The following is a 72,089-nucleotide window of genomic DNA, read 5'->3' as shown; positions in this document are numbered from 1 at the left end:
ATCGTGAGTTTGAGGAGATCGTCGAGGAGTACGAGGATGAGATTCTCATGTAGGAGGAGGTCCCACAGCCGCCACTGACTGACTTAGCTAACACTGCGCCTGCCTAAGGCAAGCCCCGATGCATAACCCCTTATTTTTGGATAATCATTGCTTATATATGTTAAGTGCATTTACGTTACAGGAATTTTATGAAAACCACATGCATAGATATAACTGTCCTATGAGTCCTACTAGTACATGTTCGAGTAGCTGCTATGCTTAGGTTTTTGGTAGCATGAGTAACCTGCCGTTACTCACAATAGGTGATTATTATAATTACTCTCAGGATAAAATGATGAAAGGAAAATTGGAGATAGGGCAGGGATATGATATGGGTATTGGTGGGTGTAATAGGTTGTGTCCCACGGCCAACGGGGCTTAGCTTGGTTACATTGTTTTCTCTGTTCGTGTCGATTAAGGACCGTCCGTTGCTGTGGATGGTAGTCAGGTCATAGACTTATTATCCTAAGCACATACTTGCTTATGGGAGCTGGAAGGCTCGTTATGCTCTTGTCGTGGGTTCCGGCTCTTTCCAGACCGATTGATTGGAGGTGGGGAAAGGTGGAGGTCTAAGCACCATATTGAGACTGGGTCTCAAGTTTGGGGTCTTGAAGTCCAAGTTTGGATGGGGACCTGGACCCCGTGACAGGAGTGGAATGAGTTGGTCTTGTTTGTGCATGGGGTACAAATGGGGCGTGTGTTTTGGGGTACCCATCTGGGATATATTGGTTCATGAATCACCATTTCTGTAGGATGGTACGACTTGGCTATGGTCTAGCACCGTAGTAAGAACTGGAAGATGAAAGATGGTGAAATGGTTCTGATTGCTTAACCCTTGCTTGAAAGTAGAATAGGTGCTTACCTAGAATGGTTAGCTAATGAAGAAATCATGACTGCTAATAAAACTTGACTGTAGGGATGAACTATTAGTAATGCTTTTCACAAACAAAAATAAAACAACAAACCCATATTGCCTATCATATCCGTGAGAGTCAGGAAACTATTCCTACTAGTTGGGTAAGTCTTGCGAGTACATTATGTACTCAGGGTTTATTTTACCCCTGTTGCAGGTGCAGCTTGAGGAGTAGCTCTTGTGTGGAGGATTCTTCTGGTGGGCACAGACGGATCCTTGTATCATTTTCGCTAGATGTTTATTTTCATTCCGCTGTTTAATTATCGCACTCTGAACTCTAGTATTGTAATAAATAATTTCTAAGAACTCTTGTTGTATGAAATGGACTAAGTATTGCAAGCTCGTACTCATTATTGCATTCTAGATGTAAAACATGGATTGTTTTGAGTTCTCCCCTAGGGTGTGCTAGATGGAACTGACCGATGTAGCTCACTTTCGAGGTGCTTAGTGTCTAGTGGAAGACGAGCGCCTCCGAAAGTGTTACTTTAGGCAGTTCTACCACAACCGTGGACCTGGCTGAGGTGGTGGGTTGAGAAGAGGGTGACAGAGAAGGGATGGCCATGTGCGACCGAGCCGTGCGATGGTGCACCACGGCAGCACGGTCGCGTTAGCGATGACGGGGAGGCGGTAGCGGTTTAGCTAAGGCACGTAGGGTAAAGATGGAGTCGAGGCAAAGCTAGTGGTGCAGGTGAATTGGTTCAGGATGGGCGGTAGGAGGGCTGCCCTTGACCATGGCCAAGCGTGACCTTAATGGCACGGCAGCGGGGAAAAGCTCCAAATTGGAGCTTGGCAGTGCCTTCTTCATGGTTGGGTGGGGTCGGGCAGCGAGAGGACATGATGGTGAAGCCATGGATGTGATGAATTTAATGGAGGTGATCGATTACTGGGTAATTTGGTGGCATGGCTTGATGGCGGTCAGTAGAGAGAAAGAGGCAGACGAGGCTGATAGGTGGGCTCAGCACGGTCTCGCCTTGCCGAGATGTGATCGGCGTGATCAGGGTATCACACGCGCAGACGCAATCGGACAAGCACGTGCGTCCATTGACTGGCATGGCCCGTGTGGCCGTAGTGTCATAAATGGCAAGGCGACGGTGAGCTCCACCATGTGCGCGCGGTAGCGGTGAGCACCAAACTAGGCCAGCAGCAGGGTAGGGATGTAGAGGGAGGAACAGACATGATGGTGTGGCGACGGCACTTGTAGCGGCTATGTAGCGGCATGAGGCGGGTCGACAGCGCGACGAGATAGGCGGCCACGCTGCTCGGCCATGCAAGCAGTAGTAGTGGCTCCACGCGGCAGAGCTAGTGGCGGACAGGATAGGGTAGTAACAGTCAGACACATGCGACAGCGCACGTGTGCGCACAGAGCGTGCCGGCGTGGCGATGTCGCACCCCCATGACGTGGTGGCCACGCTCACCCGGTGAACTAGCTCGAAATCATGTCTTGCACGAATTTTAAAGTGCCTATAACAACTAAATGGTTGCTTCTGGACCTAAACCATCTTCACCATGCTCAAGATGGCATGTGAGGCTACCAACCCAAGATAAAATACGACACCATCTATCGGGGACCAATACTGGGGTACCCGAAGAGGAGGAGCTAATGGTCATCAACTTTGATTCATCCAAGCAAGTCAAGAGCGTGACTACAGCTCCAATCGACCCCTAGGTGCGCGGGCTCCACTGTAACACCCTAGGTGTTTAGCTTCCACATTTGCACTGCATTTCATGAACACGAGCATCATGCATCCATTCATGAACTTATATCACCTGAAACATGTGTTTGAAACATTGCAACGTATCGTTATATTTCACGTGTGTTGTTTCCATTATGAAATGAAAAGTGTGCAACACTTAAATGCAACATGTGCCACTCACTTAGTGAAACAAGGTTAGTTAGTGCTATGTAACACAGTCATGAAACAAGTGAAACATGACTATGAAACAGTTGTAACATTTCATGTATTTTTCATTGTTTTAGTACATACCTTGCTTGATTTTGTGTGACCAATGTGTGGTGTGGCTAATAATCATCCTAAGTAACTTAGTTACACCTAGAGTGTCATTAGGAACAATGTTCATGTTGATCATTTTGACTAATTAGGTTTCCAAGTCATGGTTGACCAATTTGGAACCCTAGAGCTCCTGTGTTTGACTGTTTAAAAAGTGTAGCTTAGAATGTTTGCATGTCTGAGCAACCTAAAGAAAAGTTGTAGTAAATTTTATAAGGAACAAACTTTGTTTAGAAGCCAAGTCATGAAAATGTGCACAACATGCTCAAAAGGGTCCCACAAGTCAGTTTTGAGCTCTATTTAGAAACTCTGAAATTTTCTAAGTGTTGTAACTGAGTTTCAGTTTCATGACCTCAACTTTGGCATGATTTTACTCTCTATACTTTTCGAATTAGACTTTGAACTCTGAAGGAGTTTTGTAGCTGGTACATAGGGCTTGCACTTTCGTTTAGGAAGTTTGAGCTAATGAGCATAGGATTATGAAATACATTGACTCCAAAATGTGGCGTCAGTCGGTTGATTGCAGGCCTGATGGCCATCTCCGTCAGGCCGAGTGGCCGACCGGCAACAGAGTCCGGCCGCCGCGTGTACGCCATGCGCCGTGGCTGGCCTGCCGTTGCTGCCCGGTGTCCTCCGCCTTGAAGACGCGTCCGCCTGCCTCTTCAGTCACTCCTCCTCGCCCTCTTTCGCTTCTCCAGCTCGCAGCAGCAGCAGCCCAGGCGCCGCCGCTCCGCCATCGTTGCCGAGCGAGCTCCGCCGTCGCCGAGCTTGCGCACCACCGCAAAAACCCATCGGCCAGCTCGCCTGTAGCTCCGCCGTAGCCTCCTCTACTTCGTCGACCTTATAGCTGCGCCATCCGAGCTCTAGGTGAGGGCCATTGGCCGTTTTCCTGACGTCGTCGCCATGGCCGTACCTCGCAGGAGCTAGCGCTCGTCGTGGCCGGCCGCCTCCGCTCCTTTACTGCCTCTTCTAGTGCGCACATGGGGACCCGTAGGAGCCGTAGTGTCTACCTCGAAGACGTAGTCACTGGATTCGCCGCCGTTTAGCCGGAACACGGCCGCGCGCCGCCGTGCGCCATGGCCGAGCCGCCGAGCTCCGTGGCCGGGGTACTTAGGGGTCGGTAGAGTTGGTGGTTAGGGTGTCAATCGACGCGTAAGGTTGAGGCGGTCACGTAGGTGCCGTCATCGTCGCCGGAGAAGCCGCCGTCGGCGAGCTCCACCGGATTCCCGTCGTGCGAGCCACCTCCCCTGTTTCGCTGTCGCTGACCGGTGGGGTCGGCTGACAGCCGGGTCCCACACGTCAGCGGCTGTGCAGTCATAGGGCTAGTTCAAAAATTCAGTTTTGAATGCTGATTTGATATTTTTGTATCTTCAAATGTGTAGATCCAAATTGAGTACTTCCAATTTTGTTAGACTCACTGTTAGGTCTAGTATTTAAGAAAAATATATCTTGAGCATATTATGTAGAAATTTTGGGTGAATTAAATAGGAACTTGAAAAGTGTTTTTGAATGCATGCAAACTTGTTTAAATCATATCTTGAGTTTCTGTGATCCAAAAATTATGAAATTTTGTGGGTAAGCTAGTCTTGTATAGTAGAAACTCTGGTTAAAATTTGAGAGTCATTGCATGTGTAGTTTTTGAGTTATAGATTTTCCTTTTATCATTGGTAGATACTTGTGTGAATTTTTGTAAATTATCTATGAATCCTATGGCCATGAAACTTGGTAGGTAGTATCTTGGTACCTTATAGATGCTAGGAAAAATATGAAATCTGTTGCTTGACACTTTTCACTAAGGTTTCCTAATTATGCCATTTTAAGCCATTCTGCCTTACCATTTTTGTGTAGGATGTTGTACTTACTAAAATGGTGTGAAATTTTTATGGCAGTCTACTTAGGGTATGTAGGGTCTACTGTAATTTTTGGTAGATTTAATGGTGTAGCTTTCACATATGTTTACTATTTTCTCTAATTAATTAAATAAATTAAGCAAGGTATTAGAGGAAATGTTTTGGTGATAAACACCCTACTTTCTGGTGTGCTTGTGATATGTGTCATATGTCAGTAAAGTTGGTTTTGTCCAATTAAGTGTTTATATCATAAGTTAGTAATTAATTGTTTGCATTATGTCCCTCTGGACAGATCTGGGGACTTTGAAAAGTTCCCCATGATAATTTGGTTTTCTGTGATTGTAATGAATACAAAAGTTGTATATAATTTATGTGTCTAGCTCCTATCAAAATTTGAGGGCATTTGGCCCAGTAGTTTAGAAACTACAGCTGTTTAAAGTTAGGTTGCAGTTTTTGCTGATTCTCTGCCTTGTGAGGATAGACTTCTGTTGATTGATGAATTCGACCTGGTAAAGTTTTGAATCATGCTTTGAGGTCTGAAAATGTTTTGTAGACAATTTTATAAGCTTTCTAGATTGTCTTGTTGCATATCAATTGGATTTATAAATCTCCAGTTATGGCTAGTTTACTGCGCCGCTACATAGTAGTCATCTTGCTGAAATACAATTGCTTGAGTGTATGTGGTTGCAATGTTCTCGTTGATTGTTTAGGGGTTAGCCTAACTTGAGAATATGCTTAGGTGCAGGTGCTAGGTCATTAACGGAAGATGAGCGATTATACCTTAGGTTGTATAAACGTGGTAAGTGAAAGTGATTTGAATAGGGCTTAAGTTGGAATATGCAAACTACAGCGAACATGTGCATTCCCCGAGCATCCCCGACATTCATACATGTGCATCCATGATATTTACCTTGCGCATTCATGCAATTGGTGTGCCGGAGGGAGTGACGTTGCTGGAGTTCGAGGGAGCCAACCAGGAGGAGGAACCCGAGGTGCAGGAAACCGACGAAGCAGTCGCCGCGGAGGAATTGCCCGAGTGCCCTGACCACCAGCCTTCCTCGTTCCTGAAAGGCAAGCCCCGGAGCATATTAAGCCTCCTATGTTTTCACAAATACATTGAGTATCTTTTATTGTTGATGATGCATTACGTATAGGAATTGGTTGGAACCAATTGCTGCATTATATATCCTTCCTTGTCCAGATATCGCACTGGAATCCTATTTAAGTTCAGGACGGGTTAAATGCTTAGCCATGCTTAGTGCGGTAGAAGTCAGGTGATTTCCTGTCACCTGCGAGCTTTAGGATGAGGTGGATCACGGTTGGCTATATTTGCTATCGTGGAAAAGAACCATGTGAATAATGAATTAAGACCGGGCGGGGTCTTGTGTAGGTTTGAACATAGTGACTCCGTCTGAGTCGTTTAAGGACCGATACGCTGTATGTCCTCATGTCATGTTGAACGCAGCCTAACACTTAGCTGGCCGGATAAGTCGTTCCGACCGCGAAGCCTAGTAGCTCGACTCAGGCCGGGGACGCGAGCAGTGGCGACATTCTGGAGGTAGTAAGGATGTGCGGAGAGCCATTGGCATAAGTCCAAGGCGGGTTAGAGTCCCGAACAACCTTGGCAGAGTGGGTCTCTGAGAATGTCGATCTGTTCGGACTCGCGACTCCTGAATCGTACCAAAGGTGACTTGTTTGCGACCCTGACGGGGGAAGCAGGGTTTGTGTTTAGGAATACCCCTCCAGCTGGATAGGAATCGATTCGAATCGCCGTCTCTCCCGGATAGTGAGAACTTGACTGAGCAGCGGCAACGTAGATTCAATTAATTTAACGATATGGTTAAATGGATGATGATAAGGTTGCCACAATGAATACCTGATATGGTTATTAATGTTTGCACCCTAATAAAATGATTGCTTAGTACAGGTGCTAATATAGATGACAGGTTAATGGCTAAAAAGTCACTGCTAGTTCAGGTTAAGAGTTGATCATTATTACTTATGCTTTTCTGCAAAAAGAAAGTGTCAGCCAGCTCCACTACATTAAGCTATGCATAATCCTTGGTGTCATTTGTTTGGTTTTCGACGGGTAAGTCTAGCTGAGTACATTCCCGTACTCAGGGTTTATTCCCTCTTGTTGCAGATGACCTTCTATATCAGGGATTCTGCAAGTATTGTCTCCACCCGGCGGGTGATGAGGACTAGATCATGGGCATGATCTCCCTTCTCTTATCATAATGCTTTTGCGGTCTGTGATCAGCAAACCAGTATGTGTATTTGAACTCGGTGTGTGAGTTAAACTATTTGCTTCCGCATGTTTTACAAGACTTGTTTTGTAGTAATAATGACTCTGTGATGATGTAATCTATTTGCGAACATCTGTGAAATGTTGTAACGTACGATATGTTATGTTGAATTACTGTGATCTTGGTTGTATACAAGTTGGTTTGAAATCCTTCGAGATTTCGGTTGACTACCGGGTTTATATGGGCTCAAGTTCGAGAATTTGATCGTTTCGGCGATTGTTTTTGTACTTGTGCTCTTACAAATTGGTCGGTTCTGTGACATCCACCTCACTCAACCTATGGAGAGCAGGCTCCACCTCATCCGACCTCTGGGTCAGGGGGCCTGCCTCACCCGTCCTCTAGGCCGAGGCCTCTGCCTCGCCCGACCTCTAGGGGCGGGCTTCGCCTCACCCGACCTCTGGGTCAGGGGTCCTGCCTCACCCGGCCTCTAGGTCGGGGGCTCCGTCTCATAAGGAGACTGAATGTGCGGTCATAGAACGATGGCTCGGATCCTAGGGAGGGGGTACGTATGAAAACTAAGTATACCATTTCTAAAACAAGAGACGCTTTCTCCTACTAGTTTTCACTATCGTCCCCTCGATCTTTAATGAAATCCTACCCCGGCAATGGCAAGGGGTCAGGTCTCACTCAAGTGTTGATAAGGATATATAAACCTTTTCTAAAATAGTCACCGTGCCCGACCCTTTCTCACGATTAAAAACCTAGAGGCAAGGTTTGCGGAAACAAACGCCAAGTGAAACTGGTCGGACTGCAAGAAGCCTATGCCCCAGCGGCTACGACACTCTTACCAGCGTGACCAAAGTTTCCTGCCCACACCTCGAGCTTTATAGTCTTAGCAACAAGAAGGGTCAGGATGCATTAACCCTTTTTTACACATAAAAAGGAGAAAGAACAAATTTGTTCAAACAAAACAAAAGAACAGACTTGTTCAACCAAAACGAAAGAACAGACTTGTTCAAATGAAACAAAAGGGATGGAACTTGTCCGCTTATTACAAAACAACCGCCTGGCCTATTTAACTAACTGGCCCCTCTAGGGGAGAACTATGCCTTCTATCCTGTCCACCACGTCCTACGAAAGGGGAGCCACTGCCATTTCAATCTCCTCTAGCTCATGGACTACATAACTGGGTGCGTAGCCGTGGCTCATCACCTCCAGATTGATGCTATCCCCATAATGAGAATGAGCAATCACAAAGGACTGATTGACCCTGGCATGAAGGGCATTCCTCACGAGCTAGTGTACCCGAGCCGTGATCTCAATGGCACGAGGCATGAGCGAGCTGGTCCCCTCTGACCGCACCACCTCAAGGTCATCATAGACCACTCCAAGGGCGGTACTTAGGATACCGAGCTCATAACTCTCCGCCTAAAGATTTCTCCTCACCTCAGCAAGATCCATAGCCAGCCCGACAGAAACGATCTCGGCCTCCAGCTTCTGGGTCATCTCCCTCTCGAGCTTGGCCTAGAGGGAGCCAACCTTCTGTCGTGCATAGTCATGCTCTTAGTAGGCCTAGTCATGCTCTCAGAAAGCCTAGTCACACTCCTCGCAAGTCGCGCTGCGTTTCGAGCATAGCCTCTCCATGGTTTGGATTAGCTCATCCCGCTCCTTACGCAGCCGAGCGACCACCGCGGCATCCAGGCTTGCCCTTTTCTCTAGGGCCGTGAGCTTCTCTTCAGCCCCAAGCTTTAGATCCCTTTCTTTCTCAACCTCACCCTGAAGGTCAAGGATCCAATGGCAGGTTTTGGCATCCTTCTGGAGCAACTCACCTCTCTCCTTCCTAACCCTGGCGACTTCTTCATCATCCTTCCATGACCTCGCCGACAGGGCCCTGAATGCCTTCTTGGTCTCGTCAGCATCCCAACAGGCCTCGGCCACCCGCAACCAAAGATTGGCCACCTCCTCGATGAGGGGAGTCAGCTCAACCACGCTCTACTAGGCGGCAACGAGATGAGCTGTCACCTCCCCATGTAGCCGTGCCTCCTCGATGAGGCAGTCCTAGGCTTCCTTCTGTTGATGAAGGAACTAAGATTTCCCCTAGCTACGAGCTATAAGGGACTACAAGGAGACAGCGGTCAGGATACAAAAGGTATATAAAGGAAGAAAAGAGCAAGAAGTAGGACCAAGCAATACCCAGCTGGAGGGAACAACAACATCGCACAGTGCGCCCATGGTGCGGTCCAAGGCCTCAAGCATGGACGCGATCCTTACATCGAGGCTCTCCCGCTCCATGCTCTCTACGGCATCATCAAGGGTAAAAAGCATCAACCCTGGATCCTGTGGATCCGTCCATTGGAGTAGGGGCTTGCCCTGCATGGGCAAGCCACTGCCCACTGATGTCAGGGTTAGGGACGACTCCCCGCCGGCCCAAGTGCCCACACCCCTCTCACCGTGACGTCCCCGCCACGACGGAAGGGGTCATGACCGACTGTGTCGCGCCCGCCACAGTCGGTAGCGCCATCCGCCCTGCCGTCGGAAGTGGTATCACGGCCATCACCGGCTGCTCCACAACCTCCGAAGGCGCCCCTTGAACGCCCACATTTGCCCATCCCGCTGAGGGCTCTGGCGCCACCATGGGTGGCGCCTGACCGACCGGTGACTCGGTCACACTAGCGCCACTCCCGTCCAAAACGTGTGTGACACCAGCCGATAGCCGCTGCCCTGATTGGAGGGCGATGCTCTTCTTCAGCGCTAGCGCTAAAGGATTCCGCTGCCTACCGACGTTGTAAGGGACGAAAAACATAAGTCACGATGAGATCCAACTAAGATAGGAAAAAATAGAGGAATTGATAACTCACCTCATCGTCGTCGAGCGGTAGATGCGTTTGGGGAATGGACCCCCTGACCCTTGCTTTGCCTCATTAGAACGAGGCTATTTCGAGCCTGTCCCTGCTCCCTAGTAGCTCTTGGGGCACATTAGCAGAACACCCCGCTCCCCTTGGCTCTTGGGGCGCGATGACGGAGCTGCCCGCCTCCGCTGGCACCTCGGGCGTGACGGCAGAGCCACCCGCCTCTGTTGGCTCCTAGGGGGCATTGTCGAAATGACCTGCCTCCACTGGCTCCACAGACGTACCCTCCCCTCCCCTCCATGGAATGAGAAGGGTCCCGATGTCTGCAAGGACGAACCGATGCCTATCAGCACATCCTTGTTCTCTAGGTTGTCCCACTCGATATCGTCGACTACCGTTTCTTCTTCCTCCATCACCTCGTCATCTTCACCATCGCCATCATCACCATCGTTGTTAGTGTCCTCTCCTCATTCCTGTGCCCATAGCTTCCGCTGCTTCTTTCTCTTCTTGTCCTCCTTCGCCTTCCTCAGCCACTCGCCCTCGTCATGATTCACCTCCCTTACGGCCGAATCCCTCAGCAACGGCACCGGGTGATCTGTGTGGATGAGGTCCCTCGGCTGGTCCCTCCCCTCTCAAAGTTAGTCTCATAGGGTCGAGAAATCAATTGAAGAGAAGGCAAGAGAAAGGGAAACTTACGAGGACAACTTAGCTTGGCTCCGGCTACATCAGAGGATTCCCCGACATCGGGTAGACGAAGTTGAGGGAGGCACCTGTGTTGTCTCACAAAGGCTCAATCGCCTCCATGATGCATTGCGTAATCTCAGAGTTGGGGAGCATTCCCTCAGTGAGCGCCATTCCGTCAAACAACACCTCGGGTGCCATCACGTATAGCGGGAGCGCGTGCGTCATCAATGGTGCCACCCTCCTCGTGTGGTAAGCCCTGATGACACCCGACCCTTTTAGGTCATTCTTCTTTAGGATGTGGATGGCGGTGATGTGGTCTCAGATCTTCTTCTTGTCCTTCTCTGGGACGCCCCACTTTGTCCACTGCTCCGGGGCCTCTTCGATCAGGCGCCCGATGAACTCCAGCAGAGGGGTGTTGGTGTCATTTTTGAGGTAGAACAACTACGAGTGCCACCCCTTGTTGGACATCGAGAGCCACATGGTCGGGTACTTGCTGACCCATTTATTCCGAAGTTGGATGCCGACACACCCATAGGCATGTCCAGCTCCTGCTTACCGCCCTTCTCCCTCTTCTTCTAGAGGTTGACAATGAAGAAATACTTCCACAAGTCAAAGTGGGGACTAATCCCCAGGAATCGTTTGCACAACGTGACGAACGCCGCCATGTGCTGGATCCCATTGGGATTGAGATGCTGCAGCTCAATCTTGTAGAAGTGCAGCAGCCCTCGGAGGAATTTGTGGGCGGGGGTCACGAGCCAACACTCGTGGAAGTGGGTAAACGACACCACATAGCCATCAGGCGGCGACGGCGAATCCTCATTATCAAGCATCAACCACTCCTCACCCGAGGTCCGCACGTGGAGAAGACCGCGATGGATGAGGCCCTCCATGCGCTGGGAGGTGATGTCGGAACGACATCACAGATCCAGTGGAGGTGGGGGTGGATGTATGTGAGCTTAACGGCGGCAGAGATGCGGAGGCAAGAAACCTAAGTGTTGGTGTCGGCGGTGTGGCTACGGAGGTAAGGATGCAGGCATGCATATGAAACATGGAGGGCTAACCCTTTGGTTTTATAGGGGCGATGGGTGCTAGGAAACCAACTGCCTACCTAGATCTCCACGTCTACCATGACCTGTCACCATGTCTAGTCACAGCGTGTGCACACACAACCTATGGTTGTCCCCTTAGAAAATGCGTCAGACATATCACCTCCCTAAATGGGTCATGACCCATCACAGGTAGGAGGGATACGGAGCTAAAAATGCTCCTACGACCCGTCTAGGCCCAGGAGTTCAAAGGTTGGCCCACCGATAGGTTTGACAATCGCTCCAGGCACCTTTAGAGTGAGTGTGGAAAGAGATGGGCCTGCTAGTGGCTAGTACCTGAGTGCATGAGCATCGTGGCTATCCCAACCCACGTTCGAGTCTCGACCGGATACGATCCATGGTTTTTCCTCGAAGAAAGGCAGAGAGCCCTCGGGACCGGCCGAACGGACCCGAGAACTATATGGATTGATCGCTGAGAATCTAGAGTCGGTCACCAGCTGACCCAAGCTGGACCCCCATGAACGGGATGCCAGGGCCTCGCTCGAACTAGCCCGTTAATAGCTCATCAAGCACCATGATTCGTCCATAGAGGAAAATCATGGCACGGCTCAGCCCCTCCGTTTTTATCAGAAAAAACGCTTGAGGGAAGACAATCACAAAGATAAGCCGACCCTTGACCGAACCCCTACTATGGGTGGGGGCTGAAGGAAAGTTGGACTCGCAAGGAGACCGAATGTGCGGCCGCATAACGACTGACCCTCGTAGGGGTCAAAATCAGGAAAGACCTTTTTTGACCCACCAAATCTCACGGTTATACCTCTGAGGGGTCCGATAACGACGAAAGGGAATTGTTGTCTATGGGCGGTAAAAGAAGGCCAAGGCCCTCAGAGTCCTCCTGTTGGGAAAAGCCTCCGAAGGAGTATTCTACTCCTTCGCAGGCTCGGGGCTACTGTCGGGGACCAATACTAGGGTACCCGAAGAGGAGGAGCTAATGGTCATCAACATTGATTCATCCGAGCAAGTCAAGAGCGTGACTACAGCTCCAACCGACCCCTAGGTGGGCGGGCTCCGCCTCGCCCGACCTCTAGGGAGCAGGCTCCACCTCGCCTGACCTCTGGGTCAGGGGCACCGCCTCGCCCAACCTCTGGGTTAGGGGCTCCGCTTGGCCCAGCCTCTAGGGGCAGGCTCCGCCTTGCCCGACCTCTATGGGCGGGCTCTGCCTCGCCCAACCTCTAGGTCGGGGGCCCACCTCGCCCAACCTCTAGGTCGGGGGCTTCACCTTGCTCGGCCTCTGGGTTGGGGGCTTTGTCTTGCCTGACTCCTCTAGCGCGGTTCTTGACGGAAGCCCGTACCACCACCAACAACTACGGGCCAGAAAGTACAACACAAGGTCAAACTTCTGGCATCATGTAGGGAGCGGGGACATCTCAACATGAGCCATGCCCATGACTTGTCACTCCAAAGAACTCACATCACCAATAGTGACGGACGCGTGGTCACTATGCTGCCTACTCCCTGTACGGCCGCTGATCAGCACGCTGGTTCACCGCGTCGCCCACTGGGACAGAATGGGACATCACAACCCGCTGACAACGCCGGGGCGTGGCATCAGCAGCGAATAGGCGCCCGACATGGAGCCATCTCTATCACCATCTGTAGTGTCAGCGGGACCCGCATAAAGGAAAAGAAAGGCCCTATGGTTCTGGAAGCCTTCCTCTCCTAGGCTCTTCTCCCTCTTTTTCTCTGTGTAACCTGCTCTTCCTCTTCGTCTATAAAAGGGGAAGCATGATGTCCTAGGAGGAGGGTGGTTCACCACTCTACACGGCTGTAGACATCAAAACACATGCCCTAACATGCCTTGGGAGCACACGCACTTCAGAGACTTGGGACATGTCCCTCTCTCGCTCGTTTGTAACCCTTACTACAAACTTTCAGTGATAGTAACACGAGCAATAGCAACGAACTGGACGTAGGGACTTTCTGTCCGAACCAGTATAAAGCTTATGTCCTCTAAGCACACCATCCGAGACAGATGCGCAATACTAAAAATTTACTAGTTGGTAACTCGAAACACCAACACCATCCCTTAACTCGATTTCACAAAATAAATTGCCAAACATGGCATTGTCTTGCTGTCTATAAACTTGAAAATATTCTAAGTCTTTGAGCTGAACTCGATTCCAAGTTGTATTTCTAGGCCATTAGAAGCATTAGCTAGCGAAGTTATTTTTCAACAGCAAGGATTTCATTGTCATCTACAAAGTCCATACTCTAAACTTTATTTAAGTGCTACATATATGTTCTATAGTGTTTTTGTTAAATAAAAATTAGTTTTCAACCCTACTTGATATAGATGAATTATGAAGTAGCTTTTCATTTAACATTTTTATTGATCATCTTGAGTTAAAAAAATCATCCACACATTCTACCACATGCGTTAGAACATAAACATGATGCTCATGACATATTTTAGTAATTTGTTTATGGTGTAACACCAAGGGTGTAACAAGGCACGGGCGTCTAGACGCCCCGTCCGTCCGAACATCTGAGCGCTAGCAAGTCTGATTCTATATAGAGAAAAAAGAACTATTATTTGTTTTGTTATCTTTCCGTTCAGATTCTTATGTGCCCTGTTTTTCCCAAACAAGTATTTTTTTGGAGTTTTAGGGCTAATAAAGCCCCATTCTTCAACTAAAGCCAAAAGACCAATTATCCGTTATAGCATTCTGGATGGCATCTCATCCTGATGACCTGATCATAAAGCGCAAATGAATTAACCACGCCTCTCAACTCGAAAGTCTAGGAATAGCCAAACAACCATTCTTGCAATCTTCTATGTTTTGGGTCCTTTGTTTTACAGCTCGATCAGTCAAAATAGAATAGGAAACAACAAAAAGATTCACTGGATCTGCTTCCCAGGAAGAACAGATAAGAACACCTCAACAATTCAGACCCCAAAAAAATCACAGAAAATTAATCGATGCGCTGAATTCTAAAAATTTTGTAGAGCAATTTGTCAAGGAGCAAGGACAGTACAGGGCACCAAACGCTCCCAAACAAGAATCGCTCATAAACTCACAGGTCACAGCTAGACCGTCAAGTCGGACTCAAAAGGATGCAATGCACATGCACCGCAAGTAGAAGTAGAAATCATAGATTAGGGGGGGGGGGGGGGGGGGGTGAGGCATAAATACAAGAACAGCTAATAGCGATGATGCCGTATGGCACTGGGTATAGAGACACTGGATTGACTACAACCAAGTTTCCCTGGAGCAAAATTAGCCAACACAGTGAAGCGGCTCGCTCTGCTCTATTCCTAATGAGCTCCTAAAACCTTCCAAGCGGCCATCGTTGTCCATTGGGTACCTTCTGGCCACACCAGGACTTCAGTTTTCAGGTATGCCAAATCGCCGGAGTAACTTGAACAGCACACGGAGAGGATTGTCAGGGTGATGAACATTTTCAGGAGCAACCAGGTACATGGCCGAGCGATGGATGTAGAAGCTGCAATGAACCAACAAATTCATCATTAATCAGAACAACATAGCGGAAAAATGGATCGGTGAAGTAACAAATCAAACAGCAAGCATAGATGAATATTCAGTTCCACTCATTACCTGACATACAGCAAAACTTCCTGCATCAGCCTCAGCTCCATCATGGGGAACACTATCTTTCCCAGAACCATAAATCCTTGAAGAACTTGCTAGTGGAGCAAGGCACTTTGCCCACATGGGAGATAGCTTCCCAATCTACAATTACCATCAATCGGATAATGAAAACTGAGATACTAACTCTACGTAGGCAGGTGTAAGAGTGAGAGTGAGTGTTGTTGCAAGAACAAACCTCTCCAGATCGATTGGTTGAGAAGCACACGATCTTCGCCAATGCAGCCGCCTGCCTGATCGGCATCCTGAGGCCGCCGTGGAGCTTGTCGTACAACGGGAATGCGAAGTGCATGACCTCACCGGTGTCCAGCAGCTTCCTCCCGCGGCAAGTTGACAGCCCGGTGGCGTACGACTTCTTGAAGAAGCACCACTCGCGGCGGTCCGGCGGGTACTCGTCCAGCTCTAGTGGCGGCGGTGCCACCACCATCCTCCACTCGCTCACTGGTATGGCCCCTGGTGGTGGTAGTGTGCGGATGGCCTTCGGGTTCAGGTACGACACCGGGTGAGACGTCGTCAGATCGATGAAAAGCACGTCGTCGTCTTTGTGGGGCCTCTTCTTGGACCTCGGCGCGGGATTCACGTGTTAGATGATCTCCACTAATTGGCCCAATGGTTAATTGGCTCATTGGATCTACGCCCTGATCGGGGCGTCCAACCGTTTTATGGTTGGTAGGCCCCCATCGCACAGTGCCATAAAAAGGGAGATGGGGGCCGGGGCACAAGGCACGAGGTTCACCTGAGCCGCTAGATGCCCCACCTATAGTCCCTAAACCCTAGCCAATCTAGAGAGGGGGCGTTGCCAACGACGGGAAGCTCCGCCACCAACCACATCCGCCTCTGCACCGTCGCCACCATGACAGCGCCTTCACCGCCGGGCATCACAGCGCCACCATCAAGTAACCCCATGGCCAGCTCATCTTCTACGAAGACGGCCAATGGTTTGCACCTCCTCAACCCCTATTTCTCTCTTACTCTATCTGTTAATCCCGTACTAGTATATGTTCTAGGACTCGCTATTTACTCTAAATGTAAGTACACGTGCTAGATCTATGGCGAGTTGATCCTGTAATATTCTATCAATGGTATCAATCATGTAACTAGGCGTGGATCTAGCTTATCGGGGTAGAAAATTGAGTAGCAGCAATTAGAAGGAGATGAGAGATCTGATTTGGATCTAAGCAGAGGGTTCACCGAACCCTAAACCCAAATCGGGTGAAGAAAAGGAGTAAGAAAGGGTCTCGGTTTTGAAAAAGTACTCAAACCCTAACCCTAACCCGCGTAGATAGCTCGGGGAAGAAGAACAATACTCAAACCCCAACCCTAACTCGACCTAACCCTAACCCTAACCCTAACCCCCAATCGGACAAGATCCAAACAGAGAGAAGAAGGGGAAAGGGGAAGGGCCTGGGAGACGGCTTACCTTGCCGCTGCACCGCGATGCCGTCTCATCGGCGTGTGAGAAGAAGGCTGAGCCGCTGCTGCTCGTCGGGCTTGCACGAGCTCTAGCCAAGGGCGCTGTGGCTAGGCCGCTTGACGGCAGCGCTCTCACCTGCTGGAGAGCGCGTGCGCCGGTGAGGGGGCCGGCGATGGCGCCATCACCTCTTAGCTCTCGCTCGGTGGCTGCTGCTCGCTGTGCTGAGAGAGGAAGGGGAGGGAGACAAAATGAGCCTAGGGTTCCAGAGAGAGGCGCCGCGCACCGTTTTGTTCCGCCGAGGAGCGCACTCGACCGTCGATCTAAGATGGACGGTGCAGAGCGAATGGGCTGAATTTTGGCCCAGGTGGGTGTGAGCGGTAGGCCGCTTTCCCAACCCAGGCCCAAGTTGCGGCTTGGGAGGGAGCTGCGGGTGCGCGCGCGAGGCAGGCTAGGCCGCTTTGCTGCTTGGGCCGAGTAAGCAGTGATGCTTTGAGCCCTTTTTCATTTTCTAAATTCCAGAGAATTTATTCTTTTACTGGTATTTGATTAATGGCCCAAATAAAATTAGTAAAGAGAATTTTCCTATGGGTAAAATTCACCAATTAAGTATGAGTTTTCCGCTGCAATGATCAGTTTATCCTTTGATTAATTTTTGAACCAACGGGAAAATTTTAATTAGAGGAGTAGTCATATTTGCTTAAGTTAAATTATCGTATTGTTATTTTCTGACAAACATTGATGATAACAATATTATAATGTTTATTCATAAGTTTTCCATGCATTAATTCTATTTCTGCCCAACGGTGATGTAGAATTAGTGTATAAGAATGTTGTATGTTTTAATTTTGACCAACGTTAAATTAAAGCATGCAATTATGATGTCATATTTTCTCACTATCTCTTATGGTATTTTTCAGGACTCAACCCAATGGATTTTATCACGCACATACCACCTCTTGAAGGGGCAACTACAGGGCATGGCGAAAGAAGTATGAACTAGCACTTGCGCTGTCTGAAAATGACCTAGCGCTTACCTCTCCGTATTCGACTAAGCCAGTGGACCTGGTGAGGGAAGGTAATGAGACTGATGCTGATTTCACTGCTCGGTGGCGAGATCATGCAGAAGTGCGGATGAAGTATGATCTTGAACGTAAGAAATGGGACATTTCAAACCGCAAGTGCTTGATGGTGGCTAAGTCCACAATTTCAGATGTGATAAGAGGGTCTATCCCAAATTGTGACACCGCCACAGAGTATCTTAAGAAAGTGGAGAGTCAGTTCACTGACTCTTTAAAGGCTTATGCCAGTACTTTGATAAAGAAATTGTCCAATGAAAAATACACTGGTGGCGGTATCAGAAAGCATATACTGAAGATGAGCAACACGGCTTTGAAGCTGAAGCCAATGGATTTGGGGCTCAAGGATGAGTTCCTAATTCATTTGATTTTTGCTTCCTTGCTAAAGGAATATGAAACTTTTGTTGTTAACTACAACATGTAGCCCGATAAGTGGGACATAGAGAAGTTCATCGCAATATGTGTTCAAGAAGAGGAGAGGCTGAAAAGCTCACATGGTGACTCTGCTAACCTTGTGAAGGAAAACAAAAAGAAGAATTTTAATAAGAATGTCAAACCTCAAGGGAAAGCCCCTCAGAATGACCACCATCCAAAGAACAACAATGTTCAAGTTGAGAAGGATCAGTGTAAATAGTGCAAGAAGCATGGACATTACCAGAGGGACTGTACATACTTCCCGAAGAGCCTTCTGAAGAGAGGTGAGGATTTCATAACATTCATAGATGAATCCTTGTACTTAAGTTATGCAAAATCTATTTGGTGGATTGATTCAGGTGCAACTGATTATGTTGCAAATTCATTACAGGGGTTCCATACGAGGAGGACCCTGCAAAGAGGAGAAAGAAGAATTAAAGTAGCAAATGGAGTTGAAGCTGAAGTTGAAGCCATAGGAGATCTTTATCTAGAATTAGATGATGGTTTTAGACTTTAACTTTCAGATATTCTTTATGTACCCTCTTTGCGTAGAAACTTGATAAGTGTCTCACGATTAGATGATTATGATATGATTGCCATTTTGGTAATGGTAAATGTTGGATTGTGATTAATAATAAGTGTGTTGGTCTTGCCTTTCGATAAGACAAGCTTTATTTATTATCACTTTCTGAGAATATGAATGATGTGAGCACTGAGCATGGGAATGTCTCCTCGTCTATGAATGCAAGTAATAAGCGGAAGAGAGTTCATGATACATCATTGAAATTATGGCACTGTCGTTTAGGCCATATTTCGAGGGGGAGAATAGAGCGATTGATTAAGAAATCAGTTCTTCCGCCTTTAGAATTTTTAGATTTAGAACAATGCATAGATTGCATAAAAGGAAAGTACGTTAAGAAAATAAAGAAAGATGCCAAACGGAGCGCAAGAATCTTAGAAATAGTTCACACAGATATATGTGGTCCTTTTCCTATGAAGAGTGTGGGTGGTTATGATTCATTTATAACATTCACAGATGACTATTCTTATTTTGGCTATATTTATCTAATTAAAGAAAGATTGGAAGCATTGGATAAATTTAAGATATTTAAGGCTGAAGTAGAAAACCAGCACAACTTAAAGATTAAGGTAGTAAGGTCCGACCATGGGGGAGAGTACTATAGTCGACACATCCCATATGGCCAAGTTCCTGGACCCTTTGCAAGGTTCTTATAGGAAAATAGCATAGTAGCCTAGTATTCTACACCGGGTGAGCCTCAGCAGAATAGAGTAGCGGAAAGATGCAACCGTATCATAATGGATATGATGAGAAGCATGATAAGTTACTCTACCTTACCGATAAGTTTATGGATGGAGGCGTTAAAAATAGCCATTCATATACTTAATCGAGTGCCAAGCAAGTCGGTGCCCAAAACACCGTATGAGTTGTGGATAGGAAAGGAACCCTCACTTAACTATTTACGTGCATGGGGTTATCTAGCTGAGGCAAAAGTTTTTAACCCAAACATAGGGAAGCTAGACTCCAAGACAGTCAATTGCCATTTCATTGGCTATCCAAGAAAGTCAAAAGATTATCGCTTCTATTATCCAGACAGACAAACGAAGTTTGTAGAAACAAGATATGTTGTCTTCTTGGAGGATGATATTATAAGGGGGAGCATGGTAGCGTGAGAAATTAGTTTTGAAGAGAAGTGGCTATACTTGCCCACTCCTATGGTTCAGGAGCCATTCTTCACGCTACCTATTGTTGCTGTACCAATAGTGCAAGACACTGTAGTAACAACACCTATTGTTAGTTCTCCTGTGGCAACAATGAATGAACATGAGGATCCTGTCCTTCAGGATCCCTAGAACCCGTTGTCACACATGAGGGAGAGCAACAACTAGCCTCATATAGAACAAGCGTCATCTAACAGAGGCCCCTAGAAGGTCTCAAAGAGTCAGGAGATCAGTCATTCCTGATGATTATGAAGGTTATGAATGTGAGGAATTTCAAATGGAGGGTGATCCCATCTCATTTGAAGAAGCCATGAGAAGCGCTCACTCATCCAAGTGGCTTGAAGCCATGGAAGATGAAATGAAATTAATGAAAACCAATGGTGTTTGAGACTTAGAAACAATTCCTAAAGGAGCCAAGACAGTAGGACTATAAATGGGTCTACAAAACTAAACATGACTCCAAAGGGAATATAGAAAGATTTAAAGCGCGACTTGTGGTGAAAGGCTTCACGCAAAGAGAAGGTATAGATTATAATGAGACATTTTCTCCAGTCTCAGGTAAGGATTCTTTTAGAATCATAATGGCGCTTGTAGCACATTACGATTTAGAATTACATCAGATGGATGTAAAGACGGCATTCCTAAATGGGGATCTGGAGGAAAATGTTTATATGGCACAATCGAAAGGTTTTGTTGTGGAAGGAAAAGAACGCATGGGATGCTGCCTGAAGAAATCTATTTACGGGATTAAAACAAGCTTCAAGATAGTGGTATTTGAAGTTTGATAGTACAATAAGAAAGTTTGGGTTTCAAGAAAATGTAGAGGACAGTTGCGTTTATGCAAAGTTCAAGAATGGGAAATATATTTTCCTAGTCTTGTATGTGGATGGCATCTTGCTCGCTAGCAGTGATGTTAATCTACTACTAGAAACAAAGAAGTTCTTGTCCTCAAAGTTTGATATGAAGGATCTCGGTGAAGCTTCATTCGTCCTAGGAATAGAGATTCACCGAGATAGAGAAAAGGGGGTTTTAGGATTGTCACAAAAGGCATACTTAGAAAAAGTTCTAAAGAAATACAGTATGCAAAATTGTAAGTCTTCACCTGCTCCGATAGTCAAGGCAACAGATATGGGGAATTTCAATGTCCCAGGAACCAATATGAGATCGATCAAATGAAAGCAGTTCCATATAGTTCAGCTATCGGAAGTTTACAGTATGCTCAAGTGTGTACTCGCCTTGACTTAGCATTTGTTACTGGGTTACTTGGCAGATATTAGAGTAATCTAGGAATAGAACACTAGAGATTAGTAAAAAAAGTTTTGCGTTACCTGTAAGGTACGAAGGGTCTCTTGCTAACGTATAGAAGATCTGATTCCCTACATATAGAGGGGTATACAGATTCTGATTATGCGGGAGATGATAGAAAATCCACGTCAGGATACATATTCACTCTCGTAGGAGGAGCTATATCATGAAAAAGCTCAAAGCAAACCATCACTACATCATCCACAATGCATGCTGAGTTTGTAGCATGTTATGAGGCCACAGAGTAGGTGAATTGGCTGAAGAAATTAATGCCTGGGTTGAAAGTGGTAGACGACATACATAAACCACTCAAGTTATACTACAATAATAATCCAGTGATATGTTATCCTCACAACAATAAGTCAAGTGGTGCTGCCAAACACATTGACATAAATTATTATGTTGTGAAAGATAAAGTCTGAGATCATATAATTAGTCTTGAGCATATAAGAATAGAAAAGATGCTCGTGGATTCGCTTACAAAAGGCTTACCACCCAGCATGTTCAAAGAACACTTAGCCAGCATGGGTTTAAGGGAAAGCCTATAATTCCTAGACAATAAGGGCCTAGTTGAGAATCTGTTTTAAAATAGAGAGGTGCATTGTAGTTGTTTAATCTAATGGCAACTGACCATCACGATGAGGCACGCTCTATGCACTGATCTGTGATGGAATGGGAATAGGATAAAGTAAGTAAGTTAAGTTTAAGTCATAAGGTGGGATCAAGGGGGATAATGTTAGATGATCTCCACCAATTGGCCCAACGGCCAATTTGGCCCTTAGATCCGCGCCCTGATCGGGGACGCCCAACCGTTCCATGGTTGGTGGGCCCCATCACAAAGCGCCGTAAAAAGGGAGGTGGGGGTCAGGGCACAAGGCATAAGGTTCACCTAAGTCGCTAGACGCCCCACCTACAATCCCTAAACCCTAGCTGATCTAGAGAGGGGGCGTTACCAGCGATGGGAAGCTTCGCCACCGGCCACCGCCGCCTCTGCACCGTCGCCACTGCGACAACGCCTTCACCGTCGGGCATCACAGCGCCACCGTCAAGTAACCCCATGGCCAGCTCATCTTCTATGAAGGCGACCGATGGTTTGCACCTCCTCAACCCCTATCTCTTTCTCACTCTATCTGTTAATCCCATACTAGTACATGTTCTAGGACTTGCTATTTACTCCAAATATAAGTACACATGCTAGATCTATGGCTAGTTGATCCAATAATATTCTATCACCATGATCTCCACCTCATCTTCACTGCTGTCACTCTCGTCCTTGACATGGTGCCATGACAAAAGTTTTCCTTTGATTGGCGAATCATGCGCTAGCTCCTCCTTGACAACGACCTCGTCGGCTTCCTCCTCCTGCTTGATCTGACGACCAGATTGCTCTTGGAAGTGGCCATACCCAAGAAATGAAAAGAAATTTTGAACATCTTGTTTAGGAAACACGACACGAATGGTGAAGCGGGGTGAAATGCGACTTGCTAAAATTTGGGAAGGGAAATGCGAGGTAGTGAAGTGCGGTGAAATGCAATTTTTGCTAAAATTTATGTGACTAAATTTTAGTTTCCTTTCATTCACAAATGATGGTTATTGCATATATTTTATATTAAAATTGTAGCTTTACTTCGTTGAGCACAATCTACAATTTTCAGTTCCGTGAATAAAAAAACCCGTTAGATACTTAGATAAAACTACAAACCCGACAAAATTTGATTTGTGTTCACATAAAGTCAATTAACAATTTACAATTGTTAGTCACACAAGGACACACATTTGATATGTTATGACACAAAGACAAATAACAAATTATAAAAGTAACAATTTACTTATACTAGTTGGTGGTATAAAAGGTTGTCTGAAATCATCTCAAAATTCAAACACCAGAAACACAGGAGAAATGTAATATTAAAGTAGGTACTCCTTTCATCACATATTATAAAAACCCCATGCAAGGTTACAATCCGTTCAAAATACAGCTTGGCATACTTCTTGGCTGAATACCTTGTATTCACCGGGAGGAAGTGAGCAGACTTGGTGAGGCAATCCACAATGACCCAAATAGAATCATACCCCTTTGTTGTGCGGGGCAAACCCACAACAAAGTCCATGGAAATATCCTCCCATTTCCATACAGGGATAGGCAAGGGCTGTAGAAATCCAGGCGTACGCATATGGTCTGCCTTAACCCTTCCACAAATGTCACATTCAGAGATGTATTTTGTAATATGCTGTTTCATATTTGGCCACCAATACAAGTGACACAAATCATGATACATCTTGTTACTTCTCGAATGAATGGATAATTTGGAATTGTGAGCTTCATCCATAATTTTTCTCCTAAGCTCATCACTTGAGGGAACCACCAACCGGTTCTTGAACTTCACTACACCTTGATCATCAACACTGAAATGAGGACCACGCCCTTCAGCCATTAACTTCTTGATATGCGGAATTTCCAAAACATCTTGCCTTTGCTCTATAATAATTTGTTCAAGTAAATCCGAGACTAGGGCAATATGGGCTAACACCTCAGAATGGTTGAGAGACAAAGATTCTTCTTCAACTTGATGCGACTTTCGACTTAAGGCATCAGCTACCATATTAGCTTTTTTAGGGTGATAATGAACTTCTAAATTGTAATCCTTGATTAACTCGAGCCACCTCCATTGCCTCATATTTAACTCAGATTGAGTGAAAATATATTTGAGACTGTGTTCCGTGTAGATTTACACTTTATTTCCCAACAGGTAATGTCTCTAAATTTTTAGAGCGTGCACCACTGTAGACAACTCTAAATCATGGGTGGGATAATTCAACTCTTGCTTTTTCAGCTAACGTGAAGCATAAGCGATAACACGTCCTCCTTGCATAAGCACACATCCCAGTACCATCCTAGAGGAATCACAATACACATCAAATGGCCTATCAATATCTAGTTGGGCAAGAACAGGAGCAGAGGTAAGAAACTTCTTTAGGGCTTGGTGAAAGGTCCTAATGGCTAGAGGGAGGGTGAATAGCCTAATAAAATTTCTTCAACAACACTTAACAAAAAGGTTAGACAATTATGAGGCGAAGCGAGTGTTGCGCTAGCCTACTCAAAATGCAAGCCACCTACCACAATTCTAGTTTAGATAGTGTCGATCCACACGAAAGCTATGACACTATTCTATGCTAGTGTGCTCTCAAAGGCTAACTAAAGAGCCACACCAACCAAGCAAGCAAGCTCTCACAATTAGCTACACTAAAGAGCTTGTCAACTAATTTGCGGTAAAGTAAAGAGAGTGATCAAGAGGGTTATACCGCCGTGTAGATGAATGATTCAATCAATCACAAGGATGAATAACAATGAAGACCAATCACCTCGGAATCAATGATGAACACAATGATTTTTACCGAGGTTCACTTGCTTGCCAGCAAGCTAGTCCTCGTTGTGGCGATTCACTCACTTGGAGGTTCACGCGTTAATTGGCTTCACACGCCAAACCCTCAATAGGGTGCCGCACAACAACCACAAGATGAGGATCACACAAGCCACGAGCAATCCACTAGAGTACCTTTTGGCTCTCCACCGGGGAAAGGTCAAGAACCCCTCACAATCACCACGATCGAAGCCAGAGACAATCACCACCCTCCGCTCAACGATCCTCGCTGCACCAAGCTGTCTAGGTGGCGGCAACCACCAAGAGTAACAAGCGAAATCCGCAACGAAACACGAACACCAAGTGCCTCTAGATGCAATCACTCAAGCAATGCACTTGGATCACTCCCAATCTCACTATGATGATGAATCAATGATGGAGATGAGTGGGAGGACTTTTGCTTAGCTCACAAGGTTGCTATGTCAATGAAAATGGCCAAAGATATGAGCTACAGTCGACCATGGGGCTTAAATAGAAGCCCCCACGGAATAGAGTCGTTATGCCCCTTCACTGGGCATAACACGGGCCGACCGGATGCACCGGTCCAACTGACCGGACGCATCGGTCCAACTGACCGGACGCAGCTCCTCAGCGTCCGGTCGCCCGATGGACACCACGCGTCACCAGCTTCAAACGCTGTTTGTCAGATGTCAACGGCTACGAAGCTGACCAGACACACCAGCAAAACTAACCGGACGCTGAAGCCCCAGCGTTTGGTCGAGTATAGTAAGCTCCTCAAGGCGTATTTTTTTGACCGGACGCGTCCGGTCCACCTTGACCGGACGCAGACCAGCGTCCGGTGCAATACCCTAGGTACTGTGCCGACCGATCAGTTCGACCGGACGCACGCTGCCAGCATCAGGTGCTTTTAGACCCAGTGTCCGGTCAGTTGACCGACGCCAGCGTCTTCGCGACCAACTCGTTTTCACTTCTAACTTCTTCACCCTTGCTCCAATGTGCCAACCACCAAGTGTTTCACCTTGTGCATATGTGTTAGCATATTTTCACAAACATTTTCAAGGGTGTTAGCACTCCACTAGATCCTAAATGCATATGCAATGAGTTAGAGCATCTAGTGGCACTTTGATAATCGCATCTCGATACGAGTTTCAATCCTCTTAATAGTATGGCTATCAAACCTAAATGTGATCACACTCTCTAAGTGTCTTGGTCACCAAAACAAAATAGCTCCTACAAGTTATACCTTTGCCTTGAGCTTGTTGTTTTTCTCTTTCTTCGTTTCAAGTTTAAGCCCTTGATCATCACCATGCCATCACCATTGTCATGCTATGATCTTCATTAGCTTCTCTACTTGAAGTGTGCTACCTATCTCATGATCACTTGATAAACTAGGTTAGCACTTAGGGTTTCATCAATTCACCAAAACCAAACTAGGGCTTTCAATCTCCCCCTTTTTGGTAATTGATGACAACCCATATACAAAGATATGAATTGAAATTCAATTGAATCCATGTTGCTTGCCCAAGCATATTTACCATGTGTAAAAGGATATGGACAAGTTTCATGAACCCCAAATGGTAGCAATTGCTCCCCCTACATATGTGCTAAAAGTTTGGATTATAGCTTGCACATATGCTTAGATAGGAAATATAGGAGTCAATGTCTACCACATGATGCTAAGGTATAAGAGATGGACCTTTGAAGCATGATACCAATCGGAGTGCACCAATATACCATCCTTAGCACCATGGTTAGTTCTATATCACTTGGAAACATGCTTTGAAAAGATACCACTTGTAAAGACTTATTTGGAAATGAAGGTTATCTAGTGATTTTATTTCACCATTCAATCTTACAACTAACATTCATCACACAAGCATGGATGTGTAAGTTTAATACTTGTGCCATGCAAGCAAACATATGAAATGCACATACAAATGCACCATACAAGTTCATGAGCTTGCTCCCCCTACTTGTGTGCTCAAAATTTTAGTTGATCCCTTTCCTTTTTCATATCTCTCCCCCTATGTCATATATCAAGATATCTTTATGTTTCTTTCCCTTTTTCACTATCTTTGCTACTATCTTTGTTTCTCTCCCCCTTTGTCATCAATGACCACAAAGGTTCCAAATATAGATAGTATTACTTGTAGGGTTGAGATTATCAATGTCAATCAATGGAGTGAGAATCATTTTCCCAAATTTGGTCCAATCTAGATGATTTCCCAAAGATATTTAACTCGGTTTGATCCAAGGACAAGCTTCTTCACACCTCCAAATGAGGGTTATCTTGTACCATGTTGAGTTAAACACTTATAGTTCATTTTCTAGATTAAACACTAGGTTTACAAGCCCATAAACATGTCATATGCCATCACTAGATCAAGTCAAGCATAGAAGCAATAGTGATACCATATAGACATTAAAATCATTTGATTTTCATGAATGAGCCTAATAAGATAGAACCACTTGCAAGGTCCTAATAAGATTAAAAATATGACTAGATGCACTAAACATGTCCTTAGCAAGGATGTATGTCATGCCAATCAACTTTTACCTTGGATTGCTCAAAGGAGAGGCATGTCATATGAGTGGGGGTGCATCAACACATATTTGAGAAATCCAATATGTTCAACTCATTCCTTAGCTTGCAAAACCTTTTCTCATCCAATGGCTTGGTGAATATATCGGCAAGTTGATCTTCGGTGCCTATACTCTCAATGCAAATGTCCCCTTTTTGTTGGTGATCTCTTATGAAATGGTGGCGGACATCAATGTGCTTTGTTCTTGCATGTTGAACCGGATTGTTTGTCAACTTGATTGCACTCTCATTGTCACATAGCAATGGCACTTTCTTGAACTTGATTCCAAAGTCACTCAAGGTGGCCTTCATCTAAAGTACTTGTGCACAACAACTACCGGCGGATATGTATTCGGCTTCGGCGGTTGATAATGCAACACTATTTTGCTTCTTTGATGACCATGAAACAAGTGATCTTCCCAACAATTGACATATGCCCGAGGTGCTCTTCCTTTCTAACCTTGCATCCTGCATAATCTGAGTCGGAGTAACCAACTAGCTCAAACTTTGCTCCTTTGGGATACCACAAACCAACATTTGGTGTATGCTTCAAGTACCTCAATATTCTCTTTGTAGCCTTCAAATGACTTTCTCTTGGTGAGGCTTGAAATCTAGCACACATGCATACACTAAACATGATATCTGGCCTTGATGCGGTCACATAGAGTAGGCTTCCAATCATAGACCGATACAACTTTTGATCTACCATATTTCCACTTGCATCACTATCCAAGTTGCCATTGGTTCCCATTGGTGTGCTAATGACTTTGCTATCAATCATGCCAAACTTCTTGATCATGTCCTTGATGTACTTGCCTTGACTCACAAATGTACCATTCTCTAATTGCTTGATTTGAAGACCAAGGAAGTAACTCAACTCTCCAATCATGGACATCTCAAACTCATTAGCCATCATCTTTCCAAACTCCTCACAAAATTCTTGATTAGTTGATCCAAATATGATGTCATCTACATAGATTTGCAAAACAAATAGATATTTTCCAATCTTCTTGATGAATAGAGTGGTGTCAACCTTGCCCATTGTGAACCCTTTAGAGAGTAGGAAATCTCTTAATCTTTCATACCATGCTCTAGGTGCTTGCTTCAAGCCATACAATGCCTTCTTCAACTTGTATACATGGTTGGGCTTTTTATCATCTTCAAAACCGGGAGGTTGCTCTACATATACTTCTTCATTGATGTAGCCATTGAGAAATGCACTCTTAACATCCATTTGATAGAGCTTGATGTCGTGGGCACAAGCATAGGCTAGCAAGATTCTTATTGCTTCCAATCTAGCAACCGGGGCATATGTTTCTCCAAAGTCAAGACCTTCAACTTGAGTATAGCCTTGTGCTACCAATCTTGCTTTGTTCCTTACGACTATCCCATCTTGATCTTGCTTGTTTCTAAAGACCCATTTGGTTCCAATCACATTGTGTCCCTTTGGTCTTTCTACCAACTCCCATACTTGATTTCTTGTGAAGTTGTTTAGCTCTTCATGCATAGCATTGACCCAATCAACATCCTTCAAAGCTTCATCTATCTTCATTGGTTCAATGGATGACACAAATGAGAAGTGTTCATAAAATGATGCCAATCTTGATCTTGTTTGTACACCTCTAGAAATATCACCAATGATTGTATCCAAAGGATGATCTCTTGCAATACTTGTTGGTTGGAGCAATGGAACTTGATTGCTTGCACTTGCTAGATCATTGGGTTGAGATGATGTACTAGCCACTTGATCTTGATTAATGTCATGAGAGTCACTTGCACTAGCTTGATTTGTATCATCTTGCACATTTGAGTTAGAGAGCACTTGCACTAGATCATCTTCATCATCATTCACTTGCCTAGGCCTCAATTCACCAATATCCATGTTCTTCATGGCATTTGAAAGTTGAATGCCTCTAACATCTTCTAAGTTCTCATCTTCTACTTGTGAACCCTTGGTTTCATCAAATTCAATATCATGAACTTCCTCAAGAGTACCACTATCCAAATTCCAAACTCCATATGCTTTGCTTGTAGTGGAGTAACCAAGTAGGAATCCTTCATCACATTTCTTGTCAAACTTGCCCAATCTAGTGCCTTTCTTCAAGATATAGCATTTGCAACCAAAGACCCGAAAATATGCAATGTTGGGATTTCTACCATTCAAGAGCTCATATGGTGTCTTCTCTTTCAATCGGTGACAATAGAGGCGGTTGCTACAATAGCAAGTCGTGTTGATAGCTTCGACCCAAAAGGATTGACTCACATTGTACTCACTAAGCATAGACCTTGCCATATCAATGAGTGTTCTATTCTTCCTCTCAACAAGGCCATTTGATTGTGGAGTGTACTTGGCCGAGAATTGATGTCTAATTCCAAATTCATCACATAACTCATCAATTCTAGTATTCTTGAACTCACTACCATTGTCACTTCTAACTCTCTTGATGGTTGTTTCAAACTCATTGTGAATGCCTTTGACAAATGATTTGAATGTTGCAAATACATCACTTTTGTCCACTAGAAAGAATACCCATGTGTATCTAGTGTAGTCATCCACTATCACAAAGCCATATTTATTTCCACCGATACTAATGTATTGTGTTGGCCCAAACAAGTCCATGTGCAATAACTCAAATTCTTTACTAGTGCTCATCATGCTTTTCTTAGGATGGGTGTTTCCAACTTGTTTGTCGGCTTGACAAGAGCTACAAAGCTTATCCTTTTCAAACACAACATCTTTCAAGCCTTTAACTAAGTCATGCTTAATCAATCTATTCAATTGTTTCATTCTAACATGACCAAGCCTTCTATGCCATAATCAACCCATGCTAGACTTAGTGAACAAGCATGTAGATAATTTAGCTTCACTAGCATTGAAATCAACCAAGTATAGATTCTCATATCTAAAGCCTTTGAAGATCAAGTTAGAGCCATCTACACTTATGATCTCTACATCATCTACTCCAAATATGCATTTGAATCCAAGATCACATAATTGAGCCACGGATAGCAAATTGAAGTTCAAGCTCTCTACTAGCAACACATTGGATATACTCATGTCATTGGATATTGCAATCTTACCAAGCCCTTTGACCTTGCCTTTGCCATTGTCACCAAATGTGATACTATCATAACCATCATTGCCATTGGTGTTGATTGAGTTGAACATTCTTGCATCACCGGTCATGTGTTGAGTACACCCACTATCAAGAACCCAATGCCTTCTTCCGGCTTTCTAATTGACCTACAAAAGAAGATCAATTCTTTTTAGGTACCCAAACTTGCTTGGGTCCTTGAAGGTTAGTCACTAGGCTCTTTGGCACCCAAATGGCTTTCTTCTTTGAGCCCATCCATGGTTTACCAATGAACTTAGCCTTTACACCATTTGTACCCTTAGTAAGCATATAGCATGAATCAAGCTTAATGGAGGATACATTAGCATTTTTGCTCTTGTTTTTGCATTCTTGCTCTTTATGACCAACTTGCTTGCAACTAGTGCAAAACCGACTATTGTTCTTTACAAAACTAGTCTTGTGAGGAGCAAAGGCCGCCTTGCCTTTCTTGGGGGTATAGCCCAATCCTTCTTTGTAGAGAGAAGCTCTTTGGCTACCCAAGCACATAAGCAAGCGGTCCTCACCACCATAGGCCTTAGCCAAGGTGTGAGTGAGCTTATTGACCTCCTTCTTGAGGTTCTCATTCTCAACCATTAGTGAGGCATCACAAGTGAAACCATCACTACTAGATGAGGTGGAAGTAGAAGTACAATGGTCGGTTTTGCACTAGTTGCAAGCAAGAACAATGATAGGCATAATGAATCAAGCTTAATGAAGCATGATGAAGATTCAAAGAGAGAAGGCTTCTCATTAATGGCAATGCTTGCAAGAACCTTCTTCTTGGTGGTCTTGTGATCATCACTATCATCATCATCATCACTTGAGGAAGCATCACTATCCCAAGTGACTACATATGACCCACCCTTCTTCTTCTTGAAGGCCATCTTGTCCTTCTTCTCTTTCTTTTCCTTCTTGTCCTTCTTCTTGTTCTTCTTGTTGTCATCATCATTGTCACTATTGTATGGGCATTGAGCAACAAGATGATCTTTGCTTCCACACTTGAAGCACCTTCTTGACTCTTCTTTGTTCTTGAATGAAGACTTCTTTCTTCTAGCACGATAGTCCTTCTTCACCATGAACTTGCCAAATCTCTTGACAAATAGAGCCATCCTTTCATCATCATCATCATCCCAAGATTCATCTTCTTCACTTGATGTTTCTTGCTTTGCTTTGCCCTTGGATGATGTGGCTTTGAATGCCATGCTCTTCTTCTTGTCATCTTTCTTGTCATCTTTCTTCTCCCTCTTTTCTTCCTTCTCATCATCATCTCTATAAGCATCATCGGTCTTGATATCTCCCAAGATTTGGTTTGATGTCATTATGTTCAAACCGCTCCTCACTAGTAAGGTGACCAACATGCCAAATCTTGCGGGCAAACATCTCAAGAACTTATTGGAGAACTCCTTGTCCTCTATCTTCTCACCAAGTGCCTTGAGATCATTTACAATCACTTCCATCCGATGGAACATGTCCAGCACACTTTCATCTTCCTTCATCTTGAAACTAGCAAATTTATCCTTGAGAATGTATGCCTTTGCACCCTTGATTTCCTTGGTACCCTCAAATGATTCTTCCAATTTCTTCCATGCCTCATGAGCTCTCTCAATATTCTTGATTTGCTCAAATGTTCTCTCATCCAAAGCATCATGGATGGCACTAAGAGCAATGTCATTGTTTTGGAGTAGCAATTCTTCGACGGCGGTGGGAGTCTCTTCATCTTCAATTTCAATTTTTGTTTCTACCACCTTCCATATCTTCCTATTGATTGACTTGATATATGTTGTCATCTTAGCCTTCCAATAGGGATAATTTGTGCCATCAAATTGGAGTGGCTTCTTGGTGTTGTTGATTTGAGCCATTTTTACACCGAAGGTTGTTAAGCCTCAAATCACGGCGACCTCTGCTCTGATACCACTTGAAAGGTCCTAATGGCTAGAGGGGGGGTGAATAGCCTAATAAAATTTCTTCAACAACACTTAACAAAAAGGTTAGACAATTATGAGGCGAAGCGAGTGTTGCGCTAGCCTACTCAAAATGCAAGCCACCTACCACAATTCTAGTTTAGATAGTGTCGATCCACACAAAAGCTATGACACTATTCTATGCTAGTGTGCTCTCAAAGGCTAACTAAAGAGCCACACCAACCAAGCAAGCAAGCTCTCACAATTAGCTACACTAAAGAGCTTGTCAACTAATTTGTGATAAAGTAAAGAGAGTGATCAAGAGGGTTATACCGCCGTGTAGATGAATGATTCAATCAATCACAAAGATGAATAACAATGAAGACCAATCACCTCGGAATCAATGATGAACACAATGATTTTTACCGAGGTTCACTTGCTTGCCGGCAAGCAAGTCCTTGTTGTGGCGATTCACTCACTTGGAGGTTCACGCGCTAATTGGCTTCACACGCCAAACCCTCAATAGGGTGCCGCACAACCAACACAAGATGAGGATCACACAAGCCATGAGCAATCCACTAGAGTACCTTTTGGCTCTCCGCCGGGGAAAGGTCAAGAACCCCTCACAATCACCACGATCGGAGCCGGAGATAATCACCACCCTTCGCTCAATGATCCTCGCTGCACCAATCCGTCTAGGTGGCGGCAACCACCAAGAGTAACAAGCGAAATCCACAGCGAAACACGAACACCAAGTGCCTCTAGATGCAATCACTCAAGCAATGCACTTGGATCACTCCCAATCTCACTATGATGATGAATCAATGATGGAGATGAGTGGGAGGACTTTGGCTTAGCTCACAAGGTTGCTATGTCAATGAAAATGGCCAAAGATATGAGCTACAGCCGGCCATGGGGCTTAAATAGAAGCCCCCATGGAATAGAGCCGTTATGCCCCTTCACTGGGCATAACACGGGCCGACCGGATGCACCGGTCCAACTGACTGGACGCAGCTCCTCAGTGTCCGGTCGCCCTATGGACGCCATGCATCACCAGCTTCAAATGCTGTTCGTTAGATGTCAACGGCTATGAAGCTGACCGGACGCACCAGCAAAACTGACCGGACGCTAAAGCCCCAGCGTCCGATCGAGTACAGTAAGCTCCCTAAGGCGTATTTCTTCGACCGGACGCGTCCGGCCCACCTTGACCGGACGTAGACCAACGTTCGGTTTAATACCCTAGGTACTGTGTCGACCGATCAGTTCGACCGGACGCACGCTGCCAGCGTCCGGTGCTTTTAGACCCAGCGTTCGGTCAGTTGACCGACGCCAGCGTCTTCGCGACCAACTCGTTTTCACTTCTAACTTCTTCACCCTTGCTCCAATGTGCCAACCACCAAGTGTTTCACCTTGTGCACATGTGTTAGCATATTTTCACAAACATTTTCAAGGGTGTTAGCACTCCACTAGATCCTAAATGCATATGCAATGAGTTAGAGCATCTAGTGGCACTTTGATAACCGCATCTCGATACGAGTTTCACTCCTCTTAATAGTACGGCTATCAAACCTAAATGTGATCACACTCTCTAAGTGTCTTGATCACCAAAACAAAATAGCTCCTACAAGTTATACCTTTGCCTTGAGCTTGTTGTTTTTCTCTTTCTTCGTTTCAAGTTTAAGCCCTTGATCATCGCCATGCCATCACCATTGTCATGCTATGATCTTCATTAGCTTCTCTACTTGAAGTGTGCTACCTATCTCATGATCACTTGATAAACTAGGTTAGCACTTAGGGTTTCATCAATTCACCAAAACCAAACTAGAGCTTTCATTTGGAAAGCTTCTTCACAAGTCAGACTCCATACAAACTTGACATCCTTTTGGAGCAACTTGGTCATTGGTTGAGCTATTTTGGAAAAACCAAGGATGAAGCATCGATAATACCCAGTAAGACCAAGGAACTAATTAATCTAATGCACTAACTTTGGAGATTTCCAATTTAACACGTCATGCACTTGCCATGATCCACAGAGATGCCTTTAGGTGTTAGGACATGTCCCAAAAACTACACTCAATTCAACCAAAACTCACATGCTGAATTTGGCATACAGCTTGTGTTCTCTTAACCGAGTCAGTACTATCCAAAGATGTTGTGCATGCTCTTCATTGTTCTTAGAATATATCAATATGTCATCAATGAACACCACTACAAACTTGTCCAACTCCGGCATTAAAATGTCAACAGGGCCCGTTCCCTGATTCCCCATGGGGAATTCACCCATTAGGGGACAGGGATGGTACAAATCTTCTCCCCATGGGGAATTAAATGGGGAAAAAATCATCCCCATTGGGTATGACGGAGGCGGAGATGGTATACATGCCCCCGTCCCTATTTCTCGCGGGGACCCAAAATGTTTAAGGCCCATCTGAGAAGGTCCAATTCCTGCGTACATATATAAGGCAATTTGTAACCCTAACCTTATCCTTTCCATTCGTTCCCAATCCCCTCCCCCCCAGCCGCCGCTCCCGCTCCCTGTCGTGAGTCACGACTCGCAGAGATGCAGACCCAGTGCCATGACCACTCCACCTTTAGCAGCCGACCACTTGCAGTCATCGGAGATGGGAAAGAGGACCATATGCTCACCAGAGATGGGGACTAGCTAGATTGTAGCTGCTTCTCACGGTCACGCTCGTGCCTCTCTAGCAGCTCACCGTTGGATCCACACCACTAGGGCCGCACCGCCTGCAGAGCATCACAGGAGATGCACTCGCACAGCCTTCACCACTAGCCACCATGGCTTCGCCCTCCCCGCCTCCAAGCTCGGACGGTGATGAAGTAAGGTGAGAAACTAAGACTCCATGTAGCCTGCACTCCTGCACTTTGCACAAGTGTGTCTTAGTCCTCCCTCGAGATTTTGCCTATGGGGCATAGGCGGGGTATGGGCTATGGCTACGTGCCTGCATCATTCTTGTTCACTCACTAACCCACGTCCAGTGGTCCTCGTGAAGGGATGCCATGGATTTGGATTGGCCACCAAATGCTATGCCGGCTACTAGATCCGCCATGTTGGTGCCTGCTGCAGCCATTGTCGCTTCTGCAAAGGGACGACCTCCAAAGCTTCAAATGAAAAAGTCCACGACCAAGATGCCAAGCCGTCTTGCAATTGAAGGAGCTCCTGCTCTGACCGCTCTAGAAGCATCAATCGACGGTGGCCTCCGACTACTAAAATCCATGTGGTCAGTTTTAATCTCGCTAACCTTCTTCTCTTATTAGCTTGTTTATATTAACATTTTTGCATGTGTAAACTATATTCCATGGTTATGAATTATGAATGAATGCAGCTAAAATCCTTGGTTCTAAATCCTTTAGTTAAAACTTTAGATTATTATTGAATGTATGTGTGTGTAATGATTTACATAGTATGCTACAATGTTCATATTTATATTCTATGCTCTGAGCTTTAGATTATTGCAACATGTTTTTGTGCATTTTATTTATGTTTGCATATTTCATATATTGTCGTAGATTTCATTCATATTTATTTGTTAATTGTCAGAGTTACTAATTCAACTCAAGGCAACGGGAGTAGCAGCCAACAAGATTCACAATCACTTCCACCACAAACTGAATCTGTTAATGATTTTGAGCCGATACAAATTGATGATGATGAGCCCAAAGACATGGAGTTTGGCACTAAGAGAAAGCTGACTTCTGTTGTTTGGAATGATTTCAAGAAGGTCAAAGTCTGTGGTATTGTGAAGGCTCAATGCCTTCATTGCCACAAGTAGCTTGGAGGGAAAAGCACAAATGGGACAAGGCATCTACATGATCATTTGAAAATCTACACACTTAAAAAGATCAAGCTGAAGGGTCAGCAGAAGACACTTGAACAATCAGCCTTGAGGTTCGGTTCCAAAGAAGGAGGGAAAATATTAGTGGAGAATTACACATTTGATCCAGAAGTTGCTAGGAAGGAGCTTGCTGCCATGATTATACTGCATGAGTATCCTTTATGTATTGTTGACCATGCTAGCTTTTGAAGGTTTGTGAGTGCACTACAACCATTATTCAAGATGATGACTAGAAACACTATTAGGTAATATTTGGCACTACCTAGCTGTCATTTTTGTGTGTGTTTGCACTAAAGTTTTATTCTAAATTTTTTACCTTTTCTTGCTATAATTTTTAGGAAGGATATTATGAATACATATGTGGAAGAAAAGAAAAAGGCACTATCCTACATGGCTAGAACTAAGTCAAGAGTTGCTATTACTACTGACTTGTGGACCTCAGATAACCAAAGAAGAGGGTACATGGCTATTACAGCTCATTTCATTGATGATTCATGGGCACTTAGAGACATTATCATGAGGTATTTCATCAAAAATTGATTTTATTTCTTGCTGCCATCATATTCAGTTTATTGCCTTGATAAAATATTGTTGTTGTCATGTATTTGCAGGTTTATCTATGTCCTAGCTCCACACATAGCTGAAGTTATCAGTGAAGTGCTCTATGAAGCATTGGTGGAGTGGAACTTAGATGAAAAGATCTCGACTTTGACTCTTGATAACTGTAGCACTAATGATAAGGTAATCCCTGAACTTGTCAAGAAGATAGGCAAATCAAAGCTAATGTTGGATGGAAAACTGTTGCATATGTGTTGTGCTGCCCATATTCTAAACTTGATTGTGAGGGATGGTTTAGAGGTGAGAAAGGATTCAATTGCAAAAATTCATGAGAGTGTTGCCTATTGGACAACCACACCTAAAAGAATAGAGAAATTTGAAGAAATTGCTAAACATGTCAAAGTAAAATTGGAACACAAGTTAGGCCTTGATTGCAAGACTAGGTGGAACTCTACCTTCAAGATGCTTAGCATTGCAATGCCTTACAAAACTATTTTTAGTCGTGCATCAATTGTTGACAAGTTGTATGATTGTGCACCTAGTGAGGAAGAATGGGATTTTTGTAGAGAGGTAGTTGGTAGACTCAAGTTGTTTAATGATATTACAGTAGTATTTTCTAGGACAAATTATGTGACAGCCAATATTCATCTTCTTAAAATCTGTGTGGTTAAAGAGTAAATCAGAAAATGGAGTGTATGTGGCAATCCCATTATAAAGAAAATAGCGTTTGAAATGAATGAGAAGTTTAATAAGTATTGGAAGGAGATTTAAGGACCAATGGGATTTGCCACCATTTTAGATTTTTGGTTTAAGATCGACTTCCTCCTTGGGTTCATTGAAACCCTCACTGGTCACTCACATGAAGAGTGTACAGAGAGAGTTACTGAGATTAGAAACTCTCTGTATGATTTGATGAAGGAGTATGAAGTGGAAGAGGATGAAGATAATACAGAATCCTCAGCTCCTCCACTTTCCAGTTCGGGTGTATTGTCTATAATCAGTGCACGTGTTGCTAGTAGAAGGCCAACAACATTTAGATTCAAATCAGAGCTATAAAGGTACTTGGAAGATGAGTTGGTTCCAATTGAGATAGAAAACTTCAAGATTCTTGATTTGTGGAAGGTAGCTGGGACATGCTATCCCATATTGAGGAAGGTAGCATGAGATATATTTGCCATCCCAGTTAGTATAGTTGCATCTGAATCTACATTTGGCACTAGTGGACGTGTTCTTAGTGAGCACCGCAGTAGGCTTAATTCAGATATTCCTGGAGGCTTTAATGTGTTCATAGAACTGGCTGTGAAACAAATACCAAGGTACTTGTGTTGTCCCATTTGTGATATACTCCATACATTCTACAAGTGTCATGGTTCTAAATTAATTCTTCTAATGCTTTTTTGTAGGTGAAGACAATGTTGAAACTGCTAGCTTTTGGAGTTGTCTTCAAGATATCCAAGATGTGATTGAGGTAAAGTGTAAAACTGAAATTGATAAATACTTTAGTCTCTTTGTTGACTCATACTTGACTAATTGTATTTATTTTGCTGGTTGTTGGATATAGGGACTATCACTTGTTTGAACTTTAAAGACAAGAGTTGGCTGCTGCTGGGCTATTGTATCACTCCTTAGTGTTTGCTTCCAAGATTGTTATGAACTTGTCATTTTGTGTTGTAATGCCTATTTGTGATGAGCCCATGAACTTGTAAACTTATGGTGCTACTTTTGTGTTGTTGTGCCAAGCAAACTATGTTGGATTCCAAGTTGGTGATGCATTGATGGTGAATTTGAAATCTATTATCTTGCTTTGCTAAGTGCCTATTTTGTTGTCATGTATACTGGTGATGCGGGGATGGGGATCCCCGCAGGGATTAAATCCTTGAGCAGAGATGAGGATGGGGAAGAAGTGCTCCCCATGAGCCTTCACGGGGATGGGGATGGGGGAAATTTGCCACCATAGGGATAGGGATGGGGCAGTAACCCCCGACGGGGAATTCCTAATGGGGACGGGGATCCCGATCTTCCGTTAGGTAAAGCTAACTATCGTTGTGGCGGAGAATGACACATCGATCCGGCTTCAAATCGAAAGATCAAACCCTGCAATCTTAGCACCACAACTCCTCTGGTTATCAACCAAAACACGGATCCAGTTGACCTCGCCAAGAAGGCTAATCCCTGCCTGTGCAATGAAGAACACAAGCAAGAAAAAGAAAGAAAACAACCAAATTGCAGATGAATGATTAATCTCACGAAGTTGGGGTCTCACAAACCGATGAACGGTGAAACTGTTCTTGACAGATTAATCTAAGCAAAACCCAAAACCTAATGATGGTGGCGGTGTATGAATATAAAGGTCTTAGGGTCATCACCTACCCTGGACGTGCCCCCAAACGGGCTCAAAGACGATACACGGCCCATTGGACCAAATATGGTGATGCAACACCTAGACAGATTTTGGACACTAACTTGTTTCGACAATTCTTATAGATTCTGAAGATCTTTTGATGTGAGACCACTTGGATTGACTTCCTTATCAAATTAGCTTTCCAACCATATGTGGATAGTAAAAAACGGAGTCCGGATTCGTCCTAGGTGACCAGTTTAAGGCAGACTGGTCCTGGAGGCCGAGGCAGACTCGAAATCATGTTGGACCAGGCCTCCGGTTTCTGTTGGACATCCTTGCTGGTCATCATCGCCTCCACCTCTTCCTCTAAGTCCCTCATGACCCTCTCCAATGTTCCTAAGCAAGATAACATCATTAGATAGTAGTCTATTCTCAAAAGTATGAAAATGATCGCTTAAGAACGAGCTCACCTCTAAATTGAGTTGACGCATTCGAGCTCGGGTCATTGGACCTTGCATGACGGTTGGAGGATCAGTGGGTACATCCAAAGGAGTGATGTCCTCATCATCCTCCCCCTCTTGAAACTGAGTCATCCTCGACTCAAGCTCATCTTCTTCTCCCAAATAAGGCTTCAAATCTGCAATGTTAAAGGTGGGACTAACCCTGAACTCGGGTGGCAACTCAAGTTTGTAGGCATTATCATTTATTTTCTCAATTATCTTATAAGGACAAGCTACTCTTGGCATTAATTTAGACTTACGCTACTCAGGAAATCTATCTTTTCTCAAATGTAACCAAACCAAATCACCCGATTCAAGTTTAATTTCTTTTCTACCTTTACTACCAGCAATTCTATACTTTTCATTCATTCTTTCAATATTTGCTTTAGTTGTTTCGTGCAACTTACGAATGAAATCAACACGCTCTCTAGCATCACTGTGTTCTTTCAGTGGTAGGTAAAGGCAAAAGATCAATAGGAGCACGGGGGTTAAAACCATACACTACCTGAAAGGGACTTACCTTGGTGGTGGAGTGTTCCGCCCTGTTATATGCAAACTCCACATGCGGCAAACACTCTTCCCACATCTTCAAATTGCGCTTTAAAATTGCTCTCAACATGGTGGACAATGTTCGATTCACTACCTCAGTTTGCCCATTAGTTTGGGGATGACATGTTGTAGAAAACAGCAGCTTGGTCCCCAATTTATTCCACAAAGTGCGGTAAAAATGACTCAAGAATTTTGTATCGCGATCTGAAACAATAGTAGAAGGCATACCATGCAAGCGAACGATTTCTTGAAAGAAAAGGTCAACAATATGAATAGCATCATCGCTCTTATGACAAGGAATAAAATATGCCATCTTAGAAAAACGATCAACCACCACAAAAATACTATCCCTCCCCCTCTTAGTCCTTGGCAAAACCCAACACAAAATCCATAGATATATCAGCCCAAGGAGTAGAAGGAACAGGAAGAGGCATATACAAACCATGCGGGTTCAACCACGGCTTAGCTTTTTGACATGTAGCGCACCGAGCCATGTACTGTTCTACATCTCGCCTCATCCTTGGCCAAAAGAATTGTGTGGACAGCACCTCCTGTATCTTCTTGGCACCAAAATGTCCCATCAATCCGCCTCCATGTGCCTCCTGCAACAACAAAAGACGAACGGAGCCAACTAGAATGCATAGGCGGTTAGCTCTAAACAAAAACCCATCATTGATCATAAACTTATTCCATGTACGTCCCTCTCTACAATTCAGCAACACTTCCTTAAATCAGGATCAAGCGCATATTGTTCTTTTATTGATTCAAGCCCAAAAATCCGACAATCAAGTTGGGACAGCAAGTTATATCATCTAGACAAAGCATCAGTAATCACATTATCCTTCCCTTTCTTGTGTTTGATAATATAAGGAAAAGATTCAATAAATTCAACCCATTTAGCATGCCTATGATTCAGATTATGTTGAGAACAAAGATACTTAAGCGATTCATGATCAGAATAAATAACAAATTCTTTAGGCCATAAATAATGATGCCACGTCTCTAAAGAACGAACAAGTGCATACAATTCCTTATCATACGTGGAATAATTTAGAATAGGGCCATGCAATTTTTCACTAAAGTAAGCAATGGGTTTACCATCTTGCATCAAAACACTCCTAATGCCAACTCCACTAGCATCACATTCTAGCTCAAAAGTCTTACCAAAGTTTGGAAGTTGTAGCAATGGTGCGTGTGTGAGCTTGTCCTTCAAAGTGTCAAAGGACTCCTCATGTGCCTTTCCCCAATGAAACACCACCCCTTTCTTCATCAACTCATGCAATGTGGCAGCAATGGTGCTGAAATCTTTGATGAAGCGGTGGTAGAATCCTACAAGACCAAGAAAACTCCTCACCTGTGTGATGGTTTGGGGAACTGGCCAGCTCTTTATGGCTTCAATTTTCATCTCGTCCACCTCAATTCCCTATGGAGTTACAACATAGCCAAGAAAAGAAACTCGATCCATGCAAAAGATGCACTTCTCAAGGTTACCAAATAATCGTGCATCACGTAAAGCATTAAAAACAGCACGTAAGTGATCCATATGTTCAACAAAAGACTTGTTGTAAATCAATATATCATCAAAGTAAACTACCACAAAACGACCAATAAAAGCTCTTAAAACCTCATTCATTAAGCGCATGAAAGTGCTAGGTGCATTTGTCAAACCAAAAGGCATTACTAACCACTCATACAACCCAAATTTGGTTTTAAACGCGATTTTCCATTCATCTCCAAGTTTCATTCTAATTTGGTGGTAGCCACTTCGCAAGTCAATCTTCGTGAAAATTATAGAACCACACAACTCATCAAGCATGTCGTCTAGCCTAGAAATAGGATGACGATACCGCTTAGTAATATTATTGATGGCTCTACAATCAACACACATACACCAAGTTCCATCTTTCTTAGGAACCAAAAGTACAGGAATGGCACAAGGACTAAGGCTTTCACATACATACCCGCGGTCCAAAAGGTCTCGGACTTGCCGCTGAATTTCCTTAGTCTCCTCGGGATTGGTTCGTTAGGCAGCACGGTTGGGCAAGGTTGCTCCTGGAATCAAATCGATTTGATGCTCTATCCCTCTCATAGGTGGCAGCCCCGAGGGAATCTCATCTGGAAAAATTTCCTCATACTCCTGCAAAAGGTTAGTGATAGCAGAAGGCACCGAACTAACAATATCATCAAGGGAAAACATAGCTTGTTTGCATACCAAAGCATAGCAAATATCATCATCAGAAATTTCAGCAAAGTCACATTTTGTTGCAAGCATAACACCACCCTTCAATTTAATCCCCTCAGCCTTAGAAATAGATGTAGACTTATCCTTTCTAGGTGGGAGAATAGAATTAGTAACTTGCTGATTTTCAGATTGAACATCATTCAAACTAGCAACGCGTTCACTATCAGCTTGTACAATTTGAGCAGGAGTCAAAGGTACCAAAGTAATTTTCTTTCCTTTATGCACAAAAGTGTATTTATTACTTCTACCATGGTGTGTAGCATCATTATCATGTTCCCAAGGATGACCCAATAAGAGTGAACAAACTTGCATAGGTACCACATCACAATCAACAGAATCAGCATAAAAACTAATGGAAAATAAAACTCTACAAGTTTGTGTTACCTTTGCTTTTCCAGAATCATTTAACCACTGAATATGGTATGGATGTGGGTGCAGGCATGTGGTCAAGACAAGCATCTTGACCAAATCAGAACTCACCAAATTATTATAGCTACCTCCATCAATAATGACACGTGCTCGACGGTTGCTGATGACAAAGAAAATCTAGAACAAGTTATGGTGTTGTAGCTTCTCAGGTTGCTGTATTTGTGAGCTGAGCACCTGTTGTACAATGATGCTCCTATAGGCCGCCGTGGCCTCGTCACCAAGGACTTCGCCGTCCTCCTCATCTGTATCTTGGTCTTCTTCATCCTCAATATCAGAGGTGCTGATGTAACCATCTTCTATAGCAATGTATGCCCACTGACTTGGACAGTCCTTCTTCACATGGTCAATGCCATGGCAGCGGTGGCACTGAATGCCCAAAGTGTGTCCCATCGATGCAACAGATGAGGCACTCTTGATAGGCACCTGCAAAGAATTTTTACCTAAATCTGAAGGTCGTGCGGGAGGTGCCTTAGGTGTAGCGGTAACTCCAGAGGCTACTGGTCACTTGCTCGCTGGTGGAGGTGCCTGAAAAGTGGTTGGCTTGGTCAGCCCTGAAGATGGTGCCGAGCGTGGCGTGTATGTGGTGCTGACCTTGCTCTTGCTCTACTGTTCATGCCCCTACAATTCCTTTTCTGCAAGCATAGCAAACTAAAACAACTGGTTGACAGTGTTAAATTCTTTATAATCAATAATGTCCTGAATCTCGTGCCTCAAACCTAAATAGAAATGACAAATGGAATCTTTGTTCCCCTCCACAACACTACAACGCATCAATCCCTTTTGGAGCTCACTGTAGTAATCCTGTACAGATTTCTCTCCTTGTTCTAAATGCATCAATTTCTTACGCAAGTCTCTATGATAAGAAGGAGGAACAAAATGATCACGTATAGCTATCTTAAGTTCTTCCCACATTCTAGGTAAAGCATCCTGTGCAGCTAGCCCATTCCACCAAATAATGGTAAAGTCCTTAAACTCACTAGTAGCTTGTCGAACTCTATGATGCTCAGGCACAAGGTGGGCACTAAACTTTTGTTCTACTGTCATCTCCCAATCAAGATATCCCGCAGTATCATAATGACCCAAAAAAGAAGGTATTGTGAACTTAATCTTAGCATAAGGATCATCGGGCACACGATAATTATTACCTTGATGGTGGTGGACACCACCCATACCTATCGTGTTGCGGTGAAGACGTCATTGTAATCTTGCTTGTCAGAAGGCTGCTCGATCTATGTTCCTAGTGGCATCATGCATCGTGTCTTCTAGCAAGAGACCATCGTTGTTGCTGCCAGATACATCATTGTTGATCGCCACCAAGGTTTCCAACTCAGTAATTTTGTCAGTTAGCGTGGAAATTTGTTTGTCCAATCTCTCCATGTTGTTGCCAATGTTGAGTTCAGTGAGTACGTCAGTGACAGCCTTCCTGATGGCCTCATTCATCCTTTTTGGGCATTATCTATAGCAGCTTGCAGTTGCTCTTGGCTGACACACTCGTTGAAATCCTTGGGGCTATTATCACCAGTCTGATCACCTCCTGCCATTGTAAACACAAAAATAGGAACAAACAGTGAAAGTTATCCCTACCAAATGACTATGTGGTTGCAGTGGTGTCACTTTTCACAGCAAGTGGAAGCGTCTTACCAAGCTCTTACAAAGTTCTTACCAACACAAGCAGTGGGCAGTACAACCAGGCGACTGATTCGTGATACCTGTGAGGCAGTGGTACCGAGATTGCAAGGCCCTTTTTCTATATAGATCTAACCAGCAACAAGACCTTTACTAGGATACAAACTCAACACGACGAACTCTAAAACTGAAATATGCAAAGACTATGGCGTGAAAGATTGTAGGACAGGGAAAAAACGAGTATGGCACTAGACTATGGGATGAATGCGAAACACTCAAAACTAGGGGATAAATGTGAACCTGATGGTATACCTTAGCTCTGATTACCACTTGATGGGGGTGGGGATCCTGATCTTTCGTCAGGTAAAGGTAACTATCGTTGTGGCGGAGAATGACACACTGATCCGGCTTTAGATCGAAAGATCGAACCCTGCAATCTTAGCACCACAACTCCTCTGGTTATCAACTGAGACATGGATCTGGTTGACCTCGCCAAGAAGGCTAATCCCTGCCTATGCAACGAAGAACACAAGCAAGAATAAGAAAGAGAACATCCAAATTGTAGATGAATGATTAATCTCACGATGTTGGGGTCTCACAAACCGATGAACGGTGAAACTATTCTTGACAGATTAATCTAAGCAAAACCCAAAACCTAATGACGGTGGCAGTGTATGATTATAAAGGTCTTAGGGTCATCGCCTACCCTAGATGCCCCCCTTAACGGGCTCAAAGACGATACACGACCCATTGGACCAAATACGGTGACGCAACACCTAGATAGATTATGGATGCTGACTTGTTTTGACAATTTCCATGGATTCTGAAGAGATTTTTATGTGAGACCAATTGGATTAGCTTCCTTATCAAATTAGCTTTCCAACCATATGTGGATCGTCGAAAACGGAGTCCGGATGCATCCTAGGTGACTAGTTTAAGGCAGACTGGTCCTAGAGGCCGAGACAGACTCGAAATCATGTTGGACCGGGCCTTCGATTTCTGTTGGACGTCCTTGCTGGTCATCATCACCTCCACTACTTTCTCTAAGTCCCTCATGACCCTCTCCAATGTTCCTAAGCAACATAACATCATTAGGTAGTAGTCTATTCTCAAAAGTATGAAAAGGATCGCTTAAGAACGAGCTCACCTCTAAATTGAGTTGACGCATTCGAGCTCGGGTCATTGGACCTTGCATGACGATTGGAGGATCAGCGGGTACATCCAAAGGAGTGATGTCCTCATCAAGTCCCCATTGACATTTCAATATGGCATAAAGACTGAGTTCATGAGATACATGAAGAATGCAGGAGCATTGGTGAGACCAAAAGACATGACTAGGTATTCATAACGCCCATACCTAGTAGAGAAAGCTATCTTTAGTATATCTTGTGGTTGGATCTTAATTTGGTGATACCCAGAACGAAGATCAATCTTTGAAAACACTTTTGCCTTAGCCAACTGATCGAACAAAGTTTCAATACAAGGTAAAGGATATTTGTTCTTGATGGTTACTGCATTGAGAGGGCGATAATCCACACACATCCGAAGAGTGTCGTCCTTCTTCACAAAAATAGCTAGACAACCCCATGGTGAAGAACTTGGATGGATGAATCCCTTCTCTAACAATTCCTCTAGCTGCTTCTTCTTTTCTATTAGTTCCTTTGGAACCATGTGGTAAGGACGCCATGAAATAGGAGCAGTACCAGGTTCTAACTCAATGGAAAACTCCACATCCCTAACCGGTGGTAACCTAGGTAGATCTTCAGGAAAGACATCCGGAAACTCACAAACCATAGGAATAGAAGCAAGATCAGGAGAAGCTTCAGTATGAGCAACAACTAGCAAGGTGGAGACTGAAGGCATAAGGAGAGACATTCTATCCTCAGAAGAAGGAAGCTTCAACTCAACAACTCTCTGCCTAAGGTTCAGGACTACCCCATAATTTCTAAACCAATTCATTCCCAAAATTGCATCTATGCCTTGCCTAGACAACAACATGAACAAGAGATGATAAGAGTGAGTTGCTAGCACTAGTCTTACTAGTTTTAATGCACAACTGCGCACCCGGGGTTCTGATTCTATAGGCAATAGGAATAGCCATAGTAGATATATTATGCCTTTGTGCAAACCCCATACTCATGAATGAATGTGATGCACCAAAATCAAATAATACATATGCTGAGTGGGAATCAATGGTGAATATACTAGCCATCACAGGCTCTCCCTATGGGATCTCCTCAGCCTCAGTGAAGTTAACCTGTCCCGAGTGACTCATGGGCACCTTCTTCCTGATGATAGTCCTCTTGACCAAACGAGAGTTGGTTGAAGGCTGAGAAGACTGAGTAAGCTGGCTCTGGGGGCACTCATGAGCATAGTGGCCTTCCTTGCCACACATGAAACAAGCACCCGGCTTGTTTCCATGTCCCTGATGACACGGAACTTGTTGTCCCTGAGGCTGTTGCACCTGCTGAGTAGGTGTACGGTACTAAGTGGGAGGTGCCTGGTGAGTCTGCTGAGTCTGGCGAGATGATTGCCCACCTGAAGAGTGATAGGACACCCTTCTCACAACCTATACCTTCTGAGACTATGGGTGACTAGAAGGTCCAATGATCACCCACTTACGCTTCCACTCAGTCTGAGAATCACGCTGAAGCCCCTCCATAGCAATGGTAGCATTCATCAAAGCACCAAAGGTCTGATAGCCCCCTATTTATAGCTTCTCTTACAAGATGCAAGAGAGACCACGATTAAAATGTTCCATCTTCTTCTCATCAGTATCCACATGAGTACAACATACTATGCAAGATAGTTGAACTTGTTCACATACTCCATCACAGTCATGTTTCCTTGCTTCAGCTCCAGAAACTCAGACAACTTCCTGTTCAGCAAACCAACAGGAATATAGTACTAACGGAAAGCAGTGGTAAACTCCCGCCAAGTCACATGGTGGTCCACAGGCTGCATGGCATTGAAAGTGTCCCATCAAGCACTGGTAGATCCTAGAAGCTGTTGTGCGGCAAAGCGCACCTTCTGCTCATCAGTCACATTGAACAGCTAAAACTTCTACTCTAGAATACGAAGCCAATGCTCCACATCTAGAGGCTCAGCAGTCGGCGTGAACATGGGCGGGTGTGTCCCCAAAAATTCCAAATAGGAACAGGGCCTCTCAAGACCGCGGACACCACCCCCGTTCCCTCCATTGCCACCGGGGGCTCCACGGGCGAAGCCACCAATAGCCTATGCTAGCATCTCCAGGGCATGGGCTAACTCACAATGAGCAGCCATCATCTCAGCCATCATCTCGGCATGGGTCATCGAAGGCAATGGTGGTGGTGGAGGAGGAGGACCAAGGAATGGGACCTTGTGGCTCTCCCCGTTGGCATTGCCATTATCATCGCCATGACCGTTTTTGCCCTAGTCTTCACCAAGACCATGGCCTGTCACAGCACTGGTGCTCCCACGACTAGACCTCAGGTTCATCTATAAATAGATAGGAACCCACCATTAGGGACAAAGCCTCCATATTTAGAAACAAAAGGCTAGAGAGATGATAAGGCCCAATAACTGATTACAAGCGAGAACTTTTCCTTAAGAGTTAAAGCATTTCTCTTTATTTATTATCCTATCAATTTACTACCCAAAATTATACATGTGGAGGGAGTTTAGTTTAAGCAAGATTCTCTTTTCATGATGCATGGATCGACCTATTCATTCGCTCAAGCCAGAATATAGCGGCATTCATATATAATTTTTGACACAACGCACACTCACTTTCTGTAAGCTAATAATTCTTACACAGCGTAAGTTAGTGTACCTACAGAAGATTGATTAGATAAAACAGTGCCACTATCCTAGATAGACCATATTACTAGGGCTTATACTTATTTACGTAATTTATCACATCCTACCTTTCACAAAGCTTTTGTTGGTCCAATTTTAGGTTTTGAAAAGAGTTTTTAAACTCGTAGACTCATTATTGGCTCTGATACCACCTGTGGCAGAACCGCCTGAAATAACACACTTTTGGAGGCACTCGTCTTCCACTAGACACTATGCACCTCGAAAGTGAGCTACATCGGTCAGTTCCATCGAGAACACCCCAAGGGATAACTCAAAACAATCCACGTTTTACATCCAGAATGCAATAATGAGTACGAGGTTACAATACTTAGTCCATTTCATACAACAAGAGTTCTTAGAAATTATTTATTACAATACCAGAGTTCAGAGGTGATAATTAAACAGCGGAATAAAAATAAACATCTAGCAGAAACGATACAAGGATCTGTCTATGCCCACCAGAAGAATCCTTCACATAAGAGCTACTCCTCAAGCTGCACCTTCAACAAGGGTAAAATAAACCCTAAGTACATAATATACTCGCAAGACTTACCCGACTAGTGGGAATAGTTTCCTGACTCTCAAGGATATGATAGGCAATATGGGTTTGCTATTTTCTTTTTGTTTGTGAAAAGCATTACTAATAGTTCATCCCTACAGTCAAGTTTTATTAGCAGTCATGATTACTTCATTAGCTAACCATTCTAGGTAAGCACCTGTTCTACTTTCAAGCAAGGGTTAAGCAATCAGAACCATTTCACCATCTTTCATCTTCTAGTTCTTACTATGGTGCTAGACCATAGCCAAGTCGTACCGTCCTATAGAAATGGTGATTCGTGAACCAATGTATCCCAGATGGGTACCCCGAAACACACGCCATGTTTGTACCCCAGTCACAAACAAGACCAACTCATTCCACTCCTGTCATGGGGTCCAGTCCCCGTCCAAACTTGGACTCTAAGCCCCCACACTTGAGACCCGGTCTCAGTATGGTGCTTAGACCTCCACCTTTCCCTGCCTCCAATCAGTCGGTCCAGAAAGAGCCAGAACCCACGATAAGAGCATAACGAGCCTTCCCGCTCCCATAAGCAAGTATGTGCTCAGGATAATAAGTCTATGAGCTGAATATGATCCACAGCAATGGACAGTCCTTAATCGACATGAACAGAGAAAACATTGTAACCAAACTAAGCTCTGTTGGCCACGAGACACAACCTGTTACACCCACCAATACTCATACCATATCCCTACCCTATCTCCATTTTTCCTTTCATTATTTTATCCTGAGAGTAATTATAATAATCACCTATTGTGAGTAACGACAGGTTACTCACGCTACCGAAAACCTAAGCATAACAGCTACTCGAACCTATACTAGTAGGACTCATATGACAGTTATATCTATATGTGTGGTTTTCATAAATTCCTATAACATAAATGCACATAACATATATAAACAGTGATTATCCAAAAATAAGGGGTTATGTACTGGGGCTTGCCTTGGGCATGCGCGGTGTCAGCTGAGTCCGTTAGTGGTGGCTTTGGGACCTCCTCCTGCACGAGAATCTCCTCCTTGTACTCCTCGATGATCTCCTCGAACTCGCGATCACCAGTGGTCACGATCTCCGCCAACTCCTTCTCTACATGCATGCGATGATGATGCAACACTTAACATTTAAGCAATAGCAACTCCTAAACTAAGAATATGCATACTAAGCTACTAAGCTAGCTCTAATGACTAAGGTATCAAGCTAATTATCATCTTTACCAAGCAAAGTGTTGGGTTCAACTAACAAACCCCTAGCTTTATAAATGAAGGATATATCTTTATTTCTACTAATGATTTAATGTATATTGAAACAAAGAGCATTTAACTACCCTAATGCTTAGTCTATTCTAAGGCTACAAAAATTACAGTGAACACATAATATTAGAATGAAGCTACCATAAACATTTCAAGACTAAAGCTATCACCAATTTACCACAAAAAATCCTACAACATTTAACCTAATAATATTGAGCACTCTCAAATAATTTAATAGCCCCTAGTATCAACTTGTATATATGAACTAAATACACTAACAAATAGAGCACAATTTTAGGAACCTAACAAATTTATTTCACAATTTTTGGACACCTACATGATTTTATATGATTTACCAAAGATCAGCTCAGAAATTAAATTAGAAAACTATTTCTAATTCCTTATGAAAAAAGAAAAACAAATTCTCCCGCACAGTGGCTCGTGGTGCGGCCGACGCGAGGATGGCCCACGGCAGAGGAAATCCCGCGCACGCTGGCATTTTTGCAAAATAGACCTCACACTTCTCCTGAATCACAACTAAGTCCTAACTCTATTTCCCCCTCTCTAAAACCTTCTCGCTTAACCCCTGGCTTTCTTGGAATTACCCCTTGCGCACCCCCGACAACTCAGTGCACGGCGACGTGGCGAGTGACGGCACTGGGCGCCTACGCCAGCCACCAAGGACCAGCGTAGGCCCACCTAATGGGTCGATCACCATCTCTAACCTGAGCAGCTATGCTAAGCGGTAGTGTAGGGTGACCCGACTAACTGGGGAAGGGCTGCAGCGGCGCGTGTCCATCCACGATGGTGGCGCCACTGTTCCGGTGGGCTAGGGTAGCTACCAACCTAATTGGTTAGCTCGTGAGCAATAGGAGGCTACCATGGATCAGGCCGAGGTGATGGTTGGGGCGAAGGATGACGGAGGAGGGCTGGCCATGTGCAGCCGAGCCATGCGGCGGTGCATCGTGGCAACACGGTCGCGTCAGCGATGATAGGGAGGCGATAGCGGTTCGACTAAGGCGTGTAGGGTGAAGAGGAAGTCAAGGCTATGCTAGTGGTGTAAGTGAATTGGCTCGGGAGGGACAGTAGGAGGGCTGCCCTCATCCACAACCGGACACGGCCTTATCGGCATGGCGACGGGAAAAACTCCAAATTGGAGCTTGGCCATGCTCGTTTCAAGGCTAGGTGGGGGTCTAGGGTTGGGTAGTTTAATGGAGAATCCAGGGACGTGATGAATCGAGCGATGGTGACTCAACCATGCCAAATTAAGAGGGCGGGGTCAGCTAGTCGTGGTGGTCGAGAGGGCGGGGCAAGTCTAGCTCGGCTCGTCCTCGCCTTGGCGGCAAGTGGCCGGCCGGACCCGAGGTGGCGTCTGTGCACCCGCTATGCGACAATGCGGCCAGACCACGTGCGCGCGCGGAGGCATTTGGGGGCGTGGCATGTAGGTGTCCAAAAATTGTGAAACAAATTTTGTTAGGTTCCTAAAGTTGTGATCTATCTGTTGGTGTATTTAGTTCATACTTATATGTGTTGATTTTAGGAGTTATTAAATTATTTGAGAATTCTTAATAATATTAAGTTAATTATTGTAGGATTTTTTGTGATAAATTGGTGATAGCTTTAGTCCTGAAATTTTTATGGTAGCTTCATTGTATTATTATGTGCTCACTATAATTTTTGTAGCCTTAGAATAAACTAAGCATTAGAGTAGTTAAATACTCTTTATTTCAATATACATTAAATCACTAATAGAAATAAAGATATATCCTTAATTTGCCAAGCTAAGGGTTTGTTAGTTGAACCCAACACTTGCTTGATGAAGATGATAGTTAGCTTAGTATCTTAGTCATTAGAGCTAGCTTAGTAGCTTAGTGTGCGTATTCTTATTTTAAGAGTTGTTCTTGCCTAAATGCTAAATGGTTGCATCATCATCGCATGTATGTAGAGAATGAGTTGGTGGAGATAGTGACCACAGACGATCGCGAGTTCGAGGAGATCGTTGAGGAATACGAGGAGGAGGTCCTCGTGAGGGAGGAGGTCCCAAAGCCACCATCGACTGACTCGGCTAACACCGTGCCTACCCAAGGCAAGCCCTGGTGCATAACCCTTATTTTTTATAATCACTATATGTATATATGTGAAGTGATGTGCATTTATATTACAGGAATTTTATGGAAACCACATGCATAGATATATCTGTCCTATGAGTCTTACTAGTGCAGGTTTGAGTAGCTGCTATGTTTAGGTTTTCGGTAGTGTGAGTAACCTACCGTTACTCACAATAGGTGATTATTATAATTACTCTCATGATAAAAATAATGAAAGGAAAATGGAGACCGAGCAAGGATGTGGTATAGGTATTGGTGGGTGTAACGAGTTGTGTCCCATGGCCATGGGGCTTAGCTTGGTTACACTATATTCTCTGTCCGTGTCGATTGAGGACCGTCTATTGCTGTAGATGGTAGTTAGGTCACATACTTATTATCCTGAGCACATACTTGCTTATGGAAGCGGGAAGGCTCATTACGCTCTTGTCGTGGGTTCCGGCTCTTTTTGGACCGACTGATTGGAGGCGAGGAAAGGTGGAGGTCTAAGCGCCATATTGAGACCAGGTCTCAAGTGTGTTGGCTTGATGTCCAAGTTTGGACTTCGACCTGGAACCCATGACATGAGTGGAATGGGTTGGTCTTATTTGTGCCTGGCTTACAAATGGGGCGTGTGTTTTGGGTACCCAGCTGGGATACATTGGTTCGTGAATCGCCGTTTCCATGAGACGGTACGACTTGGCTATGGTCTAGCAACGGGAGGCGCGAGTCCGGACAGGGCACATGATGCGGGAGCGAGGCGAGGGCGCGTGGCGCGGTCGGGAGCGAGGTCTGTCCCATGAGTAGGAGCGCGCAGCGTGCAGAACGGGCAGGCGACGTCGACCGTGGCAGTGCAGCGGGGGCCTATCAGGAGCATTACCATTAGAGCATCTTCAAGAATATCTCATTTTTCCTCCCCAAATCATGTAGTTTTGCAACTCCCCAAAAGGTATTGGGAGGAATAAAGAAGGCCATCTCTAAGAGTTTCTAATAGATGGCTTCCAAAAATTAAATTTGGGTCCCACATCAATTTTTGCTCGGCCTTTTTTTCTCGCGGGAATTCAATATGGTCGCGAGCCCTTTCTGACGCCGTGACCTGCCTGCCTGCCGTCGCCACCGCCAACTCCCAGCCATCGCCGCCACCTCCCCATTTGACGGAACAAAGTGAGTCTCCCTCGTCTGCTAGGTGCTGGCACTCGCGTCGTCCTCCTCCCCTCTCCCTCTCCCTCTCCCACTGCCTCCAAGCTCCAACCCTATCCGGAGGAGAAAAACAAATCAAATCTCGCCACGAGCCGGGAGCCCGAGAGGCCAGCGCGCGCAATGGTGAGCAACAAGGCATCAGCCGACGCCAGTAGCGGCGGCGGCGATTACGAGAGCGGTAGCGACCACGACGGCGCGCTGCAGAAGCCGCTACTGCCCAACAGTGTGAGTGGGTACCGGATGGGGATGGGGTCGCGCCAGTCCTTGGCGTTCGGCTCGCTACCCAACGTGGGCACCATGGTCGGGGCGAGGAGACAACGCGGGAAGGACGAGACGGCGCGGGGAATTGCCAGGATACACGAACTATGGTGCGCGCATTTTTACGCACGATGGAGGCCGGTTTGCCAAGTGCCAAAAGATGGGTACGGGATATGGGTACTATTGGAGATGAGTTTTTTTTTTACTTTTTTCCAAAAAAAAAACATGGATAGGGAATATATATATGAAACACTCTTGGAGATGCTCTTATACAATGCCCCGCGTATTCAGAATCCTTCACAATTAAAAATGGTCACAAGAAGCAATTAAATTGATTTAGGTTCGAACTTCTTTTAGTTTCTTTATTATATTTTCACCCAAAACAGATGCTAATTAGATAAATCATATGCTAACGTGCCAACCATGTCCTTTTAATAAAAAAATAAGTTTTTATATTTTGTGTGCTCACCACGCCGGTCACCACTCACCAGTAGATAGTATTAGACTAGCGCCCTATTTGTTTGGCCCGGTTTGGCTTATAAGCTATGATTAAAAGTACTGGCTGGTTTAATGTGAGAGAAAAATATTATTCGTTGGTTGATAAGCTATGACTTATAAGTCAAATACGATCAAACGAATAGCTGTAGTATCCTTCTTTTCCATCAACAAATACATTTGAGTTTTGTTGGCAACATTTGCGAGAAGGAAATTCTGCGACGCTGCATGTCGTGGCCCACTTTGCAGCAACTGATGACGGTCTCCCAACAATAAACACGCTGTGCTGAAGCCTGACAGCCTTCTCGCTGGCCGGTTTCTGAAGCAATAAGTTGGGTTGACGCTGATTTATTATGAGAAAAAAATTTTGTTAATTGAGTAGTCAGCTCTGGCCGGAAGCAACGAGCGAACCAGAAGCGGATAGTTTCCTGTTCAACCCCCCCACCCCACCCACACCCCCGGAAGCAACGAGCGAACAAGAAGCGGAGAGTTTCGTGTCTGTGAACCCCAACCCCACCCCACCCCGAACAAGAAGCGGAGAGTTTCGTGTCTGTGAACCCCAACCCCACCCCACCCACCCACCCACCCAACCCCCACCCCACCCCCCACCCCACCCCCCCCCCCCCCCCCCCCCCCCCCCCCCCCCCCCCGCCGCCGCCGACTGTGTCATCACCGATTCGCCTGCTATGGCGGCGCCGCCCGGGGGAGCGGGGATCGTGTGGCAGACGCCGGCCAACCCGCCCGAGCCGCACGACTATACCATCCGCAACGGCAAGTAACCGCAGCCTTCTCTCGTCTCCTCTCCTTTCCTGGAACCGCGCCGCACGCTAGTTCCCAGCACTAAAACCCTAAACCCCTCCTGTGCTGACGATGGTGGGCTCCCTCTGAAGGTCGGCGCTACGTGAGGCCTTACTACTTCGAGTTCATCTCCCATGTAATTTCCGCACCGCTTGTTCCTGTACCTTATTTCTCTCTTGTGCTATTCTTCGGCTTCCTGTTCGACTCCAGATAGATTATCATGCTTATTATGTGAGGATACAGATTGAGTTCATCAGGTGCTGTAGATACAGATTGAGTTCATCAGGTGTTGTAGTTGTAGATACGCTCTCCAACTGAAATAATGGCGCTAGATGATTGGTCATACTATCACACACATGCAATTTCTGAAGTTTCATCACAGTGCTTTGCTTGAAGGGCGGGCTTGGTGCAAGCGGTAGAGTCTTACCGCCTGTGACCGGAAGGTCCCGGGTTCGAGTCGCGGTCTCCTCGCATTGCACAGGCGAGGGTAAGGCTTGCCACTAACACCCTTCCCCAGACCCCGCACAGAGCGGGAGCTCTCTGCACTGGGTACGCCCTTTTTTTTTTTCATCACAGTGCTTTGCTTAACCTGTCACATGAGGGTAAATCCTCTCTGTTCACTGTTACCTTGCTGTGCCATGCCAGATAGTTCATCCTTCGACTAGTATCAGGGCTTGTTTCTGTTTCTGTTCTTATGGAATGCTGGTTCAGTTTGGTTTGCTTTGCTCAACTATGGATAAGAAGATGCATTACATTCTCCGTGGATCTAAGCATTTTGTAAAATTTCTTGTTCATTCCTCATTTGGTCTGCAGGTGAAGAACAGATGGGCTGGAAAGACCATTGTTGACCTCTTCACTGATGAGTTCAAAGGGCGCTCCCGCGATTACTATGTATGATGCCATTATTTCCTTCGAATTTCATGTACCATACTGTTTCTTTTCATCACACGTCATTATGGTTATATTATATCATTGTCTGCCCTCCAGTCCTACTTGTAGAGAACTAGAGATATGTCCATAAGAGGCTTGCTACTGAATGGAGTTTCTGTTGTTTCTTGAATCCCATCATCTTGAACCATGCATCTTCCTTTCATGATTTAAACCTTGTGCTTCAGATTTTGATCTATGTTTTATTCATATAACTACAGTAACATTTGCATCGCTGCATCTAAGTGAAAGGTGAAATTGCTAGGTTCATGCAGTGAAGTGCGGGAGGCTTCAGGTTGATGGGCAAATGGTTCACACAGACTATATCGTGAAATCATCACAAAAGATAAGCCACTTCTTGCACAGGTCAGTCACTTCGATCAATTTTGAAATTATTACCCCCACTAAACAAATGTTCGATAATTTCGCTTCATAAATTCAACATAGATTGCTTCATACAAACAAATGTTCCAAAGATTAGGAGCAGCATAACTGTTTACAATTTACTGCAGATACATTATCCTTTACATGCTCATATATCATAAAAATGGCAAGTGAATTGACAGGTAACTAACAGATGTTTTGGTTAATGTCTCAGTTTACTCTTTCTATTGGGATTATTTTTAGCTAATAAACCATAATATAAATAAAATGTTAGTTGTACTGATGAACTGTTGTTGATTCCTTGACTTTTAAGTAGATGCCATTTAGTTTAACTTTGTGTGTCATTTTACCTTCATGTAGTTCTCTAGTCAACCAGATGCTTACTATGGCATGCCAGGAAAGCAGGAACCTAGACTCTGTGTTCTGATTTAACAAAAATAATTCGCATGTCTTTTTCTCATTTACAATTTTTTAGTTCAAGGCTTTTCTAAAGGTGATTTTTTCTTCCAGGCACGAGCCACCTGTCTTGGCGGGTGATATTTCAATACTTCAGAATGAAGTTGATGTCGTAACTATTTGCAAACCAGCTTCTGTTCCAGTAAGTTTATATTCATAATAATGTACATGAAAGTTGTTATACTAGCATACTACATGATGTATAAAATATTTATAGATCTGGTCTTATTATTATGACAATCCTATGTTCTTCAAATTGTTTCCTTTTTAAGTCTAGAGAATTTCCTGCATTACTTATTGTTATTGTTACTAATCAAGTGTATTTGTCAACATGTCACATGTTTATTAAATATGTCACCTGAACTAAAATGCATTAGGTTTTGTAGCAACACAAATTATATGTGCTAGTAAATAGTGAATACAGTACTCTTAAAGTTGTATCTGATGGGGCTTTTTTTGGCCATTTTACTGGTAGAATCTTAGATTTTTTTTCTAGTAATTTGTTATATGATCTGATGATGCCTGAGTTATCAAGTAATCATGAAGGATTCTCCTGGATGAAAGTAAATTAAGTTTGTTTGAACATGAAATCAAATCTTGATTTTAGAAGTTACTACGGGAAAACTAGAATTCCTAGTTGGAATCAGTATCATTATTCTCTGATGAAAATAGCCTCCCAAATGCTAACCAAAGAGGACATGAACTTAGGTGGTGTGTACACACATGCCTTCTGCTAACTGAGCTAGGTTTAGTACCTACAGAAATACTTAATTGCTAATTAGTGTATGTTTGGTTGAAGTCAGAACGTTATATACATAAATCTAGTGGTTCCCATTTTGTAGGTTCATCCATGTGGCCAATACTGCAAGAATACTGTAGTTGGGATTCTCCAGGCTGAGCATGGGTTAACACCCCTATTTCGTATCCTTTTGCTTTAATTATCTGATTTTTTTGTCTTTTTCTTATGATTTCTACCATTCATCATAGATGTTAGAATTCCTTTTTTTGAACGGGAATGTTAGAATTCCTTGACTACCATTTTATTTTTGCAGCAGTGCATCGGTTAGATCGTTTGGTTTCAGGCCTCCTTATATTTGCAAAAAATGCCTACAGAGCTGAATGTTTCAGGCAACAGGTAATATTAGAGACCATGTCAGTATTCTCCTTTTTATCATATTGCTTATTATGTGTGTCTGCACTCTAGCATGTGATTGTGTCCACTGTATGGAATAGAGCCGGTTGCAGTGAATGGGAAATTGGGAACAGCTTGATGGGAAGGCGAGGTTGTTCACTTAGCCACCCTGGAGCTAGGAATGCTAGATAATAGATTGAAGAGATTAAATGTTTCTTTCTTGATCTCTCAGACAAGGGCACAAGGCACTCACGTAGAGGGCGCCAATTACAATCCATTCAAGCTAACTGACTTGCTAAACAACTGATTTCTCATTTCTTGTATAAACAAACCATACCTGAGCCTGACAACCAAACTGAGCTAACTTGAAAGCAAAGCAAGTGATGCTGATGGAGCCTATCATTTAGGGGCCATCACAGTAGGTCGAGGTTCACCGAGGATACTGCAGAAGCTGGCTGTCCAGTCCGCTTGACCAAGAGCTGGTGAACACTGTCAGAGATGCGCTTGACCGTGTTCTAGCACAATAGCACTGGGATGATAACAACATAGTGTAGAGGCAGCAGTAGCAGCAGAGTAGCTGGAGGCAGACAGAAGAACTTCTTGACGGCTCACATGGAACATGTCATGGATGTGTGCCCCTAGCGAACTCTCCAAGCGACATGCCACCGACTTCACTTGGGCTATGATCTTGTACGTCACAAAGAAGCGTGGTCACAGCTTCTTGGTGGAGTTGATCATTGAAGCCGAGGTGTGGTGACAGGCTGACAGCCTGACAGGTAACATAAGCGCAATCTGACCTAGTCTCTAAACAACAAACTCCACGTTGTGATGAACAGATGAACACGGTCGTAGTTCTTGTTGATTTGCTGAGCCTGCTACAGGTGGTGATGCACATGTGCCAGGAATTTGTCGTGGTCCTCTAGGGATTGAGCCACAGCCTCAACCTGAACATAACCTAGTTCATAAGAATGGATTGATGCTGGGTCGTGACTGTAGACAAGTGGGAATGGGTCTCTTGTAGCACCATGTGGTATGAAGTGTTGTAGAAGAGTTCCGCCCATGGCACCCAGCACACCCAGTTTCGTGTCCGATCCCCAATCATACAACGAAGATACATAGCAATGATTTTGTTAACCACCCTAGAACTAGGAACAACAGATAAGAGATTGAAACAAATTGAATGTTCTGGCTTGATCTCCTAAATTAAGGGCTCCTGATATAGAGAGTGCCCTGTTACAATACATTTAAGCTAACCAACTCACTAACAAATCAGGTTCTTATATAAACAAACCAAACCTAAGCCTAACGATGAAGCCAGCTAGAAAGAAAAGCAAATAGCGCTGAAGGAGCATATTGCCTAAGGAGCTGTTGTGGTATTCTTCATGCGATGATGTTCCTAAATGCAGCTCCACATGACACTGTCTGTCTGCGCATTCATCTTATGATTTGCTTGTTGACGTATTTTATCCTTTTACACATTACACATTTTTCTAATTTAAGCACTGTTATCGCAGATTGAAGCTGGTCTGCTGCAAAAAGAATATGTGGCCAAGGTTGTTGGGGTTTTTCCTGATGGTGAGGTATACCGTTTATGTAATGCCGACATTTCTCTGGCCCAAAGGATAAATAGCTATTCTGTTGTGAAAATAAATAGTACAGGAAATCTGTAACATGTCAGATCTTTACTTTAATTTACTTTCTACTTATGCCCTACGTCTTAGATGCCAAGTTGTCTTATGTTGCATAAGGTTTATTTTTTCTGAAAAACATTGAGATCCAACTAAGTTTACGAGCTGTATATTTTGTATTAAATTACTGTATGATCCAGCCAAAAAAAAAAGTTCAAGGTGACGCCTATGTGTGGGCATGCACATACAACTAACTAGAACTACTGATGGTTCGGACTTGGACACACTGATTTGAAAGGCATCCACTTAGCCTGACTAGGAACCACCTGCACGCCTAATTGACAATTAGAGGCATGTTCGATACCGTCACTGAATCTTCTTTAGGAACTTTGTAAAAAGAATCTGCTTTGAGAACCATAATAGATTGCTGGAAAGTTCTTGCCAGTGTTCTAAGCATTTCAAATATATTTGTTTCGCATACATAACGCTAATGTATATCTATCTGAACGAGTTTCTTTTCAGCAAACTGTCGATGCCAATGTAAATTTCAATGCACGGGATGGAAGGAGTACTGTGGAGGTCTGTAAGCAATTAATAATCTTGTTGTGCATGTTTTTGTTTGGCAATATGTTGGAGCAATTGCTGAATCTCTCTTTCCCTCCCTCCTTTCAAACAAAGCATATTGCTGTCAGTGCAATTCTAGGCTGGTACAGATTGCTTTGTAGATGTTAACAATGTCTATAATTTATCAGATAATTTGTACCATATTTAATGTTACTTCATTAAAACCTTGTATGTTCTAAGTCAGGAATATAAAATAAGAAAGAAATTTCATATTATCCCTGTAGAGATATCATTTTCTTTTGTTTTTCCCAAATAGCAGGTCAAACAACATACCACTATTTACTTATGCAAACCACATGCAAGATTTGATAGAACTATGTGTGCACTTAGCTAAAGAAATACTGTTCTGAAGCACGAATCTGAGTACAATTTCTGAAATTCAGATTAGTGGTGGTGCTGGTGAAGAACCAAATGGAAAACAAGCACTCACCAGGTTTCAAAGGATTTGCACTGATGGGACACACAGTATTGTCTTGTGCAAACCTGTGACTGGTCGAACTCACCAGGTATTTTTTCTGAATTGTGTTCATTGCAATGCATTTGAGTATACTAGTGGTCAGATGCATTTTACAGTGGAACAACAAACAACATGATAACTTGCCACTCAGTCTAGATTTAAGAAATTAATAGTTTAAGAAATTAATAGATATGGTGCATGACCTGTGTCCCCAGTCCACACATATTAAATTTTATGGTCAAATCAGTATGCAGATATGCAACCTTGCCTCTACAGTACAGATGAAATAAATATGCATATATCATGGATTTGTGTCCTTTTGGTGGATTTTGGAACAGTTCATCACAGTTCAGGGATAGGGATGGTCCCATTGCGGCACCAGAGTTGCATTTTGAGAAGGAATTCCCAAGTTTGAATTGTTAAAACCATGTGAAGTATTTTTTATTCATGCTCCCAGCTCCAACAATCATGCACAAATGCTTATTTTCTCAATCGTAAAGGCTATATCTTGGGAACTTGGTATTGCCTATCACTAGTCATTGTAGACATATTTACCCTTCCAGTAAAACATGAATAATGCATAGTTTTCACATACTATCTAAAACACAAGCCTTCATCCATTTTCTACCAATTGTTATAGAGGCATTTACCTGTATACCATTATAAAAGATTGTAATTACCTGCAAGCCACTAAAAAGTTTGTGCGGTCATATGTGCCACTGACCGAAACTTTTTTGTCACCCACGCCATTCCGTCCATCTTCTGTCCAATTGTCATCGTTTAGCTACCCTGACATGTGGGCCCAGTCAGTAAAGATGTTCAAAATGCCCCTCTCCCTCCGTACCTTATCCTGTCCTTCCTCTTCTCCTTCACCCGATCCACCTAGCCGCCCGTAGCATCCTCTCGCGCCATCCATCGCCCGGCGGGGCCACGTCCCTGCCCCGTGCTAGCCCACCCCGACCGCCTCCTCCCGTGCCGCCCTCCGCCGACTGCTTCTCGCCAGGCCACGCCGCTGCCCCGCCGTCGCTTTCTCGTGCCGCGGCCCTGCTCGCTCTGGTCGTCGTCTGCTGGAGCCGCCGCCGCCTGCTTGAGTCGTGCCCTGCTTGCTCATGCCATCGTTTCTATTGCAGGCGTGTCCTTCTTCAATAGACGCAGCGGCAGGGGATCGGGCTCGGCTTGCCAAATCCCGGCCGGTGGCGGCCAGCGGTCGTGGGGGCGAGGCCGCTGCGCGGCGCGGTAGTAGGCCGCACCCGAGGGGCCTCAGCTCGCGCTGCGACGACCGGGGTGTTCCGGCGTCGGTGGCGAACAGGAACGGAGAGCGGCGCACGCGGGGAGATGGGGAAGGCGAGGAATCAGCTAGTTAGGGTGGAGGAGGCTTGGAGGAGCGAGCTCTCGGTGGTGTACTGGCTGCGGCCGGCGGCGGCGTTCGTTGGCCCCTGACGCCACCCAGCTCGGCGAGCTAGCGCTGTGCGTGGAGGACAACGCGGCGGACGCGACAGCGGGGCTGGTTTGGCGCTGCGGCTGAGAAGATACTCCAGATCAAGAAAGCCGAAGGAGAGGCGGAATCCAAGTGCCTGGCTGGCGTGGGTATTGCAAGGCAGCGTCAGGCCATTGTGGACGGGCTGAGGGACAGTGTGCTCGCCTTCTCAAAGAAGGTTCCAGGCACCACAGCCAAGGACATCATGGACATGGCCTCCTCCAAGCCCTCTTCAGTGTTCATCCCCCATGGTCCTGGAGCTGTCAAGGATGTAGCGGTGCAGATAAGAGATGGCCTCCTGCAGGCTAATCTGCAGTGAGAGGATCCTCAGAAAAAAAGGATTGATTCTGATTCGCAAAGCAGTACCGAGGACATCGGTCTTGTGGTGCTATAAAATTGCTAATATAAAGCAAAACTTGCTTGGTTTGTAAAAGCATAGTAGGCTTTACTGTACTTGTGAGTGAACCTGGGTATCCAAATCTGTCTGCTATTTGGTGATCTTCTATGCTGTATATGGATGATCCTTTGGGTCAGACGCCCGAGTAGGCATCTTGGAATCTCATTTGCGGCATATTTCACTTTGATTCGGTCTGGGCCGCTGCAACAAAGTTGTCATTCCCCCTAAGCTCTACGACTTTTATTAAGGGGTCAGGGTCATTTGCGCTTCAGATTAGCAGCTAATTAAGCCCCAAGTTGACACTATCAGACGAATGCCAAAGCCACAGGACTAGGGGGTGGCACGGGAGGAAAACACAACTTTCAGCAAGGTACTCTAGCCAGAGGGCAATTTTGACTTTTCGTAGCTCCATTTGACACCGTTAGTAGCAGATGTCGACGGAATGGCGTGTACGACAAAAAAGTTTCGAGCAGTGGCACCTATGACCGCTCGAACTTTTTAGTGGCTTGTAGGCAATTGCAATATTTTATAATGGCATACAGGTAAAAGCCTCATTGTTATAGGCACTAGAACTGTAGAACCATGAAATGGCTCCTATCGTGTTGACTCATAGTCCTCATTTAAGCTATAGCTTCATGCCCAATGTATTGCAGTATTGCTTAATTCACTGACGTGCACCAGTTTGCCTTTTTTTGTCCTTTTCTTTTTGCAAGGGATGATGCCATGATGGTCTTGGTACTAACAGCCTGTTCGGCTGGCTGGGCTGGATCGTGGATTATTTAATGCTGGCTGATTTAGCTGGTTTGGTGTGAGAGAAAAATACTGTTCCAGCTTATAATCCACGATCATATACGATCGTTTACGACCTGCCGAACAGGCTGTAATCTGGCTACTGAATTCTTTTTTCTTTAAAATTGTGTTTTCTTATGCTTTGCATGTAACTATATATGCTGATATATTTGTATCGTTTGCATAATGCCCTGATATGTTTGAAATGTAGATAAGGGTGCATCTAAAGCACGCTAGTTATCCAATAGCTAATGATGAGCTGTACCTATCGGGGAACTTTTGTCCACGATCAACAAAAGGAACAAGTGCCAGTAAAGAAATTGCACCATCAGATCCAGACAATAGTGCTGTTGATCATGGCAGCAAAGATGCAGAAACAGATGTGGAGTTTGATATCGACCCCATGTGCACAAACTGTCCAAATCTTGCACCAGCTGGGTGAGTGCTTACTGTTGCTTAACAATTTTTTTTTTGTTAGTACTTGATGTTTAGGGTTGCCAATAAAGAGTTTGATTAGAGAACAAATTTTTCCAAGAAGTGCTTTATGGTAGGATGTTAGATTGTGTATTCTTTGTTGAAATGCTTTTCTGTTGGGCAGTTATGATGGAGATGAGGAAGGACTATGGTTGCATTGTGTGCGGTACACTGGTCCTGATTGGAGCTACGAATGCCCTTATCCTGACTGGGCGTTCCTTGGTAGTGTGTCAACAAAGAAGATGAAGTCATGATGTAGTTCATGGTGAGTTGTAAGCCCATCAAACTGAACAATCGAATAGTATTGTTTTGGCGTGCCCTATGATTGGGGTTCCGAGGTTTTCATTCAAAATCAAACACACTAAGTCCGGTTTTCCTCCCGGGCTTCTCATTCAGCCAATCCACGGTTCAGACCTTAATCCACTCCTTAAAATTCAACATACATTAGCGCTCCCTCCTTTGATTGGTTCCATGTCTACGGCGTTCCTGTGTTGTGACGTCCCTGCTTTGAAAAAATATATATTGGAATTTAAATACCATTGTGTGAGTGAAGTGATACCACAGACAGAACAGACGTTGGAAGTTCTGAACTTGCATGTGACCAAGCTGCAGGATGTATTTGCTAGCAGCAGAGGTGAAGACAATTGCAGAGTCTAAGCTACAGCCAAAACAGATGAGTCGACAGGGTGGGTCCTTGGCTTCTTGCATGCATATTACATTATTACTAGAGTAGACAGAATTCCCTCTGTTCCAAACTATACACGTTTTGACTTTTATATATGCATTGTTTTTGCTATGTATTTAGAGTTTTAGACATGCACTATCTAAGTGCATACTAAAAGCTAGTATAAATCTAGAAAAGTCAAAATATCTTATAATTTAAAATGGAGGGAGTAACATGGAACATAACACTGCAGGTGGCAATCATAAAAAAAAGGGTCTCGAAAATCTAATCGTTTTTAAGCTAACTGCTGCCCGAGCTAGGTGCCGAAATAAAAAATCTGAAGCAGAAAACTTACACCCCTCTTTCACAATATTTGTTCACAGCACATATATGTTGAAGTATTAGTTCAAGTAAAATTATAAAAATGAATGTGAAATAACCGTTCATGACATATTAAAAAAAAGAGTTGTCTCATCCCAGTCTTTAAATTCGTAAATCGTCCGTTTAGATCCTTAAACTTGTATGTTCGTGTTATCTCGGGTATAAATCACCCGTTTAAATCCTCAAATTTATTCGGCCATGTTATCTCGGTTCCTAAATAGCGGACTCGCCCGTTTGGCAACTCGCTAATCGCCTATTTTGGTACTCAATCTCTATTCGTGCTTGGCTTTAAGACCTAAACATAGATCTAGAATTTGAATAGGTGATTTGCAAGTTTAGGAATCGGGATGATAGGGGCGAACAAGTTTAAGGACCTAAATAGGTAATTTGTGAGTTTAAGGATTGGGATGACATAATTGAACAGGTTTGAGGACCGCAGTTGGTCTTTACTTTTAAATAAAAACATTCACTCAGGGTTATGCTTGTAAGTCGTTCTATTTTTTCTAGTTACATAGCTTTTACTATGTATCTAGATATATATACTATAGCCCCCGTTTGCTTCACTGAAAAAACAAGCCGAAACACTATTCTGGTTGATTTGTTATGAGAGAGAAAACACTGTTTTGGCTGAAAAAGCAAGCTGAAAAGTACGGATTATAAGACAAGTGAATAGGGCCTATGTCGAACACGTCATAAAAGTTAGCTTGAAAAGCCGGAACAGCTTACCATTTAAAAAAGAGGGAGTATTAGAAATATGAGGAGTCGTTGTGGGTAGCTTGTGTCATGGTTAAAGTTAAAGGAAGGGGGTGGAGGAAATTAAGAGTGGTGGTTTCAGAAGGCAGATGTCTGTCAATATGTAGAGCATTGGGTGAGCTTCAGATGTCGTCAATATGTAGAGCATTGGGTGAGCTTCTGCTTTGGCTTACTAGCAGAACTAATGGTGATGAAAGGGTGTTAGAAGTTGGAGCACTTTATAGTCACAACTTTTGATAGCCGGTTCAGTACAATACCATGTGCGACCTTTTAGGGCCGACGGTGATAACTACTCTTGCCGCTAGATCAACTTATAATGCAGAAGCAAAACGAACCCTGATTATCACCGCCGGCTATTATGATTAACCGGCTTTCACCTTTGGTTCGAATGGCCCCTTTGCCTTATTGCCTTATTGCCTTATTGGCCTTGGAACTGGCGGGTGAAACAATTTCGCCGTCTGTTATTTAATAAACGATTGTGATAAGGGTGCTGGGATAACCATTTATGTAGTAGTGTTGATCTTCATGGTGTCTGTTGGACTTCTTGTAGGTCTTCTAAGGTCTTCATATAGCAGCTTCTATTGTCTTGCTTGTGGTGTTGATGTAACACCTCCCGTACAAAATCTGTTTATATAGTCCAGCTCCGCAGGTGGAACTAGCCTGCATACGCGTAGCACTTCTCTTACGCTTTCATTCTCGCTTCATGTAAAAGGGTTAGCCCAGGGATACTACGTTTGGAACGACATGGATTATAAGCTGGCCCTCACTCTCCTAAACTTTCTAGGTGATACTAAACCCACCAGCTATAACTCCTCACGTGCCACATGGCCTAGGGCCAACTTCACGATTAGTACAGGCTACTAATAGACCGGGGTGTTACATTTCATCACTTTGGTCCCATCGTTGTCTAAGTCCAAGCCAACCTTGCATCCATTTAAACTATACCTTGTATACTAGCAAATATTATTAGTCCAAATAGTCATATTGTCACTCAAACACTAGAATCACTTAACGGCCCATGCAAGGTGCCATTTTCCTTACACACTTGATTCCAAGAAAGAAGAGCTAGAAGAGCAATGGATTTGAGAACCCAATGCAAAATCCAACACATCCAATGAAATCCGGTGCGAAAATGACTCACCCTTCCGCACAGGCACATGAAGTAGCGTCAGCTCGGGTTCCCTTCGCTCCCTGAGATCCAATGCCACCTTCACGTCGCATTAGCACATCATCGTAGGCTCATACTTCGTTGGGCCCTACCTGTACGGGATGGGAGAGGAGGATGCGCCACGGCCATGTATACTTGGCCAAACGGCCCAGGCCCGATGGGCCAGCACTAGCACGTCACGATAAAGCATGGCCCGAGCACGGCTCGGCCCGAGGCCTATCGTGCCCGTGCCTGACACGGCCTGGTGATAGTGTCGTGCCTGGGCCGCAACTTTGGCCCGCAGTGCTGGCCCGGGCACGGCACGGTTAATGGGTTGGCATGACGCCGGCCCGATTATTTCCACCGTTAGATGCTCTGAGGATAGATGCTAACCGTTGGATGCATTTTGAGCCATATATATAAACGTCACACCCTTCTAAACCCTAGCTCCTCAGCCTCCATCTCTCTCGATCTCTCACTGCGCCGCTCCCTGTCTCTCCCTGTACCGATCTCCCACTCTCCCAGCGCCCTCAGGCCCCAGCGCCCGCGCGGCGGCATGCGCATACTCTCCCCACGGCAGCGGTCGCGCGGCTGGCGGCGCATCCCCACGGCGGCGGCGCGTGGCTGGCAGTGCATCCACATGCCGGCGGCGCGCGGCGCATCCACGACGGCGGCGGCGACGTGGCTACAGCGACCTCGTGCGACGGCGGCGTCTACAGGCCGACACGGGCATGCGCAGGCTGCCGTGCCTAGCAGCACGACACGACACGGCTAATAACCTGTAGTGCCGTGCCTGGGCCGGGATGCCGGCACGGCAGCACTACGCGGCACGGCACGATAGCGCCGCCGTGCCCCATCGTGCCGTGCCCTGCCATGCCATGCCAGTGCCGTGCCGTGCCTGTGCGGCTCGTTTGGCCATGTATCCGGCCATGGCGTGGTGTAGATGAGCGGGGTTGCTCAAGCTCTAGGAAGAGGCATGACAGCCCGCTTTGGGTGCTCCACTCCAAATCCTAACACAATCTCTCCAGCGCGCGGACGTTTTGGTCCGTGAGGTGTGAGGGAGAGGATAAGGGGGAGGGGAACCTGACATGTGGGCCCTGGCTGAGTCAACATGTTGATTGGGCATGGACGTCCTATGTGGTAGTCAAAACCAGGTCAAAGGGGTGGCATGGCCATTTATGCCCAGCTTTCAAAGTTAAGCGGTCAAAGATTCCTGGTTTTGGAGTTGAGTAGTCAATCACGGACTAGAGTGGTAGTTCGACAGCCAAAAACAGACTTTTCCCTAGAAAATATCCAAACATATCTAAAAGTTTCAGGAAAAAACCTTAGAGGTTGATTGGTATTATAAGGAACTAAAAAGTTTTAGAAGCTTCAAATAAACTAGTAATAATAAAATAAAAAGTGAAAGGACAAGTTTAGAAGCTTTAAACAAGCGATAAAATAGAAAAGAAATATGAAAGGGCTACAAAAATTTACAACCTCGATTCCAAATGTAAGTAGTTTATTTTATGATTATGTCAAACTTTTTTCTAACTTGGTCCATTAGTATATGAAAAGTTACAGAGATTTACAACTCATGCTTTGATTTTACTAAATTTATGTTGAAAATATTTTCACATTGTATAATTGTCACTATTTTACAAAATTATCAGTCAAAGTGTCACGTTGGAGACTAGGACCCCTGTCCTAATTGGAGTTATGTTTGAATCGGAGAGTATACTAAATTAACCAGGGTAAATATAGGTCCGTGGCCGTGCCATGCAAGGTCGGGGAAGGTAAATATGAAGTGAATATTGATGGAGGGGCATGGCCTCAAGAGCCTAACTGCAAAAAGAATCTGCCTCCTTAAGGGCTTCTAAAAATATTGGTCTAGAGAATCCGCCCCCTAAAATAATCCTTTTATAGTGCCCGTACCCATTCCGCAACCCCACACACAATAAAAAAACGACTATATATAAATCATCTAAAAAAACGACTATAAATGCAAGAGCCTCTAGTACTAAATCGATAGTAAAAAAGTCATCTCGAGAGGTCGTTGCTGTGATCTTAAGTTCTTAACCCGGATTTGGACATGATTCACCTGAGAGTAACGAGGTGCATGAGACCAGGCAGCTTTAGTACTACCCATGCATTTGTGTCGAGGCAAAAGCACTCGGACATGCATGTAGAAAATAAAAGTGCCCTAGAAAACACAAAGCGAGCACGCAAAGAGTGAAGCAAGTACAACAAAAAAATATAAATAAAACAAGTGAGAAAAGGAAAATCCGTGGAAGATACGTATCGCCGCCCATGGGAAAGCTCGTGAGGGACGCATCAGATCACCTGCATGCATGCACTGCCCGGACGCACGTCGTCGTCCATCTGATCCTCTCCTCGGCTGGGTGCTCCGCCCTTTGCTTACTGCGACGCATGCAATTAACTTGGCACGGTGCTCGTACAGGTCTCATGTTACCCACTCACAACTCACAAGCCTGCTTTTTTCTCATGCGCGAGGCGACTTTTCGATCCGACGGCCTGCATGGAAAGTGCATTCGCATGGAGATCGGGAGCCTTCGCTGTGCATGCATGCAGAAAAGATTGGACTGCAAAACCCCTTCCGAGTTCCGAATCCTAATTAATTTAGCTTGACGTCAAGTACATCACCGTCGTGCTCACTGCTTATTGCTCAAGCGCTTTTCTTCGCAGAGGTTGAAGGTTCCCCTAATCTCCTTCGAGCAGACTACACATGCACCTTAATTACTTCTTCCCAATTTCCGAATATAATGTGTGTGCACTTCTGAATTTCTAATACATAATATTTAATATTACCAATTAGAGGCCTCTACTGCATTAACAGGGGACACGCAAATCAGGTTTCTGAAGGCAGACGACTCTCCCACTACTTCTAGTCAATCGTCATCGTTGATAATGGCAACAGCAGAGTCGGGGACATTTGTCCACCTCTCAAAACCAAATAAAAACACAAAAAAGCTCGCCGCTAGCCCGCCATCGTATTTGCCTCACTTTGTTCCTTCGCCTCATCCAATTGCTTCCCACTCATGAAATCACTCCAATACTCTTGCTGATGTGGGTATTCTATCCATTCTGGCTTGATGCCCTTCCTTACATATTGGGAGGTCAGGTAGTACCTAAAATACTTGAATGAGTTGCCCATGATAAAGAATGCCCGATCCTTGACCACCTCTTCATCAAACCCATCAGGAAAAACAAACAGGTCCTTCAGCTTCTCCCAACAAAGATTCTTCATACTAGATGGAACCGCCCATTCGCTGCCCTTTTATTTCCAGTACCTATACTTGATGGGTATGCATGTTGTCCTTCACTAACATCCTGATGACCATATTGTAAGGCCCCATGACACCAAATGGCACCACAGGTTCTCTATCCTGATCCAACTCGATGATAAATTGTTTACTGGTGCGCAACTTGCTCTGCCCTCGCCTAGCCTGGCGCCTAGGAGGTCTATCTGATGTGGTTGTCTTACTCTCGGTGGGAGCTTGCTCCTACACATATTGATCAAATACTCAGGCTGTAAGATTATTCTACATATAATAGAGTAATTGAATTAGCTACGGCTATACACAGATGGATTACCTCGCCGATTCCCCCAAGGTCGAGGTACCATGAAGGGGATGGCTCCATAGGTTCTTTGGCCAGATCCAACTCGGTGATTCCCCAGTGCCTAGCAGGGCTATCTTCTGTGGTTGTGTTACTCTTGGTGGGAACTTGCTCCTGCACATATAGATCAAATACTCAGGCTTTAAGATTGTACTATATATGATAGAGTAATTGTCTCAGTTACGGAAATACGTAGATGGATTACCCCGTCGATTCCTGTAAGATCAACGTACGATGAAGGGGACGGCGGGAAGACACCCTCAGGCACTGGTACTTCATGAGCAATGAGCCTTGCTTTTTTTTTTCTACGTAAAACAGGAGGGGTTCACCCTTGATGGGATTTTTTAAAACGAGCTGTGCATATACTACTGCCACCCTTGTAAAAGTCCTAAAAGAACACAATGTTGTCAAGCCATTCAATTCAAAAGTCAAAACATAGCGAAAAATGACTTGATGCTAACTAGCAAGCTCCCACCGAGAACATTCAAAATATGTGTACACATAACCAAACTAAGAACTTCATAGGTGATGACGAACCTTGCGATGAAGGTGTTGTACAAGCCGTTTTGGACCTGTACAAATAAAGCAAGTCTTGTTCAACACCAGATGCACGCTCAAGCTCCAGATGAGTACATATTAATGCTGTGAACTCAATAAAATATGAGCAAACAAAGTGTTCTGGCCATGCCTGGTACTCGGTTGCATTTACAATGTCTTTTTACATATTTATAATGCCTTATTACTACATTTACAAAGAATTCTTCACATATATTATTAGACACAGTGATGTAATTTGGGGATAACACAACTTCTATTCTATGGACTGCAGATCTCAAAGAGATATATGCCAAATTGTTCAGAAAAAATTACAAGTTATTTCTATGGATTGCAGATCTTAGAGAATGAAATGCCAAATTGTTCAGAGAAAAATTACAAATTATTTCTATGGATTGCAGATCTCAGAGAAATATATGCCAAATTGTTCACAAATATGAGAGATAGAACATAACAAAACGCAGATGCAAACAGATGTAATGGATCGGAAGCTCAAAGAACAAATGCCGATAATATCTGATGGTCACAAAATCACGTGTTAGGGATGTCCAAAACAACCGAATGCCAGTTAGCTTTTCTCTAAAAGGTACTGAATGAAAACTAAAAGCTACGACGGATTTACCCATATGATAGTTCTACTTCCAAATAGAGGTCTACAAAATGTTATCTTTAACTATTGGTCCTAAATGGAATGAAAACACAATGAGCAAAAAGAGTTGTTGTTCTACAACAGGATGGAGGATAGGTTAGACTCAAAGGGGACTAGGGCCAATCCAAAGTTTGTTTACCTCAGATGTGCGGGAAACAGCAACCAGAGAGATGGAATTGGATGGCCAGCAAAACGGATAGCAGGCTCGACTGCCGTCGATGAACGGTGGAGTGGGGTTGGGGGAGCCGACAAATGGTGGAGAGGGGTAGGGGGAGCTGGCGAACTGCACTGCGAACTGGATTTATGGAGGAGAGCGGGCGGAAAGGCAGGGCGACGATGAGAGGGAAGTGGCTCCAGCGAACAGTGGAGTAGGGTGGGCGAGCCGGCGAACGGCGCTATGAACCGGATTTATGGCGGAGAGCGGGCGGAACGGTAGCAACGGGAAGGGCGACGGCGAGCGGCTCCATTCTAAGTGGGGCGGGAATGGAAAATTTGGGGAAAAGTTTTTACCACGCGCACTTATATACCGGGTTCATTTACACCGCCGGTCGGAACCGTAGGACAGCGGTGCTACGTCAAACATCACCGTCGGTCCCACCGTGGACTGCGAACAAACAAATGGAAGCGGACACTTAGCCAGAACCTTAGCAGAAATGATGTTTTCCACTTAGCCATATTTGGGGGGGGGGGGACAACCGTATCAAATACTAAGACCCAATTGCCATGTTTTCGAAGCACTTTAGAAAATCTAATTTTGGTTGCCAAATC

The 72,089-nt window shown here is 44.6% G+C and overlaps 1 protein-coding gene and 1 pseudogene across 3 annotated transcripts; one reads left to right on the top strand and one right to left on the bottom strand.

Annotated features, from left to right (window-relative positions):
- Positions 1–15,022: 15,022 nt before the first annotated feature.
- On the bottom strand, positions 15,023–23,364 carry LOC136470067 (uncharacterized; annotated as a pseudogene).
- Positions 23,365–54,658: 31,294 nt separating this feature from the next.
- On the top strand, positions 54,659–64,135 carry LOC136477426 (RNA pseudouridine synthase 7-like). 3 transcript variants are annotated; one of them, XM_066475583.1, is made up of 12 exons: positions 54,659–54,782; positions 54,902–54,945; positions 55,623–55,700; positions 56,002–56,102; positions 56,631–56,718; positions 57,419–57,497; positions 57,632–57,711; positions 59,223–59,288; positions 59,859–59,915; positions 60,344–60,466; positions 63,292–63,518; positions 63,679–64,135. In XM_066475583.1, the coding sequence occupies exons 1-12, from the start codon at positions 54,698–54,700 to the stop codon at positions 63,806–63,808; spliced, it is 1,158 nt and encodes a 385-aa protein (XP_066331680.1). In that variant the 5' UTR covers positions 54,659–54,697; the 3' UTR covers positions 63,809–64,135. The 3 variants fall into 3 exon arrangements, with proteins under 3 accessions (XP_066331680.1, XP_066331679.1, XP_066331681.1); XM_066475582.1 differs by having other exon boundaries at positions 57,629–57,711; positions 63,679–64,133; XM_066475584.1 differs by lacking the exon at positions 63,679–64,135 and having other exon boundaries at positions 57,629–57,711; positions 63,005–63,434.
- The last annotated feature ends 7,954 nt before the right edge of the window (positions 64,136–72,089 follow it).

The sequence above is a fragment of the Miscanthus floridulus genome, chromosome 8, assembly GCF_019320115.1.
Source record: "Miscanthus floridulus cultivar M001 chromosome 8, ASM1932011v1, whole genome shotgun sequence".
Lineage (NCBI taxonomy): Eukaryota > Viridiplantae > Streptophyta > Magnoliopsida > Poales > Poaceae > Miscanthus > Miscanthus floridulus.
This window is presented reverse-complemented; position numbering and strand designations above follow the sequence as displayed.

What these genes read in the sequence shown, in the direction of transcription:
- LOC136477426 (XM_066475582.1), top strand. Translation starts at nt 54,698, where the DNA reads ATGGCGGCGCCGCCCGGGGGAGCGGGGATCGTGTGGCAGACGCCGGCC. An exon ending in GCAAACCAGCTTCTGTTCCA is followed by an intron (nt 56,719 to 57,418) that starts GTAAGTTTATAT and finishes CCCATTTTGTAG; the next exon opens with GTTCATCCATGTGGCCAATA. An exon ending in GGGTTTTTCCTGATGGTGAG is followed by an intron (nt 59,289 to 59,858) that starts GTATACCGTTTA and finishes GTTTCTTTTCAG; the next exon opens with CAAACTGTCGATGCCAATGT.